The 72,089-nt window shown below is 41.7% G+C and overlaps 1 protein-coding gene across 1 annotated transcript; it reads left to right on the top strand.

Annotated features, from left to right (window-relative positions):
- Window positions 1–41,725: 41,725 nt before the first annotated feature.
- LOC309567614 (vasotocin-neurophysin VT) lies at window positions 41,726–58,210 on the top strand. Its single transcript, XM_082273024.1, has 3 exons — window positions 41,726–41,941; window positions 54,266–54,467; window positions 57,904–58,210. Exons 1-3 carry the CDS (start codon window positions 41,822–41,824, stop codon window positions 58,062–58,064), a joined length of 483 nt encoding a protein of 160 aa, XP_082129150.1. The 5' UTR covers window positions 41,726–41,821; the 3' UTR covers window positions 58,065–58,210.
- Window positions 58,211–72,089: the final 13,879 nt, after the last annotated feature.

The following is a 72,089-nucleotide window of genomic DNA, read 5'->3' as shown; positions in this document are numbered from 1 at the left end:
ATTACCGTGCAATTGTCATTCAAAGCTAGACAATGCTAAAATCTGAAAATTGGCCTGGGCAGGAAGGGGGGTGAAAGTGCCCTGTAGAGAAGTGGTTAAAAAAAACTGGCTCCTAACGTTTTTAGCTGCCTCCTAGATTCAAAGCAAATTTGTCAAGCCCTGAAGTAAGGGAACACGTTGAGGATGTACTCTCTCAAAAATCCACCAGTCCCATTGCTCAATATTTTGGTGAGTTACATGATTCCAGTTCTAAGGGTCTACAAGAGAAGGGAATATATCATCAAAAAATTGCCAATCAAAAAGAAATAATGCACATTTACAAATTGGAAACTATGACCCCAAAGGGTCCTAAGTATAGACTTGGGCTTTAGAAGTTTCTTTGACTTGTTGATATATAGTTGGGAAAATAGGTATAGCTAGTTTTAATTCTATTAATTGTTGGCATTAGCTGTGGTAACTACCAACTGGCCTATTCCCTGTTGAAAGAAGTTAGTAAGAGGAAGTCATAGATGACGACAGTCTAAAATGGAGATTGATCAGATGATTACCATAGCTTTGTCCTGATACAGTCCATTCTATGAATGTAGTGCCGCAGTGGTGAGAAACACAGACCGAGCTGCAAACAACTCACGTTTACCGGCAGTGTCCAATATGGGTGACATGGTACTACCATGATGTCCTGATCGGTTCAGCTGTATACACAATACCAGCAACTGGTGTCAAGGTGCAGTTTATTGCCCAACCACCACTTTGTGGAAGCAAACTTATAAAGCTGCAGTGGAATGGTTAAGAAGGATCATGGTGTTTATCTATTATGTCTAGTAAATGTTCTATTTATGAACTCATTTGGGTGAGTTTTACTGCATATGATATGTGCAAGTGCACTTACAAGATTCATCTTTATATTATGGATTAGACCAGATAGTCACTTGGGCACTCAACGGTAGATGGGATGGATTGTACTAACGGCCTGTAACGTTCATGCGTTTTTGTTTGTGGATGGATTTACAGCTGCAGAATTATTACACTCAGTAGCCTTGTAGAGAATCTGTTGAACAACATATCCAACTCTCTGGACTTCATCACCGTGTACAGCCTTTTATATACTATATATATATTAGTAGATGTTTACTTGGAGGGATAGAGTATATGAGGATATATAGATGAGAGACAGGCTATTGTATGGTGAGCACTAGAAGTAGTATAGGAGAGTTGCAGGTGATGGTAAGCAGATAGGTTCTGGTGTCAAGTATAGTGCAGATGGTAAGAGGACACAGATGGAGTATACTTTAGACAGAGTAACCTAGTGCAAGGATAGTTCAAGGTAGTCCCAAGAGCTAACAGTCTTATGCAGATGATAGTAAATAGATAGATATAGATAGTCTTGGTAATTGCAGTAGATGACAGTAGGAGATTGGTTAGTAAGAATCCCCTGCGGGGTACTTATCACTTAGACAGGTTAGGAATAACAGTGTCCATTGGAGAGGGGTGATCCCGTAGCGGGATACGGATCACCAGCGAGGTTTCCGGCTTTAGTTCAGCAAGGAAGGTATGTCAGCAGCTCCGACTTCTCAGGCGTAGGTGCGATGAACATGTGGGTTTGAACGAGCGATGAGTGAGAGCAAACCGGCGATTGAAATAGCCGCTCATAGCGGCGCTCGGCAGTGATGTCATCCGTTCTTAAAGGTGTATGCGTCCTTTGTTATACAAGATGGGACGCAAGGAGAGGAGAAATATAGGAACAAGGGTACCATAGGTACCGGAACATTACAGTACCCCCCCCTTAAGGCCGGCTCCGGAAGGCCTCTAGAACTGGTTTTTCCGGATATTTCGAGTGGAAATTGCGAATCAGTCTAGGGGCATGGATATCGGAGGTATCCAGCCAGGTGTCATCTTGGGGCCCATAATTCTTCCATCGTACAAGATACTGGAGTCTTCTTCTATTGAAACGGGAATCCAAAATTTCTTTTATCTCAAATTCTTCTCCACCCTCCACTTGTACAGGAGGTGGAGGTGAGATAGTAGGCCTTATTCCTTGGTTAGGAACATGGGGCTTTAGTAGAGACACATGGAAGACAGGATGTATCTTGAGGTCTACTGGCAATGTGAGTTGTACTGCAGCTTTTCCAATAAGCTTCTCTATTGGAAAAGGTCCCAAAAATAGAGGTCAAGTTTTTTACTAGGGATCTTTAGTCTCAGATTTTTTGTAGAAAGCCAAACAAGATCCCCAATGACATATTGGGGAGAGGGTTTCCTACGGAGGTCGTAGTATTTTTTTTGTTGGCTATGAGCATGAGATATTGTATTGTTGAGTAATCCCAGAGAATCCTTTATCTGGGCAAGATAATCAGATGCTACTGGATTACTTGATGGTAAGATACGTGGAGGAAGGAGTTTGGGATGAAACCCATAATTCAGGTAAAACGGACTTTGCTTAGTAGTGCTATGAGTAGCGTTGTTATAGGCGAATTCCGCCAGTGGGAGGAGATCTGCCCAATCGTCCTGTAGATACGAAGTATAGCAACGCAGGTACTGTTCAATGCACTGGTTAACTCTCTCTGTCTGTCCGTTGGCCTGAGGGTGGTAGGCAAAAGTAAGGTTACGCTCTATTCACAGTATCTGACATAGAGCTAGCCAAAACTTTGAGATGAATTGTGAACCACGGTCAGACAGCAGTGTTTTTGGAATACCATGTAACTTAAAGACATGTTTCACAAGTAATTCCGCTGTTTGTTTGGATGAAGGTAGTTTTCGGATAGGGGTGAAATGTGCCATCTTGGTCAGATGGTCCACTGATACCAAGATGGTGTTGAATCCTTTGAAAGGTGGTAGTTCCACTATGAAATCTAAGGATACCACTTCCCACGGAACCTGGGGTATCGGTAAACTACAAAGTAATCCTGATGGTTTTGTGTTGTCAATTTTAGACCTTGCACAGATATCACAAGATGAAACGAACTTTTTTACGGTTGTCTTCATGTCTGGCCACCAAAATTGCCTAGTGAGTAGATTGAGAGTTTTAGTCATACCCATATGTCCTGCCATAGGTACATCATGCGACAATTCTAAGATCTTGGTTCGCATAGTAGGGGGTATGTATAATTTATCGTTGTAGTAGAGGAAGCCTTCTGCGTCAGTAGTTAGTTGTGGTGGAGGTGAATCTAACCCTATGCTGTGCAAAATCTCCTCCTTCAGTGAGCGAAAGACTCCGATAATACGTTCAAGTGGTATTATAGGAACTGAGGGAACCTCAGTGCAATCTTTCTCGGCTAGTCGTGAGAGTGCATCCGTTTTTTTATTTTTGTCTGCGGGCGTGTAAGTTACTAAAAAATTTAATCTCAGAAAGAATAACGACCACCGTACCTGCCGGTGGGAAAGAGTTCTATTAGTCTGAAGGTATTGGAGGTTTTTGTGATCAGTATATATCAGAATTGGCAATTGAGTGCCCTCAAGTAGGTGTCTCCAATTCTCTAATGCCAGTTTTATGGCTAATAACTCCTTCTCACCTACTGGGTAGTTCACCTCGGGGCTACTTAATGACTTTGAAAAGAAAGCAACTGGGTGAAGAGGTGAGGTGTTTGTTGGTCGTTGTGAGAGAACTGCTCCTACTGCCATATTAGACGCATCTACCTCCAAGATGTATTGAAGGGATGGGTCTGGATGGCATAGTATGGGGGCAGTAGTAAAGCTTGATTTCAGCAGAGAGAATGCTTCATTTGACCAATTAAATGGTCTCTTCGTGCTTGTAAGTTGTGTGAGAGGTTTCACAATCGCAGAGAAGTTCTTAATGAATTTCCTATAGTAATTAGAGAATCCTAGGAACCTTTGTAATGCTTTGCGAGTGGTTGGCACAGGCCAATCCAGAATGCAGGATATTTTGCTCATGTCCATTTTGATTCCACTTTTAGATATAATATATCCTAGGAATAGTACCTCCTCTTTATGAAACAGACATTTCTTTGCTTTAACATATAAGTTATGTGCAAGTAGTCTTGACAACACAAGTCTCACATGTTTTATGTGCTCAGGTAAGGAATGAGAATAGATAAGTATATCGTCCAAATATACTACCACACAAACATCAAGCAAGTCTCGGAATATCTCGTTTATAAAACGTTGGAAGGCTGCGGGGGCATTACATAGCCCAAATGGCATTACAAGGTACTCAAACAGTCCGTATCTGGTTCTGAATGCCGTCTTCCATTCATCCCCTTTGCGGATTCGAATTAAATTGTATGCCCCTTTTAGGTCCAATTTTGAAAAGAAAGAAGCCCCACGCACCTGTTTGATAAGTTCAGGAATAAGAGGTAAAGGATAACGATCCTTTATTGTGATGGCATTTAATTGTCTGAAATCAATGATAGGCCTAAGGCTAGAGTCCTTATTGCGGACAAAGAAAAGCCCAGCAGCAGTGGAGGAAGTAGAAGGTCGGATGAATCCTTTTGCCAAGTTTTCATCCAGATACTCCTTAAGGTGAGAGAGTTCATCCTGTGAGAGAGGATATACATGTCCGTAAGGCAACTTGCTATTAGGGAGCAGATCGATACAACAATCATAGTCCCTATGAGGAGGTAGCATTTGAGCGTTTTTCTCGAGGAAAACCTCCGATAAATCTTGATAACATTTAGGAATAATGTCATCTGGCAGTACAGACAGGATCCTATCATGTGTGGGGAGGTTACAAGTCGTCTCGCAATAGTGAGAAGAGAAGGCTAACGTTCTTTTTTTCCAATCGATGATTGGTTGATGTATGTGTAACCAGGGAAGTCCCAAAATGATTGGAAAATGTGGCGAAGTTAATACATCAAAGGTGGTGGTCTCCACATGAGACTCGTCAGCAGTTACAAGAAGTGCCTGTGTCTGACTGGTGATAGGACCAGAGGATAAAGGGGTACCGTTAATAAAACTAACGGAGACAGGTTTGGGTTTTGAAACAATAGGTATTTTATTAAGGGAGACAAAACAAATGTCAATGTAGTTTCCACAAGATCCTGTGTCAATCATAGCCTTGGTGGTGATCCTAGTTTGGTCCCACTGCAATGTTAATTGAGCAAAAAGATAAGGATTAGAAAAGGAAGTTGTGAGTCCCCCTAGCAAGACATTTGAACACTCACCCTCTTTTCTGCGGACAAGAGGACAATCGTTTACCAAATGATTCGGGGATGCGCAGTACATGCAAAGATGTTCGGTTTTCCTCCTGGCACGTTCAGAAAGGGTCAGAGGTGGACGTATCATTCCTACTTCCATAGGAGTAGGGTCAGCAGGCAACATCCGAGAAGGACTGGAAAATGGTGAGCCCATCTTCTCAGCCTTTCTTTCTCGTAGTCGTCTGTCAATATTGATACTGGTCTGGATCAGTCCCTCTAGAGTGCCAGGTAAATCCGCTCGGGCGAGCTCGTCTTTAACGGCCTCAGATAGGCCGAGTCTAAACTGCGTTCGCAAAGATGTGTCGTTCCACCCTGAATCAGGGGACCATCTTTTAAAATTCGCCACAAAATCTTCAACAGGTCTCCTTCCTTGTTTTAGGGCCCGTAACTGGGTGTCAGCGGTACTCTGCTTGTTGGGGTCTTCATATAAAGTAGCAAGTTGTGCTAGAAATAAGGGATAAGAATTAAGGAGTGGATCATCCTTTTCAAAGAGAGCATCTGCCCAGGCCCGGGGTTCACCCGTTAACCTCCTAGGCGGTAATCCCGAGCGTGACTCGGGGTTGGTTTTTCATATCAGGAGCGGTAACCCCGAGTCACGCTCGGGGTGGATAGGCAGAGAGCGCAGCGGTGTTCTCTTACCTTATCCTGGCGATCCAGCAGAGAGTCCCGCCGCTCCTCCGTCCACCGTCGGTCTGATCACTTCCTAGTTCCGTTCCCTGCAGCAGCAATGCTGCATGGGAGAGGAACTAGGGAGGGAAATTAAAAAAAAAAAAAAAAAAACGTTGCACAAAACACATTTTATATTATATATATATATATATATATATATATATATATATATATATATATATATGCATACATACATATATATGCATATATATATATATATATATATATATATACATATATATGCATATATATATATATATATATATGCATATATATATATATATATATATACATACATATATATATATATATATATATATATATATATGCATATATATATATATATATATATATACCGGTATATATATGTATGCATATATATATATATATATATGCACACACACACATATACATATATATATATATATATATATATATATATAAAATGATATTATTGATTCAATTATAATTCATGCGTTATATATTACACATATATATATATATATATATGTGTGTGTATATATATATACACACATATATATATATATATGTGTAATATATAACGCATGAATTATAATTGAATCAATAATATAATTTTATATATATATGTATGTATGTGTATATGTATATGTGTGTATGTGTGTATATATATATATATATATATATATATATATATATATATATATATATATATATATACACACACACACATATATATTTATATATATAATATATAATGCATGAATTATAATCTAATCAATAATATAATTTTATTATATATGTTATATATTAAATAATAAAATTATATTATTGATTCGATTATAATTCATGCGTCTGTGTTTCAAATTTATCACTAGACTCTTGTTTTGGTCAGGTTTAAGTCAGTAATTACTAAGAATTGTAGGCCTATAATACATAACGCCAAATTTCCATGAAAACAATTGTACCGCTTTTGGTATGTAATTCCTGACATAATCATACCGCCAGGGAGGTTAAATAGGAGATGATGGTACAAACCTTAATTTGATCAGTGGTGTAGGTTAGAGGTTTTAACAAAAAAAAACAATTGACATGCGTTTTTAAATTCACGGAATTTGCTCCGATCACCAGAAAACACTATAGGAGGGTTTATCTTAGGCTCACGGGGCTGAGCAGCAGGAGGCTGTGTGAGACGGCCAAGCTGCTGTCTCAAGGTTTGATTGTCATTTTTTACCTCTGTAAGCGCATGGATCAATGCATCTACTTGTTGTTTTAATTGTACTACATGAGTGGATAATTCTGCTGAATCCATATTTTTTTTAAAGGCTCGTTCAATCTGTAACGTTCATGCGTTTTTGTTTGTGGATGGATTTACAGCTGCAGAATTATTACACTCAGTAGCCTTGTAGAGAATCTGTTGAACAACATATCCAACTCTCAGGACTTCATTACCGTGTACAGCCTTTTATATACTATATATATATTAGTAGATGTTTACTTGGAGGGATAGAGTATATGAGGATATATAGATGAGAGACAGGCTATTGTATGGTGAGCACTAGAAGTAGTATAGGAGAGTTGCAGGTGATGGTAAGCAGATAGGTTCTGGTGTCAAGTATAGTGCAGATGGTAAGAGGACACAGATGGAGTATACTTTAGACAGAGTAACCTAGTGCAAGGATAGTTCAAGGTAGTCCCAAGAGCTAACAGTCTTATGCAGATGATAGTAAATAGATAGATATAGATAGTCTTGGTAATTGCAGTAGATGACAGTAGGAGATTGGTTAGTAAGAATCCCCTGAAGACGTCTGAACCAATGACGAAACGCGTTAGGTGGAACGCACGCCGTGACGTCATACGTTGTTGAGTGGAACGCAAGCCGGAACTACCGCTCTCCACTCTCCAGCACACGTGTATGACGATCCTGTCTTGTTTGTCTGTCATTTTTGGATTGAGCACAGCTTTTTTTCTATTTCACTTTGCTGGATATTGTTTTGGAAGATGTGGAAGTGTATGACACCTGCTTTTATCAATTTTGGAGTTTACGGATTTGACCGTTGAGTGTGCAATATTGTTTTTTTGGTGTGTGCAATAAAACTTTGAAAAGCAATACCACACTATCCATTTATTCCCCCATCACGGCTTGTGATTGGAGGTGATTTGCAGGGAATACATCTCATACTTTGGCCCGTGGTTGGAGGAGACTCATCCCATGGTGGATTATTAACCGAACGGCCTGTCCATACCCAGGGAGAGGGAACCCGAACCTGGAAAGGATTTTCTATTGAAGCAAGTTAGGTTCTAATGTCATAAGACATATAGAACCCACAACATCTGGTGAGTGGGCAATTTATTTATTTATTTATCACGGGAAAGGAAGCACCAGTTATTAAGGAAGAAGCACCAGCACCTTATTACAAATTATTTGGATTTGGACTTTATCATTTTATGGTTTATTATTAATGTTGATTGATTTATCACTACACATTGAATGGACTATTATTTTTAAGTTATTTTTGAAGTGATTTATTTTCATGTTTATTTATTAATTGTATCCACTGTGAATTTTTAGCACATATTTTAAATTTCCACTAGGGATTAGCAAGCGCTAGAGGTATCACTATTGTGAATACTTTTTCTTCCAATTTGCACCCGCACTTTACTAGCAGCTGCACTTAATTATCACAATTAATTCACTTATTTATATAAATCTTAACCAGGCTACGGTCACTGCCTCTCTGGCGCGCTAATATACATAGTATATTTTTTTTGCCGTAGGTGCGATGAACATGTGGGTTTGAACGAGCGATGAGTGAGAGCAAACCGGCGATTGAAATAGCCGCTCATAGCGGCGCTCGGCAGTGATGTCATCCGTTCTTAAAGGTGTATGCGTCCTTTGTTATACAAGATGGGACGCAAGGAGAGAAGAAATATAGGAACAAGGGTACCATAGGTACCGGAACATTACACGGCCATTCCATGCAAAAATACATATGCGGCTTCTTATCTGGCAGCCCATTGTGCTTCGTTTGAACTGCGGAGCCTGATCCTTTGCCTTGGACAATGTGGTATTGCATGTGCAGTCACTTTAATACAATAATGGAGAGTTTAGGGTTGTTTTCACCTTGATGTTATAGTATTTCACTAAGTAGGGCATGTGTTCATTAGTGTTGCCATTGACAGCATTGTCTTTTTTAACTACAAAGCACAGTGGGACTATTGGGGGTTTTAAAATACAATACAAAACTTTGTTATACTTTGCAGCTATTTCATTAGCATCATTTTCCACTTTTCTTCTTGTTGCAGTTGGCTGCCCAAATACACTTGGACTTTGCTAAAGCTGGCCATACACTTTTAGAGTTTTGTTGGAAAATTATCATTTTCGGAATGTTCATTTGAATATCTAAGAGTTGAATGGGACTATTCTACGATCAGTTTCAACCTAAGCGAGTAAAAAAATCGAAGAGCAAAAAGGAAAATTTTTGGCAAATCTAATGGGAACAAACCAATTTCTAATCATTGAATTCTCTCTTGGCTGAGAAAAATTGTAACTATTCTTAGGCACTTGCAGTCAAAGTTAATCTGGAAGTAGTATGGTCATTCCAATAAAAAAGAAACACTGACATGGTACTCAAACGAAAAGTCTTTCAAAATTAGTTTACTCAATGAAGGCACCATTAAGTGGTCAGACAAGCATTCTCACGTTTGAATGTTTGAAAAAAGTTCTACAGGTGTAAGGCTAGCATGAGGGACAGATTCTGATTTGATTTCAGTTGTGCTTCTAATTTGCTTGATAAATTGATCTTCAGCTTGATTTTTTTTTAGTCAGCAGCTAAAAATACTGTAGGAGCCCACTGTGGCTTTCTGAGGATTCATAGCTGGCTTTGCACTGCACATACACAAGCATGCTCAGCACTTTGTGAATAATCCTAAAGCCTGAAGTGTGATGTGTCCCTGAAAGCTGGGGGAAGGGCAGAGTCAGGGCAAAGGAGGCCATCCTCACCATGCAAGGATTGTAAAAGTGGGAGCGGGTACTGATTAAAATCAGTAATCGCATCCCCCCAAAAAAATTAAACAAACCTTTAACTCGATTTTAAGCTGGGGGAGGGAGCCAATGAGAGGGACTTTAATTTTTGAGTGAAATTCTGCTTTAAACTTCAGCTTTGAGCACAACAGGCAGACACAAGTATACAGGTGCATCTAATAAAATTAGAATAGCATCAAAAAGTAAATTTATTTTAGTGATGCAATTCAGAAAGTGAAACTCATATATTTTATATTGATGCGTTACACACAGAGTGATATATTTCAAGCATTTCTTTCTTTTAATGTTGAGGATTAAGGCTTATAGCTAGTGAAAACCCAAAATTCAGTATCTCAGAAAATTAGAATATTACATGAGATCAATAAAAAAAAAAAGGATTTTTAATACAGAAATGTTGGCTTACTGAAAAGTATGTCTATGTACAGTATAGTATGCACTCAAAACTTGGTCGGGGGCACTTTTGCATGAATTACTGCATCAATGCGGAGTGGCATCGAGGCGATCAGCCTGTGGCACTGCTGAGGTGTTATGGAAGCCCAGGTTGCTTTGATGAGGTTTAGGTTAGGTGAGTTTTCTGGCCAATCATGCACAGTGATACCATGATCATTAAACCAGGTATTGGTACTTTTGGCAGTGTGGGCGGCGCCAAGTCCTGCTGGAAAATTAAACCAGCATCTCTATAAAGCTGGTCAGCAGAGGGAAGCATAAACTGTTCTAGAATTTCCTGGTGGAGGACTGCGTTGACTTTGGACTTGACAAAACTCAGTGGACCAACACCAGCAGATTTAGTACACTCCCTGTCATGTTGCTATATAAGAAGTGTGCTAGCAATAGCCTTTTTGGCTCTGAGTGTCACGATTACTGGGTCAGGCTCAGAGTCCAGTTGCAGGAAGCAGCAAAACCGTGGTCTGGTACACAAGAGATCAGCCAGAGTGAGGGAACAAGCAGAAGAGTAGTCGTAGTCTTAGCCAAAGATCGGTACACAAGTAGTGAAGAGCAAAATGGCAGCAGGCAGAGGCGTAGTCCTGGAACGTAGCTGGAGGTCAGTACACAAGTTGAAGATTCAGGAGGATGAAGCACACTAAGCTAGATCTTGGCAAAAGCACAATAATCTGGCATCAGGAAGTTTCAAGATCAGGCTTAAATAGGAAGTTCAAAGGAGTGGCCAAAGGTTCAGAGTTCACAGGAGGCTGGGCAAGGAACTAGGCAGGAAACTGGACAAGGTCTAGGTCACCACATAGATCTAGAATGTAAAAATATCAGCTGCTGGAGAGCTCAGCAAGAAGAAGCACTGCCAGAAGCAACCAAGGACCTGGGTTCAAATCTGGGCCCTGACACTGAGGAAGAGAGTAATCCTCAAAACGCATCAGCCAGCCTATTGGATCTTCATTTTCTGTGACATGAGTTGACAAATTATGGATGAAACTATGATGGATTTGTGAGTATAATACTTACCACTTTTTATTTGAATAAATATTTAATCATTAGATAATGCACTAGGTCGGTGCGCCCTGTGTCTCTTTTGTGTGGTTTAAGTGTTCCAGACTCCCCAGTCTTTGAGGGCAGCAAGACCGCACTTATCCACGTAGAACCAAGATGGAGATTTAGCTCACTAATTTGGAGCATATATATTTCCAAGAGCAGGAGGTATTGTGTTTGTGATTTTTTGCTTCTTTACACCAGCAGATGACATGGCTCCCCAAATGATCACTGACAGAGGAGAATTCATACTGGACCTCATGCAACTTGGATTCTGTGCCTCTCCACTCTTCTTCCAGACTCTGGCACCTTAATTTCCAAATTAAATGCAAAATGTTCCACAGTCTGTGATGATTTGGGGAGCCATGTCATCTGCTAGTGTTGGCCCACTGTGTTTTATCAAGTCCAAAGTCAAATTCTATAGCACTTCATGCTTCCCTCTGCTGACCAGCGTTATGGAGATGCTGAATCTGATTTCATTTTCCAGCAGGACTTGACACCTGCCCACACTGCCAAAAGTATCAATACCTGGTTTAATGATCATGGTATTACTGTGCCTGGTTGGCCAGCAAACTCGCCTGACCTAAACCCCGTAGAGAATCGATAGGGTATTTTCAAGAGGAAGATGAGAGACACCAGACACAACAATGCAGATAAGCTGAAGACCACTATTAAAGCAACCTGGGCTTCCATACTATCTCAGCAGTGCCACAAGCTGATCGCCACCATGCCACGCCGCATTGATGCAGTCATTTATGCAAAAGGAACCCCCGACCAAGTATTGAGTGCATACTATATTGTACATCGACATACTTTTCAGTAAGCCAACATTTCTGTATTAAAAATCCTTTTTTTATTGGTCTTATGTAATATTCTAATTTTGGGAGATACTGAATTTTGGGTTTTCACTGGATGTAAGCCATAATTATTAAAATTAAAAGAAAGAAAAGCTTGAAATATATCACTCTGTGTGTAACGCATCTATGTAAAATATATGAGTTTGACATTTTGAATTGATATCTGAAATAAATTAACTTTTTGATGATTATCCAATTTTATGAGATGCACCTGTATATTCTTACTGTGTATTTTTTATTGTGCTTTGTGTTTTGCTTGTCATTCTTTCATTTCCTTATAGGCTCTCCTTGAAGTATATACAGAAAACCCGGGAGATTTTCCTTTTAGAGGGCTACTCGAATGACAAAGGTATCTGGAGAATGATTGGAAGTTTTGGTTTTAGTTCCGCTGTCAGTCCCTTGTGTCTATATAAAATTCACACTGACGTGTTTAACTTGAAGAATTCTTTGTGCAAAACTTTTTAAAATAAATTAAAAAAAGAAACCTGCAAACATAACAATTTTATTATTTAAATCCAAACAAAAATGAAAAAGAATGAATCTTTAAGTGTCAATGCCATATACCTTGTTGAGGTGTTTATGTTTAATGAGATGAAACTTGGCTTGAGTACTGGGTGGTTGAATTTAGTGAGGAACAAGTTTTCTTACTGCCAAAGGCCTGTACACATGATCAGAAAATCATACGAAAAATACCACTTTCAAAGTGATTATATAATGATAATCTGATTGTTAGTACACAGCTTTCTAGAGCCAATCATGAGAATTCATGTGATATTATCCTGTGGGACAAGCCTAAACATTTTTCTCATACGATTTTTATTTAATCAGGACAGTTGTGCTGCGAAAACACAATACAATCACATTACAATACATAACTTTACTTCCGAACTTTTTATTCTGTCGTACAAGAATTTTCGTAAGTTTAGTAACCTCTTCATTTTCGATATAAGACTAGCATGCAAAAAAAAAGGACGATCATTCGTCCCATGATCTAACCATGTGTGCCAGGCACAAGTCCCGCTTCACACTGGTGCGACATATGCTCTGACTTTGGGAGCACATGTCTCATGACATGTACAAATGAATAGTTCTCTATGAGAGCTGTCCTAACTGGTCCAAAACAAGCCGGTCTGACTTTGAAAGAGGTTCCTGCACTACTTTGGTCCGACTTTGGCCCGACTTCAGCCCATTCAGTATCATTGAAGTCAGATCAAAGTCGGATACTTGTCCTAACCATCCAACTTGGAAAAACTTGGAACAGGAAAAATAATATACTGTATGTCACGCTGGGATTGTTTTGATTCTTTAAAGGACAAGTCGAACTATCCCAAAGTCAGAGCAAATTCATACCCTGTTCATTCAAGTAGGATGGAATTAGGACCGATGTCGCAGGGCAAAGTCAGGTCGACAGTCATACAACAGTCGTGTCGTATCATTGTGAACCTGGCCATGCTCTCAATCTGCTTTTTTATAGTATTTGAATTTTGTCTGTTAAATTTTTCTGTGGGCTTCTGTGCAAAAGTCACCCATCTCCCTGTTTAAACCTGAAATCTTTGCTAAATAAATATTAACCAGCTCAGCTCTAGAGCAATATTTTTCACACATGTAAAAATCTTCATTTTTGGCAATAAAATGATTTAACCCCCCCCCAGAACATTATGTATTTTCTGAAAGTAGAGGCCCTGTAGAATAAAAAGATGATAGCTAGAAATTTTTATATCACATTATGCGCATATTTGCGCAACAGTTTATTAATCGCACATTTTCAGGAAAAATATAATAAAATGATTCTTTTTTAATAATAAAATGAGTTTTAGTACAAATACACACAACATTCCCATTTTTGGTAAAATATAAAAGATGAGGCTGCGTCAAGTAAATAGATACCAAACATGGCAAGTCTTAAAATTGTGTGCGCCCATGATATCACAAAAAAACGACAATACCCAAAAATCTCCATAAGTGTCACTTTAAAAGCCCTTGGCTTAGCATTAACCTGGAGCGCTTGTGCTAGAATTATTGCTCTTCTGACACGGCAGTACGTCATTTGTGTGGTGCAACCAGGATTTACATACGGGCGCACCCTGGGTGTGCGTTTTCACATGTGTATGGGGCAATGGGGGTTACAGCAATTTTTCCTTTTTTTTAAATAGATTTTATTTAACTTAATTTTTCCAAATTATTTCTTTTATTTATTTATTTTTACTTGATTGCTATCACATGAGGTTAATACACCCCCTTGTAATAGCATTGGGCAGATGACAGGTACTTTTTATGGAAACATTAGGGGTCTAATAGATCCCAATGTTGCCCCTGTCTTTCACACCATCTAACTCAGTGGTCCTCAACTCCAGTCCTCAGGGCCCACTAACAGGCCAGATTTTAAGTATTACCTTGGGGAGATGCAGACTAGAGTACTGCAATCACTGAGCCGCAAATGATATCACCTGGGATGTATTTCAGTTATCTTGCAAACCTGGCCTGTTAGTGGGCCCTGAGGACCAGGGTTGAGGACCACTGATCTAACTGACTGCTAATCTGCTCAGTTTGATGTGTCCACTGGCTGTACCAACCAGGAAATGGGGGATCTGAAACCGGAAGTGACAACATCATTTTCCCTCCTGGTTTCCTTGTTTACGTGTGAGAGCAAAGCATGGATATGCATCCTGAGACCAGCAGTTGTGCTCCTGGCTCCCATTAAGAGAGCCCAGGAACCATGGGGCCAATGCTGGCGGGACCACAGTACTTTTACATTCAAGCCAGGAGCCGCCTGAACAAGCAGAGCACAAGCTAATGGCTACAGTAGCTTAACTCCCCCCACCTACTTAATGCAGCTTAACTTCCTTATTCCATTGCACTGCAAAAAGATGAATGCTCACCATATACGACAATGGTTCCAAAGAATAGAACATATTTGTCTCATGGAAGAACTTACTTACTGATTCCGCAACTCCTATGAATGCTTACGTAAGGTATGGGCCAGACTGGGACACCTTTAAAACCATCTTTACTTACATGGAAATCGTTTCAAGTACACATTTAATTGAGAGCTCATGGTATATACGTGGAAATCTATGTGAATCTGCTGTACTTGGAACTAAGGTCCCTTAACAACCCCCAACCTTCTAGATTATGTACACCCAAGTGCCTGAATTTTATAGCATATGCATGTATAATTAGTCATCAATGTAAACATATTTATATAAGTGCTATTTATTGTATACTCAGGTTATTAATGAAATCATGTTGATTTCTTATTCAGACATGAATGTTGGTGTGTGGCGCCTGCCTCGCTCGTGGCTATAATAAGCAGCTAGGCCTACCCTCAACGTAAAGTGAACTCTTAAATAATACAAGACCTTTTGCCCATGATTCATTCTGATGTGTGGTTGGCGGAGACTGACGCCTGATACGCCCTTCTGGCTGTGCGCTTCACCTCCCCACTCCCAGGGGTCCAGACGTTGACCCACCTTCTCTAGGCCCGACAGCCAGGAAACCCTCCGCTTATTAAGATGCAGGCCGAATGAATGCACTCCAAGGCTGTATTATAATGTAACTTCTTTACTGAACATAATGCAATTATATACAGTCAGTACATTAAAGGCATGGCTCTTTATACAATTGCTTAGCAATAGATTCAGTCAGAAGGCATATATTTGATCTTGGCCAGTATGGGGACCAAGCTTTTTAGACAGCTTTACCTCCGCTCTCCTTCTGTTCTTTGGGGGACCCAGCTAAATCCTTCCACATCCAAAGTGTGTGTCCTAAGGATGCCTCTTTATGGCCTAGCTTCCTTATTCTCATCCCTTCCCCCCGATAAGCAGAAGGAAGGAAGGATGAGCTCTGCTGTCCTCTTTTCTCCTTCTTGCTTCCAGGGCAAACTGAACTCCCAGCCCCAGAACCATCCACCTAATGGGACTTCCTCCCACTCATCCCTCCAAGGGATCCCACCTAAAGGAAAATGTTGCCACTTCACCTGCCTACGTGCAGATGTACCTTTTCTTTAGAAAACCTTAAACAAAAACACATTGTCAGATGTTCTAACCAATCCTCACTGTACTAAAAATGTATTTTTGTTTTTTTTTTCTCTCGCCGTCTGTCCTGACCGAGTCTTAGGGGACAGATTTGGTGTACTTGGATTGAAAATCATATATTTTTTATTGGATTTTTTTTAGGTTTCCTATTAGATTTATCTTTTTGTGTGTTTTTTATATTGTTTTTGTATTTTGTATTCGTAAGAACAGGACAGTGGCGTGGAATATGCGCAGAGAGGGGTCTCTGATCACTCTCCGGTGGTGATGGGTGTAATGGGCAGAGCTTCCCGTGGAGAATGAAGGTCTTTTGGCTAAACTTGATACCATCTAGTGCAGCCATCTCTTTCCAAATTGAACATTTTTTTTTTTTTTTGGATAATGCATCCTGTGAGGATGTATTGATTAGATGGGATGCCTTTAAATGCTTTCTTAGGGGTATTTTTATTTTTTCCATAAATCAAATTAAATCCTGCACGAGGGAATTGGAGGAGGAGTTGACACGGCGGGTGCGGGAGTTGGAGGAGGAGTATGTGGCTGACCCTGGGGATGCCACTAGGGCAACCTGGCTTGCAGCTCAAGATGTATTGACTAAAGAAATTAATTTTAAGACGGTGAGGAAACGTTTTTTTCTAGGGTAACATTCTATGAAGAGCAGACCGGCGGCCTCCTAGCTAAAATTGTTAATGTGCGCCCATCGGTTCCAGCTATTGGAAACCTGACACTTCAGAATGGTAAAATGGTTAATTCCCAGGAGGGGATTATGCAGGAATTGGTTAGATTTCACACTGATTTGTATGCATCTCGGGCGACTTACTCTTCCGAAGAATTACATACTTATCTACGAAATATTACCCTTCCTCAGCTTACGGATATTCAAACGTCGCAATTGGAGGCCCCACTTTCTTTGGAAGAACTGCGGGAGGCGGTAGGTCTGTTTCCCAAATCCAGGGCCCCGGGGGATGACAGGTTACCGATGGAGGTATATCAAAACCACTCAGAAATATTGTTGCCCAAAATGTTAGAGGTATTCAATGAGGCAAGGGTTAGACAGAGAATCCATGACTAAAGCTAGCATAGTATTGATACTTAAGCTGGATAAACTGGTGACTGAGCCAAATTCATACTGCCCTATCTCACTTTTGCTGACTGACGTCAAACTTCTGGCAAATGTTATCGCCAGACGATTGAATAAAGTGGTGAGCTCCATAATACATGAGGCAGGCAGGATTTATGCCCCATAAATCTACATCAGTGAACTTGAGGAGGCTATATGTTGATATGCAGACTTCAACTGACAATGGGGGACGGAGGGTATTACTGTCATTAGATGCCAACAAGGCATTTGACAGTGTGGAGTAGAAATATCTGTGGGCCGTCCTGCGGGGATTTGGGTTTGGTCCCGGGATTATTTCCTGGATACGTTTACTGTATAATGCCCCCTGTGCATTTATTAGGGAAGGGGGGGGGGCAATCTGCTGGGTTCCAGTTGGAGAGGGGAACCAGACAGGGGTGTCCCCTCTCCCCATTGTTATTTGCCCTGGCAATCGAGCCACTGGCGGTGTGTATTCAAAATAATGAGCATATTGTGGGGTTCAAATGCAGTTCTTTACAGGAAAAGATCCTACTATATGCGGGTGATATGCTTTTGCTTCTGGGGGACTCTGATTCGTCGCTCAGGGAAACTATGGCCACTATTACTGAATTTGGGAGGTACTCTGGGCTTACTATCAATTGGAGGAAATCTGCTCTGGTGCCCCTAGATGGGGTGGTGGATCCGTTGGTGAGTAGTTTCTGTCCGGTTCCGGTAGTGGACTCATTTAGGTACCTGGGGCTGGTGATTTCGCCAGCCCTGTTGGATTTTTGTAGACTTAATGTACTACCGCTACTAGTAAAACTCAAAGATCGGGCCAAGATCTGGAGGAAGCTATGGCTATCTGTTGCCGGACATGTTAGTCTGGTTAAAATGATTCTCATGCCTCAATTACTTTATTGTCTGAATAATTCCCCGGTGGTGATTCCACTGTGGACTTTTCAGATAATAAATTCTATTTTTAGGAATGTAGTTTGGAAGGGAAGCACTGCTAGGATAAGGCTGGAACAACTTCAGAAGCCTAAGGAGGGGGGAGGGCTCGCCCTCCCGAACCCCTGGCTGTATTATATAGCTTCACAGTTACAGCATCTGGTGGGGGGACTGGCGGCTGGACCAGTGGCCTCATCATTATGTGTCATGCTTCAATATAGTGGTGCGAAGTCTTTGGCGGAGGGCCTGGAGGTGCAATTATTTGCCAAATCTAATAAATCATTTCCAACGCATGGTCCAAAAAATATGGAATAAAACCAAGCAGTTACAAGGCATATCTGGGTTCACGAAATATAGCCCGATAGGGAATAATTATTCCTACCCTGAGCTTTTAAAATGACAATGTGCGGCCCAGTGGAGAGCTGTGGGGGGGTGACACACCTCTATCACATTTTTGAAGGCGGCAAAGTTTTGTCGTTTGCTCAACTGCAGGCTAAATGTAATATTTCACTAAATATGAAATTCCCTTATCTTCAACTACAGCATGCTATACAAGCCCAGACAGCACTGGAGGGTATTGAGCTCTCCCTAACTCCTGTGTTTTCCCTTATGCAACACATGGCTATAACTAAGGGATTTATTTCGGGCTGCTATCTTCTGGGGATGTATTTAGAGAAATTTCCTAGTAATGCCAGTGAAAAATGGGCAAGAGATGTGGGAGAAATATCAGGGAAACAATGAGAGGGGGCATTGGAGGCTGTCATGACTTGCTCGTTGAATGCCTCTCAGAGAGTCTCCCAACTATATATCTTCCTCAGAGTTCACTATACTCCGCTTAAATGACATCTGATGGGGGTGAGGCCAGATGCATTATGTGGTAAATGCAGGGGGGAGACGGGTACCCTTATCTATTTGTTGTGGAGATGCCCCAAATTGCACCGCTATTGGTCCAAGGTTGTGACCACTGTAAACACTGCTTTAGGTGTAGTGGTCCCTTTGGATCCTAGACAATGCTTGTTGGGCATGCTTGATACTGTCACCCAGGACAGATGTCTTGGGGAGGCGGCAGCGAGAGCCCTGTTTCAGTCACATAGACACTTGTTATTAAACTGGACTGCATCTGAACCTCCCACGCATGAGATGTGGCTTGAACAGTTGGGTAATACATTGCGTATTGAAAAACTTATATATCAACACGAGGAGGTGTGGGGTAGATGGTTGGCTACTCTGGGTCTGACCCCTGCGGACTTGGTACTGGATAGATTGCTGCGCCAATAATGGCATTTATAATGTCACTTGGGAGGAACTGCAGAGGTGATAGGAGCTATATGTTTGCAATTTTTTATAATGAATAGTATTTCTGCAACATTAGGTATGTATGCACCTGTTATAAATGTATTGTTGTTGGCATCTCAATAGAATTGTTCTTGATTAAAAAAAAGAAAAAAAATAGAACAGGACAGGATAAATATACTGTGATATATATTTGAATGAACATCATTCTTTAGTACTCAGGACTACTTATCACTTTTTAATAGATATTAACAGCAGATCCGTAAAATTCCCATCCATCTTCTGAATCCTCTCCACTTGTTACTTAACACATAACAGCTGTTAATTGAAGATGTTCCCCCTATGGAAAGGCGTGAGAATAGTCTGGTGGAGTCCCCTGACCTATCCATCAATGGATCAATGAGTGTAGAGCTCTCTGCATCTTCCGGGTCTGAGGTATTAAGTGCGGTTTATGAACAGGAGTTGTCACCTGAAGACGTAAGTAGCTGACAGTCCCTTGGACAGGCTGATGTTGTCATTATTGCATTAATAGTTGGCTGAATGTTAATTTCACGTTGCCAGGGTCACCTCCCCGCATAGCAATGGGAGGCTGCCTCTTCTCCACAGGGACCGCTTTGCACACAGAGGAAGTCATTTGACATGCATTAATTATTCCAGATTACTTCTTATAATAAAAATAAAGCAGGCATTCTGATGAATGTAATGAGCCACTTTGGTGTAACATATGCCTGTAAAGAAGGGTTCACACCGGGTTATGACCTGCATACAGGTGACAGACCAATCTTCTGTGTGTGGGCAAGATGGCTTTGTCTCTAGGAATTGTTGTGATGTAATTTTTCCTTTCAAAGATTTTTATTAAGTTTTAACAAAACAAAATCCATCAACAGATAACAGCATTTAGCAATATAAATTGGCAGGTAACTTACAGAAAGCTTCACCATACAAGTTATGACCTGTGGAGTGAAAAATGTCATCCATAAACAACAATGCAGGTAAAGAGACTCCTATGGAGGAAGAGCAACGTGAGTAAAGTTAAAGTAGAACATCATGCAGTCGGGGGGGACCCCCAGGCAACCCCAATGGGATCACAATCTGTCGCCCGGAGAGCCAGGAAAGACCCCACCCGAATAAGTGATCAACAGCAGACTGAGGGAGTTCAGAATGCAAAATAGTGAAGCCGGTTTAAATGAGAGTCAGGACCGCTTAGGTGATTTGCTAAGGTCTCTGGTGAGGAGCATAAATAAGGAGGGCAGTAACATCTGTGCTCCGATGAGAAGCATAAGCAGTATTTTCAGAAAAAAGGTCCTTGTAGAAGGGAGACCGTAGAAGAGCAGGATCAACTAGAATCCTGGCATGGTTACCCTAACAAAAGTAGATACCTACCAACAGGGGTGGAGAAAGGGCAGAGAGACCAGGGGGAAAGAGAAGACAAACGGGATAACGGACAATAAGAAGAAAAGAGAGGGGGGAGAAGAGTAGGGGTGGGATACATATACGCCCCGGAGGTCCCAAGATCCACTAATAGTGTGAGATAGACCCCTCAATAGATAAGCGAGGTGTGAGTATGGGCAGCCCAGGGTTCCCAAATAGTCTCAAATTTTTGGTACGTATTCAGGAGACTACTAGATAGTTTTTCTTGGGTCATGATCCAGGAGACTTTTCTTTTAAATAAGGTGAATGAGACCGTATGGCTCTTCCATGCTTTAGCTATAGTCAATTTCCTATAGATCAGGTGCTCCATTGAGTAAGGGTGATAATCAATGCCTCTTACCAGATATTAGTAGGTCACACAGACCTCAAACGCCTGTGATCCTATTATATAGGTGGATAAGACCATTTTGACTCCTTCACTCCACATTATGTATGGTTTCCAAAAAATGTTTTAGAGATGATAGGAAAATAGAATCTTCCTCACTCCTCCATTTATTATCTCCTGTGGATAAGTATTAAGCCCATATGCAGGGAGACAAATGTGAAGCCAAAAAATAGTGTAATACTGTATTTATTGTGCAATTAAATAAATCATAAAAATTGGCTGCTTACATATTTTTGTGCCCACCTGGCACAGGGCAATGCGCATTGGTTGCTACCGGGTAGTAATAAGATTGGGGGCACAGGATCTGCAGTCTCCTAATGCTCACTGATCTGCTTTCCTTGTGTCCCTTGTAGCGTGGCAGCGGTCTGGCGTGCGTTCCAATACAGTGTGGAGGTGACGTCGCTCTTACTCTAGACTCTAGACATATGTGCCACCAACCATGACAGCATAAAATGGAAAGGAGAAGGGGCTACTCCTACCCCCAAAGAAAATAAATATTGAAACATGTCAGATTATCTTGCTTTTGACTCTATATGAATGGTCACATTATACATTATATCCTATGCGGGAACTGGAGTGTTTGTATACTTTGGGCCAAGTTTCGATGGGTGAAGTGTGTTTAGAAATGTGTCAACCTTGTTGATTTTATCCACATGATTTTATATTGATTTTTTTAATAAAAATGTATTTTATATATACACATTGTTGTTATATTTGGGTCAGTTGACAAACTGCGGGTGGAGGCAGTCTACCCTAAGCTGTGTGTCTGGTGTGTGTGGGCAGCAGAAGAGGTGACAATGTGCCAGGATTCCAGCTCACAGAATAGCTTCCGGGATCTCACAAGTGTGTGGAAATCACCTAGCTTCTTCACAAACCCTTAGCATGCACCAGATTGTATGCAAGATTTGTCAGTGCCTGTGTGTTTAGCCAGCCAGATATGAGTGAGTCTCCTCTAGTGGTGGCTGGCAGTACTGCAGGCTGTGATATTGTTTTACAGCCTTGCTTTACATACCAAAAGGCAAGCACTCTCCTCAGTCCTCCTTCACTAAACAGGCATCTCCCTCCAGTTATCAAGTGGGCCTTTTGGATTCCTTGTATGATCAGCAAGCATTATTTTTTTTCAGTCCAAATAGTTTTATTGTTTTCAAAGAAGTTACATAGAAAGGTATTGAAAACATACTTCTGCCCTTATGCTGCGCAAACTGTTGGCACTATAAAAAACCTGTATAATAATAATAATGAAAATTACAATAATAATAATTAGGGATGATCGAACGGTTCGGGTCGACCATCGGTTCGACCCGAACATTGACTGTTCGAGGTTCGGCCGAATTTAGAACTTTTTGCTGAAAAAGTTCGGAATTCGGCAACCAGAACCGACCAAAATGCAATGGGACAGGAAATGGGCTTTAAAAGCCCATGATTGGACCAGAACCATTAGCAAAAGCCAATTGAGGGGGCAGGAGAATGCTAGGAATGTGATTGGAGTGACTAGGGGGTCCCTAGGCCAATCATTAGTGAATACGCCCCCCAGTATTTAAGATAGCCCCCGCCAAATTCCTAGCATTGTAATACAGGGACATGGAAGAGAGTGGAAGCAGTTCTGTTAATTTTACTCTAAAAGTGTCATTTAGCATTTATTAGTGTGAGGAAAGGGATATCTAGTGTAGTTTTGGGTGCTCTTTTACACTTTAGTTAGATGCAAAAATTTAGTTTCTGTAGGGAAAGTGTTAAGTGCCAGAGTGACCGTAATGTAGTGTAGGGTGAACTGACACTGACTGCTATGGCAGGGTGACCAAAACCTTCCATATCAGGGTGACCGCTATAGAGAAAAGATAGTTTCTCTTAAGTCACATTCGCTGCAGTAATATGGCTTCTCTCCTTTCAGCTTGCTTTTTGACTGCAGGCGTCTATAGGGATTTTTTGAGCACATGTTTGGAGTCAGGCATGACATCTGAACATGTGTATAGGGGGTATATATACACACCCATGTATGTATACATACACCTGCACATATATAGGTGTGAAAGGAGCAGAAAACACTACTTGAAATAATTAACACCAATATAGTTACGCTCCTATCACACCTATATATGTGTATGTGTAAAATACATATAAGTGTGTGTGTATATATATACCCCTATACAGAAGTTCAGATGTTTTACCTACCTCCAAAGAAGCCAAAAAAATGCCCAAAAAAACGCTAGCGTCAAAAAAAAACGCCCAGGTGTGTTGTTGCAGGCATTTTTTGGGTTTTTTGGAGGCAGGCAGAACATCTGAACTTGTGTATAGTGGTATATATACACACATACTTATATGTATTTTACACTTACACATATGTAGGTGTTATAGGAGAGGAGCCATATTAGTGTAAATGATTTCATTAGCGCAAGCATATATTTCTGCTACTATCACACCTATATATGTCTAGGTGTATATATACATATAAGTATGTGTGTATATATACCCGTATACAGACGTTCAGATGTTTTGCCTGCCTCCAAAGAACCCCAAAAAATGCCCAAAAAAACGCTAGCGCCAAAAAAAAAAAAAAAAACGCCCAGGTGTGTTGTTGCAGGCATTTTTTGGGGGTTTTTGGGGGCAGGCAAAACATCTGAACTTGTGTATACGGGTATATATACACTAATATGGCTCCGCTCCTATAACACCTATATATGTGTAAGTGTAAAATACATATAAGTATGTGTGTATATATACCACTATACACAAGTTCAGATGTTTTGCCTGCCTCCAAAAACCCCCAAAAATGCCTGCAACAACACACCTGGGCGTTTTTTTTTCTTTGGCGCTAGCGTTTTTTTGGGCATTTTTTTGGGTTCTTTGGAGGCAGGCAAAACATCTAAACTTGTGTATAGTGGTATATATACACACATATTTATATGTATTTTACACTTACACATATATAGGTGTTATAGGAGCGGAGCCATATTAGTGTAAATGATTTCATTAGCGCAAGCATATATTTCTGCTACTATCACACCTATATATGTCTAGGTGTATATATACATATAAGTATGTGTGTATATATACCCGTATACACAAGTTCAGATGTTTTGCCTGCCTCAAAAGACCCCAAAAAATGCCCAAAAAAATGCTTGCTACTAAACCGGCAAGGTGTGAAAAGAGAGAAGCCACTATCCTGTTCTATAAGTGACCTAATACAAACAATCTTTTTTTTTTTATGGTTCTGGACATGCTACAGAGCTGAAAATTCACAGGTACACTTTTTAGACCCCCCAGATACTAAATCCAAAGAATTTTTTTTTTTTTTTTTATTTATTTTTTTTTTTTTTTTAATTTTTTCAATAATTGGCTCTCTATCAAAAATGACAATTTTTAAGAACTTTTTTTGTGTGATTAATAGTCCCTGGGGTATGACCCAGAAACCTAGGCACTTTTTAGAGGCATTTATTGGGTTTTAGGGCTTCAAAATTGTGTTTTTTGATTACCGAAGTTCAGGTCCCATTGATTTCAATGGGGTTCTGAAATCCAGGCCGAACTTTCGGGAAGTTCGGATGTTCTGGCCGAACCGAACTTTTGAAAAGTTCGATCATCCCTAATAATAATTTGGGATACATAATACAGTCAAAACTATTGCTCCAGCATTTTATTAACTATAAATGACCAATAGGAGATAAAAAAAATGTTTTCCCAAAAGCAACTCACTGGTTGATAGCAGGTAATTACTAAACGTTTAACAAATTATTTTTCTTTTTACGCCCATGTTTTCCCAGCATAGAGATCTGTAGATTGTAGTAACAAGCAAGGGAATTTAAATGCAGGGGTCCAGGCCACTAATGTTAGAAGAGGGGAAAAGGGGAAAAAGAAAGGAGAAAAAGGAAGAAAAGTTTGGAAAGCAAAAATATTAGGAAAGAGGGTTCAGGGCAGAGGGGGGGGGGGGGGTGAGGGAGAAAATGGGAATAGAAACCAGTGCCAGGGGTACCATATCTCAACTAATACCACTTCAGGAGTCCAGACAACGGTCTTCATATGCAAAACAAAAAAAAAATTAAATCCATAAATGTTATTTTGTCTGATTATCTCTATAGAAGGTAGGAGAATGAAAGAACTCAAACCGCGGCACCCAATTTTTTTAAACATTTTTCCATATTTCAGTTTGCATTGTTGTTATTTTTTCAAAGGACAAGACTTGATTTTTGCAAAAGGAATTGTGGGGGTTCTTCCAATCTCTAGGTGTCACTTTCTTGGCATCCATGAAGATATGACTGGCAATTTTAAAATGGCATTCAGTACATAATTCAGGTTTATCACTTATGACTTCTTTAACCGTTTGTTTTGGTAAACCTATCCAAAAATCTTTCACCCTTTAGGAAATCTGACCAAATGTGGCAAAAAGAATCCTCGCTCTTTGAGCCCTCGAAAACAAAACAATCTATAAGAAATATGGCGCAAGGTATCAATAGGGGGAACCAAGTATTTTATTTATTACAGCACTGTCAATTTACACATTTATATTGTACATTCCCAACAGTCCCTGCCCTCAAGAGGCTTACAATCTATGTTCTCTGAAGCTGGCCATACACTATATGAAAAATCAGATGATAGCGATTTTAAAAAATGAAAGAATTTTCGTAAAAGGCTAAAGATACTACTATCATGTAGCAACCAAATTTCGAAAGATAAATGTTCAATGGACATAAATTATCTGGTTTATCATTCGATTTGGTCACATTAGAAGAGAAATGACAAAATAAAATTGACCTCTCAACAACCCTTCTGTGTATGCCCGCTCGGTGTACCATACGATCTCTCTGTCCCTCTTTGTTATTGTTATCTTTGCTTTGTTAGCATCCCTGTAGCTTTCCATCCACTATGGACCATGTGGATGAGAGGACCATTGCCATAGCAATGCTTGGTATCATGGCAATACAACAGGCACAGAAGAAGAAAACTAGAAGACAATGGACCAAGCAATGGCTGAGGAACCGTAAAAAATATTAGCTGAATGTGTATTTGAGCTTGTGTAGACGAAAGATCATTGCATCTGTATGTTACATTATCACAAATTTGTTTACTTCCAGGTCAAAGTTTTCTTGCACCTGCGCATGAAAAATGTAACGATTTTTCCCGTGCGAGAAAGCCACTAACCTTACAAATTTTGGTTATTCAATAAAAATATTTCAAAGTTTTCAGGGCTGAAAATTTGAAACCAATTATCGTTTGTCATCCACTATCGGAAAAATCGACCGAACGTTCAAAAACATATGCTTTCGTCCAATTTTTGGTATAGTATATGGCCAGCATTACTCTTTACCTACCAGCAAGTCTTTGGAGGAAACGCATGTAGGCACAGGGAGAACACGCAAACTCCAGGCAGGTAGTGCCATGGTTGGGATTTGAACCGCTGACCCTAGCGCTGATAGGCAGAAGTGTTAACCACATAGCCACTGTGCTGCTTCCAAAGAGGAGTTTGTAGTTGGTGTTCACAGTCAATACATGTATTGATCATTTGGTTGTGGTAGCCCGGATCTGGCTTCAATTTTCTGGCCTTGATGGGTTTGCTATAAATTCTTTCTCATTTTAGTGCATAACAATTGGAGAAAGGGCTGTGGATCGTAGAAAGCAACAGAAAATACACTAGAGAGGTCAAGCCAGTGCCCTGGAAATTGTCTAATAAAGCCTTCTCAAAGGCTGTAAGAGTGGATAAGCCCTGCAAGGTCCCTACTAATGTTTGAAGAATTGCTTCATTTGGAATTATTGAAAAATAACTCCAGCTCTACAATTAGATTTATCCTGCACCAAGTATTATTATAACTGCAAATTTGAAAAAAAGAAAAAAAAAAAAAAACACCACGTATGTTAAAGCTTATATAAGATTTCACTTTGATGGATTTAGATCTACATTAAGATCAGATACTTGAATGAGAGGAACATTATGGCAGAAGCTACTTTAACCTGTTGCTTCCTGTGTAACACATATGTGCAGTGGCAAAAGGGTGGACTTTAACACCCACGTATAGCACATATGTGCCACTGGGCGGACAAAGTCTTTGTGCTCACTGCCCACTCCCAGCACAGAGGCCAAGCTGTCAAAGACAACTCTTGGTCCCCACTAGCTATCAGTAACTGGCAGGACCAACTCCTGATCATGTCACCACTGTGACAGCCAATCACAGTAGTCACTTGATCGTAAAGTCCTTCCTGTCCCCCCCCCCCCCCCACCAGGTATTCAGAACCTTTTAACCACTTCTATACCAGACACTTTTTCCCCCTTCTTGCCTGGGCCAATTTTCAGATTTCAGCGCTGTCACATTTGAATGACAATTGCCCAGTCATGCAACAATGTACCCATATGACATTGTTATCATTTTTGAATGGAGCTTTCGTTTGATGGTATTAAATCACTGCTTATTTTTTGCTAAACTGACAATCTTGATGTAGCCAGGAGCAGACTACCATTATCTAATACCACAGACGTATTCTTTGCTCTCTCAGACTGTCTTTGCGCTCCTCTAGTGTTGGTCTTGCATTTCATGCATCAAACTCCTGAGACTGCAGGAAAAGCATTGTGGGAATTGTATTCTAAAAGGATATTACTGCACTGCTGAATTGTTTATGAACTACACCTCCCAGCAGGCAGTTCGGTCTGGGAGAGAATTGTGGGAGAGACTATAAAGGGATCGGCTGAACAGGCCCACTCTCTCTTGCTTCCCAGGATCCATCGTGTGTGCATCAGTCCGTGGCAGAGAGAGAGGACTGCAGCCTATTGCATGCCACCCAGCTGTCTGCAGACTCAGCCCAGGCTGGACGAATGACAATCGCTACATCGCAGACATCCCTGCAGCGTCGCTGATCGAGTTGGAGTCGGCGGCATTCACTGAAAAAGCAGAGTGCAGCCATCTCAGTGTCTGCCACTGCCTGTTCTTCCAGAACTCATAAGAGGGACATCATAATTGGTGAGAGAGCACCTGCTCAGAGCCCAGTTACCAGTTGTTACAATTTCTCTTAACCACTTCAATACAGGGCAGTTACCCCCCTTCCTGCCCAGGCCAATTTTCAGCTTTTAGCGCTGTTGAATTTTGAATGACAATTTCGCGGTCATGCAACACTGTACCTAAACCAAATTTATGTCATTTTTTCCCTTCCCACAAATAGAGCTTTCTTTTATTGGTGTGATCACAGCAAAGTTTCTTCTTTTTTGTTACACAAATAAGAAAAGACCGAAAAGTTTGAAAAAAAAAAAAAAAGTTTTTTGTGTATGTTATAACATTTTGTAAATAGATACATTTTTTCCTGCACTGATGAGGCCGTACTGACAGGCACTGATGAGGAGGCACTGATGGGGTGGCACTGATGGGATGGCACTAATATGCAGCACTCATGGGCACTGATGGGCGGCACTGATAGGTATGCAGCATTGGTGGGCACTGATAGGCAGTACTGTTGGGCAATGATAGGTGGCACTGATAGGTAGCACTGATGGGTACTGATAGGTGGCACTGATGGGCACTGATAGGCAGCAATGGTGGGAAATAATGGGCACTGGTGGGCAGCACTGATAGATGGCAATCATGGGCAGCTCTGATGGGGAGGGCACTGAAAGGGTCCCTATGCCCTGATTGCCATCCCTGGTGGCCATGGGTGGGCATCCCTGGTGGTCATGGGTGGGCATCCCTGGTGGCCATTGGTGGGCATCCCTGTTGGCTCAAGTGGCATACCCCCTAGGGTCTGCACTGGTAATCAATGCTCTGATTACCAGCACAGACCCCCCCCTCTCAGGATAGCTGCAGATCGGCTCTCCTCTACTCGTGCCTGTCAGGCACGAACTGAGGAAAGCCAATCAATGGCTTTTCCTATTTACTATGTGACCAGCTGTGATTGGACACAGCTGTTCACATGGTAAAGAGCCTATATCAGTTGGCTCTTTACCGAGATCGGAGATGCGGTGTGTCATATGACAGCCAGTATGGATAATACAACCACTTTGCCGCTGTCAATCCGCTATAGGGCAGGCGGCAAGTGGTTAAACACCGAACACAGACATTCTACACTTGGATCAGTTAGTGGATAATCATTAATCAGAACCAGCTTTCCTGTATTGCCTGTGTCACACTGAGCTACACTGGGGAATCATTTGTTCTTTGAGCTCCAACTGCCGGTGAAGATAATAGCAAGGCCTTGCATTCTGAACATTGCTATCTTATTGCTCTGAAAGGGGACACGTCACTGGTATCTAGATTACCTCATCTCTCATTAGGATACAGGTACCATAGGCCGGCTCAGGGCTCCCCTTTAGTAAGAGAGTTTCTCAAAGCAATTTATAGCTTTCTGAGAGATTCATTCATTTACTGTAAAATACTGTGTATATTGGTGTATTTAATTATTACTATTGTAAAGGTTAACGAACCTCAATCAGGTTCAAAATAGATTTCTTGCTGCTGGATCTGATTAAAAGGTAATTAGAGTGCATGCACAGGGATATCATAGACTGACACACATTGTTCAGGTAAATGATACTACTTTTATTTCTAATGGACAGTATATTATATAGTTAGTAGGCGGTGTTATATGTTAGTGCGTCATAAGCATAATATTAGCATAATACTGATTATTTGCAGCTTTCTGATTAGTCAGGTCCGTTATAAGGTGGTCCCTTTCGAGTTCAGGAATGTTATCTTCTTTTGAAGGCACTGTGCCAAGGCTCCATCTTTCTTTTCACGTTCCATCTCGGTGGTGGGGGGTGAGAGGTATCTAGTAACGGCCATTTTGAGTAAGGACGACAGAGGAAAAATATATATACATGTAGAGAAGAATACACATAGAAAAATAGACATTTTGCTTAATTCACAAGTGTTCATCACATTCCTTCACAAGCCCCCCTAAAATGGCTATTTTTCTTCTGTCCCTCATACTAAAGTGTCTACTCACCTGGCCCAAACTCCTCTGGAAATTTTTTTAGGGCTGTACATAGAGAAGAGCAGTAACTAGTTCACTACCCCCCTCGATACAGCCTGGAGAGGGCAGTCAGGTGCTATCTATCCCTATAGAACTGTGAAATTATGAACAGGGAGTGACTGTAGAGGGGTGAAGGGTTTGTCCTCTTCCATCATAAGGCGGTCTTCTTCTTCTTGGTGGAGAAATGTAGGTGTGCTATTGTCTACAGCTTTGCTCATTAGCTTTTTTACAAATGTTTGAATACAGCATACAATCAGGGCTAAAAGAACTAGGATTATCAGTATTGTTACTCCTATCTGGGCGAGCACCTTCTGCCACCCACTCATCCAGCTAAAATATTGATCCCAAGGGTCTGTAATACCTGAGTTCTTCTTCAATTCAAATGACAGATCTTCCAATTTCTTGATAGCTAGAGTAACCTTACCATTTGGACCAGTGTTGTCAGGAAGGTTATTATGGGGAGCAAAGACTCAAAACCAGCTTTTACCTGATCCCTAGCTTGGAATTCATCTGGGACCCCCCTTGGGACCCCTATGGCATCTATGTACACATGAGGATCAAAGCTTCCAGAGGGAGCTGCTTGCTTCCTCCTGTGGTTGGGTGCTGAGTCAGTGTATTTATCAGGGGTATTATACTACAAAGATCAAAAAAATAAATAAATAAACGTAACCACTTATGTGCTGGATGAATTGTACCAAAATGTAGCGACAACATTTGTCTTAGCGATGCCCGCAGTTTGAGTACCTGTTTTGGTGATAATCACCTGCTAAGCTTTTATCAAACTTGTAAGAAAAAAAGGATATACAGCACAATCATTGTGCTGCCAGCAGGATCTTGTCTTCAGGAGATTGGGCTTTCTTGCAGTGAAAGGCGTGTATCCAGGTGCTTTGTATCAGGGATCAAGTGAACTTTTCCTTGTGAATTTCTTCACTAACACCCAATCTCCTGGCTGAAGACTGTGGGTTCCCAAGTCTGTTTCTGGATCTGGAATGGAGGAAAATACTCGAGAATGGATATTAGTTAAGGCTTTAGACAAATATGTAACATAACAAGTTAACATATCAGATTGTAACTGCGACTGCTGTGGGGAGTAACAGCCAAGTCTGGGGCTGAACCAAACAAAATGGGTGTGTCTGACACTGAACAGGGCAATAGGCAAACTGTCTGGTCAACTCATGTTAGTCTCTTGGGCCATTTTTAACATCCTGTTCTTTAGAATCCCATTCATCCTTTCTACCTTCCCACTACTTTGAGGGTGGTATGGGGTGCGTAAAGCCAACTGAACTCCCAGTGCTGCCCAAATCTCTTTTTGTTAGGGTTGCTGTGAAAGCTGGGCCCTGATCGCTCTCTATCACCTCTTGGACCCCAAATCTACGTACTATCTCACTAAGTCGTTTTTTCTTTTTTTAGCCGTGGTTCTAGCTGTCATGTTTGTGACTGCGTAGGCTCCTGGCCAGCCCGAGAACATGTCCACCACCACTAGGGTGTATTCTTATCAGCTGCTTTCTGGCATCTGTATGTGATCAATGTGTATCCTCTTGGATGGATATAAGGGTTTTTTTTTTTAATGTTTCTGCGGTGTCTTTTCTGTCCTCACCGTCTTTCGTATTCTTCTCCTTTGTCGATCCATTCCAGCTTTTCATCTGTGAGACGCCCTTGCATAGAGGCTAGGTATAGTTTGTCAGATGGCACATGCACTGCCAAAGGCATCTGCACTGAAGATTCACTCTGCTCTTCAGCCGCTTCGGCCGTTTTTCGTTGGTTTGGCCGCTTTATCCGCCAAGTGGTTTCCCCTGGCTTCTTGAGAATTCAGCTTGCCATGTGTTTTAACCTTCAAGACAGCCACTTGTTCCAGTAGGAGTAGTGCATCCATTAAATCCTTGATGGCAGGACCATGTTTCACCGGTGTTCCGGCCGCTGTCAGGAACCTTCTAGCTCTCCGGATGATACCAAAATCATCTGCTTGTAGGCTTTCAAATTCAGAAGTCACAGCATAACCTGTGTGGTACTTGCCTCCTTCATCTGCATATCTAGAGCCATCCACAAAAAGCATGTAGTCAGGGTTTTCCAGAGGAATTTCACTCACTGTAGGGAGATATGAGGTTTCCAAGCGCATCATTTCAAGGCAGTCATGTGGAGTGTCATAGGAGTCTCCTTCTTCACCTTCTCCTTCTCCCCCCTCGAAAAAACGGCAGAAGGGTGGCCGGGTTGAGAGTGAGACACCTTTGGAGGGTCACATTGTCCGGAAGTAGGAGGGAGATTTGCAGCCGTAGATGTCTGGCTGTGGACAGGTGTCGGAGTTGCACCTGATTTAAGATGGCAGCAATGTCATGTGGTGCCAGAAGAAGTAGGGGGTGTGCTAAGACAAGGTCTGAAGTTTTGTCTAGGAGTGCTTGGGCAGCAAAGACAGCCCTTAGACAGGAAGGACCACCTCTAGCCACGGGGTCTAGACGGCAAGAGTAGTAACCAATGGGTCTAGTCTGTCCTCCATGTTCCTGAGCCAGGACCCCTGTGGCGTGGCCATTCTTCTCCGACACAAACAGTTTGAAGAGTTTCTCATAATCTGGAAGGCCCAAAGCAGGAGCTGTGGATATTGCTTGCTTCAGCAGAATAAAATTGTCCAGGGCCTCGTTTGACAGGGTAAATGGCACAGACTTGAGAGCATCATAGAGTGGTTGCATGAGAATGGATGCATCAGGGATCCATGCCCTGCAGTAAGATATGAGTCCAAGAAAGGCATGCAGTTGTTTAGCTGCTTTTGGTGGAAGAATATCCTGGATTGCAGCTACTCGTTCTAATGTGATATGTCTTGTGCCTTTAGAAATGCAGTGTCCTAAAAAGGTGACAGTCTTGGAACACCACTGTATTTTCTCTTTGGAGGCCTTACAGCCTTGTTCTGCAAGGTAGCATAGAAGACTTCTGAATTTTCTTCAGCAGCAGGGTAGTCATCTGCATAGAGGAGAAGAGTCACTGTAGGTTGTTCCTGTTGCCAGGTATCAGGAACAGAGGTTATGGCTTTGTCAAATTGGCTTGGAAATCTTGGACCATTCTGTATTTCTCTGGTTCACCTTTTGGGATCCGTTTTTTCACTGAGAACAAAGGTGTGTTGCATTCAGAAGTACAGGGTATCAAAGCACCATTAGACACAAGGGTCTCAACCTGTTTTGAGATAGCTTCGGATTGAGCTAGCTTCAACGGGTCCAGTCTCTCTGGAGTCGTGATTTTCTAGGTAGGAGTGCCCCAGGTTTTAGTTGCACCATGACTGGCGGTACTTTAAAGTGATCGATGTCTTCCGGTTCAGTGGACCATAGGCATGCAGGGATCCTGCCAAGTACTTCAGTGGTACTGAACTTGGAGTTATCGCTTCACGGAGTGTCTTCATGAGAGGCAGAGAACACAAGGCAGATGAGTCTTCTAAGGATAGGGGAGTATGTAGCTTCACTCCTCCTTCGGGCGTAAAAAATAATTGAGGCCTGTAGTCCGGCCAGCGAATCAGCTCCTAGCAGATGCAAGGGGCATGTAGAAGACACCACAAATCTGGCAAGCAAATCAGGAAATGTCCCCACTTGGATTGGCTGAGTAAGAGGACTAGGTAAATTTCTTGTAGCTGTACTATCCTGTGGTATAGGGGCATTGGCTGTGTTTCTGAGTCAGGCAGACTTGTCATTAAGGTCGCTGTTTGTGATGGGGTTAGATCTTTGGGTGCGCTTGTCACCTGCGGTTGGTCGTCCCAGTCAGACGTGTCTTCATCACTAGTATATTGGACCTGTAACCCAGGGAGGATGGGAGTGTTAGAACAGAGAGAATTGGATATAGACCTTTGTTAGGCCTTCCGGGTATACCAAGATGGCCGTCTGCAGGAACTGTACTGGGCGGGGCAGGAAGTGAAGACTTGGCTGCACCAAGATGGCCGTCTGTAGGAACTGTCCCTGTGGGTTGCGTTTGAGTAGGAGTGGTGTGAAGATAATGGGCGGCAGGCGGAGAGTAAGGACCCTCCCCTTTATTTCTCCAGACGCCATTATAGGACGGGGGCTTATTGTCTTTACGATCGACTTGATAATACTCATACATGATGCAATTTACAACCTTGATCGTCATCTTTCTTAGCTTCTACGATCCATCATTCGTTATGCAAGTTCTTAGCTGTTCTCACACAACATTCCTTTCTGTTCTGTTATCAGCGTATGCTGCGACTCCTATGGTTGCTCTGCAGCCTGTCAGCACTTTTGTTGTTTGAACTCACAAACTTTCCCTTCTCTGGTTTGCGAATATGCTGATCCATATTCCTCCCCCCCCCTCTCTGGGCCACCCAGCTCAAATGCAAGGTCCCTTACTCTTTTCTGTTCTCCTGCCGCTGTCTCAGCTGACGGCCGGAGGGGTCAGTACTGGTAACCAATCGCTTAACTTGATTTAATAGTTTTGGCTGCGTGCCAATTTTCAAAACTCAGACCAGGGGTGATCAGAGCTGACCAGAGGTTCCCCTCCTGTGATAGAGGATGCCCCCTAAATATCTCTCAAATATTATAAGCAGATATAGAGTTAATCTAATTTGAAACTTTTGGCTCAGTGCCAATAGGGTTCAATGGTCACACTTATTGCGGTAACCCTTTCTGTCCAAAAATAAATTCTATAACTATTTCAGGAACAAAAAATATTCACAGTTGAACCCCCCCTTGGTAAGTAGCCAATTTTCAAATTTTTGTTCTCATTATCTCTAATTCTATAAAGAATAGCCTCAAAACATCCAGCCAACTACGGCAAACTGTGTTTCCTGATAAAAACTTTTTTTTTTTTTTTTAAATCACGATTAGCACTCTTGCCAACGGTGTCTACACTTTATACACAAATGTTTAATTGGCAAAACTCCAAAAATTCCATAAAAAAAAGTAATAATTGCATATATGTAGTAATGCTGAGGCTTATTGTCCACCAAACTCTGCGCAAGGAGTGACCCCCTCCCGCTTTCTCACGAGAGAAAAAAAAAGTATGCCAGCTGCGCGCGTGGGGGTGTACCAGCTAACAACACAGTGCTAGTCTCAGAGAGAAGAGGAAAAAAAAACTTTCAGGGACGCACAGAAGAGAAGGAGGGGGGTTGAACTGAAAAAAAAAACAAACTCAAAACGTAACCCCTTCCTCTCTCTGTCTCTCTCTCTGTTGCCCGTAGCAACTTCAAACCTGACTGGATTTATCTGTGTAACAATGTACGTTTCATTTCACAACACACACAGAACAAAACATAACTCTTGTCGTCTCTCTCTTGTCATGGGACCTCAACAACTGACACAAATGCAACCGTTCAGTCTGTAGAGACACTTCAAACAAAACGACAGACACTGAGACATTACACCTGCCTCCCCTGTTGTCGGGTATCCACGTGCAGCTGAGCTTACCCCTCAAGAGGTCGCCTTAGACCAGCAACCTCCTGAGTAACCCGTCCGAGGACGTACAGCCACCCTAGTGTTGGGCAACCTCCTGCAACTGAGTTTACCCCACAGGTGGTCACTTTAACCAGCAACCCCCTGGGTAACCCGTCCGAGGACGTACAGCCACCCTAGTGTCAGGCAACCTCCTTTCGAGTCCCAATCACTCAGGATGGACTGTCTTTCAGTCTGCAGAGTCCCAACCAGCCAGGGTGGCAGACACTGAACAAACAATATACAGCCAGCAGAAATCTTACGGCGGGTTAATAAAAACAGCCCCAGGTGAGGATTACCCACCTTTTGCAACGTCGTTCGAAAAGCACCTGAGATCTGCGATAAAGATAAGACAGAAACAAGTCGTACAGTGGTAAGGTAAAAGTACCTACCGTACTCTCAGGGGTGCGCAAGTCCCTCTTGGTCTGTCTCATCCAGTCGCCAAACCTCCTACGCGGCTTTTCGGCAGACGAACACCTGAAGCTCCACGTTGGGACGACATTTGTAAAGGTTAACGAACCTCAATCAGGTTCAAAATAGATTTCTTGCTGCTGGATCTGATTAAAAGGTAATTAGAGTGCATGCACAGGGATATCATAGACTGACACACATTGTTCAGGTAAATGATACTACTTTTATTTCTAATGGACAGTATATTATATAGTTAGTAGGCGGTGTTATATGTTAGTGCGTCATAAGCATAATATTAGCATAATACTGATTATTTGCAGCTTTCTGATTAGTCAGGTCCGTTATAAGGTGGTCCCTTTCGAGTTCAGGAATGTTATCTTCTTTTGAAGGCACTGTGCCAAGGCTCCATCTTTCTTTTCACGTTCCATCTCGGTGGTGGGGGGTGAGAGGTATCTAGTAACGGCTATTTTGAGTAAGGACAACAGAGGAAAAATATATATACATTTAGAGAAGAATACACATAGAAAAATAGACATTTTGCTTAATTCACAAGTGTTCATCACATTCCTTCACACTATAACTGGTTACTAACTGTTCTTTAGTCTACAGCCTTGGCTGTCTATCCAGGGCCTAGTTAATTAATACTCTTTTCAAGCCTTCTTCTTGAGTAAAGCCAAGCTAAAGAGCTAAAACCTACCTGTATTGTGTCAGTGTGTAATTTAAAGGTATACACAACATGTCTGAACCCAGAATGTCATCAGGGCTGGACGGTTCACAGGGTCAAAGCGGCACAGAAGAACATACAATTACAAGCAACGCTCAAGGGGATAGTGGTACATTAAAAAAAAAAAAAAAAAGAAAAGAAAAACACAGGTTTTCTTGTTTCTGTTATAAAATTTTGCAAATAAATAATCTTTCTTCATAAATTTAAGCCAAAATGCCTACTGCTACATTTCTTTGGTGAAAATAACCCAAATCAGTGTTTATTATTTAGTCTGTAGGAAAGTTATACAAAGTCCACGAACTCTAGTATGGTATAATATGGTATGGTGTATATCTGAAAATCACTCCTGATGTACTGACACCCTATCTAGCTTCTTAAAGCCCGAAAATGCCAGGACAGTAGAAATATCCTCCAAATGACCCCTTTTCACTATTTTTTTTTTTTTTAACATACTGTCACCAGTACACCAATAACTGGTGTGACAGTGATCGGGGACACTGACTCGTGACAGTATGTAAAATAAATAAATAAATATATATAAAAATTTTTTTTACATTTTTAAAAATGTTCTTTTCTTTTTTATATACATATAAATATATATATATATATATATATATATATATATATATATATATATATATATATATATATTATTTTTTACATACTGTGACCAGAGCTATACAGTGTTACCAGAATAACACTGTACTACTCTGGGGAAGAGATCCGAATTTGTTTTTATTTACACACAAATACTATAGCTGCTGAATTTTAATAAAAGGATGCTTAACTGTCCAAGGATCCAGCGCTGCCCTCACCCGAGCTAGTTCTCTACCGGTCTTCAGGTCCCCTGCCCAGCAGTTTATCTTCAGTGTCAGAAGTTAGCTTTGACTCCTTGTGGCTTCACAGCTGTCTTTTCACTGCACATGTGTGAGCCGCTCTGCATTTTGTGAATGGTCCCGCAGCCTTCTGGGACACATCGCAGGTCCCAGAAGGCTGAGGGTAAGGTTGAGGGGGGCACAAAGTGGGAGTGGGTACTCAACAAAACCAGGTACTGCTCCCCAAAAAAGAAAAGTATTCAAAGGTGATAGAGGAGCAGGGAGGAAGCGGAGAATCAGAACTTCCCATTTTGGGTGAAGTTCGGCGTTAAGCTGTGCTGACTGTACCTCCCAGTTTCCTTACGATGAAGGCTTCAGAACCACTTGTTTCCACTGTTCACTACTCAGCAATGACAGCTTGACTTCAAAATGTAAAATATTTTTCAGGCTGCTCTGCTACGAAGTAATAATTATTCACATGTGACAGGTTCTCTGAACTCAAAGTCTACCTTATTTATAATATATGAATGACTGGCTGTATATATACACCGATCAGCCATTACATTATGACCACCCACCTAATATTGAGTATGGCCCCCTTTTCTTAAAACAGCCCTGACCCATTGAGGCATGGACACCAAAGTAACATCCACATGAATGGCAGGGCCCAAGGTTTCCCAGCAGAACATTGCCCAAAGCATCACACTGCCTCTGCTGACTTGTCTTCTTATAACGCATTCTGGTGCCATCTCTTCCCCAGGTAAATGACGCACACGCCCCCGCCACCCACATGATGTAAAAGAAAAAGGCATTCATCAGACCAGGCCACCTTCTTCCATTGCTTTGTAGTCCAGTTCTGATGTTCATGTGACCATTGTAGAAGCTTTCGGCTGTGGACATGGGTCACCATGGGCTTCACAGCCCCATACACAGCAAACTGCAATGGCCATTTTTTCTACTTTCACCACATCAACTTCATGGACGACATGTTTGCTTGGTTCTTTATATATCCCACCAATTTTCAGATGCCATTGTAATTAGATATTCCCTTTACTTGTTAGTGGTCATAATGTTATGGCTGATCAGTATACTGTGTGTATATATATATATATATATATATATATATATATATACACAGTATATATATACAGTATCTCACAAAAGTGAGTACACCCCTCACATTTTTGGAAATATTTGATTATATCTTTTCATGGGACAACACTGAAGAAATGACACTTTACTACAATGTAATGTAGTGAGTGTACAGCTTGTATAACAGTGTAAATTTGCTATCCCCTCAAAATAACTCAACACACAGCCCTTAATGTCTAAACCGGCTGGCAACAAAAGTGAGTACTCCCCTAAGTGAAAATGTCCAAATTGGGCCCAATTAGCCATTTTCCCTCCCCGGTGTCATGTGACTCGTTAGTGTTACAAAGTCTGAGGAGTGAATGGGGAGCAGGTGTGTTAAATTTGGCACCTTATGGCAAAGAACTCTCTGAGGATCTGAAAAAAAAAAAAACTGTTGCTCTACATAAAGATGGCCTAGGCCAGTGAGGGCAAACCTTGGCACCCCAGATGTTTTCGAACTACATTTCCCGTGAAGGTCAACTACACTGAAGAGTGCATTAGCATCATGGGAAATGTAGTTCCAAAACATCTGAGGTGCCAAGGTTCGCAATCACTGGCCTAGGCTATAAGAAGATTGCCAAGACCCTGAAACTGAGCTGCAGCATGGTGGCCGAGACCATAAAGCGGTTTAACAGGACAGGTTCCACTCAGAACAGGCCTCACCATGGTCGACCAAAGAAGTTCAGTGCACGTGCTCAGCATCATATCCAGAGGTTGTCTTTGGGAAATAGACGTATGAGTGCTGCCAGCATTGCTGCAGAGGTTGAAGGGGTGGGGGGTCAGCCTGTCAGTTCTTTAGACCATACGCTGCACACTGCTTCAAATTGGTCTGCATGGCTGTTGTCCCAGAAGGAAGCCTCTTCTAAAGATGATGCACAAGAAAGCCCGCAAACAGTTTGCTGAAGACAAACAGACTAAGGACATGGATTACTGGAATCATGTCCTGTGGTCTGATTAGACCAAGATAAACTTATTTGGTTCAGATGGTGTCAAGCGTGTGTCGCGGCCAGGGCTGCTGTTAGAAATCGCGGGGCCCCATACAGACTACCTGGCAGGGCCCCCCCCCCCCCAAGAAAATATTAAAGATATATTATATATTTAGCTAAAATTACAACAAAATCACTATTATCAGACACAAATATAACATAACTCCCATAATTCCTGCTAAATCTAGAAAAAAAAAAACGAGGTTGAATAAAAATGAAGATGAGATGAGAAAAATCTACAGGCTGGGCAGTTGGAGCTCAGAGATCAGAGAGAGAGAGTGAGAGAAACAAAGTTACAAATAAACTCCTGAGCAGAGATAAGTGCTGGGAGAGGGGCCACACAAGGGAGGGGGATTAGTGAGGGACAACTGTCTTTCTCAGCAGATAAAAGCTGATAGCAGGGAGAGGGAGAGATCGGATTCAGGTGCTGGAGGAAAATTTCTGTATTTGTTGTCCATCACTAATCCCCCTCTCTGTGTGGGCCCCCCTGTGTGCTCGGGCCGCCTACAAGAGGGCTGGTGGTCCCCCCCTATCAGCGGCCCTGGTCGCGGCAACCAAGTGAGGAGTACAAAGACAAGTGTGTCTTGCCTACAGTCAAGCATGGTGGTGGGAGTGTCATGGTCTGGGGCTGCATGAGTGCTGCCAGCACTGGGGAGGTACAGTTCATTGAGGGAACCATGAATGCCAACATGTACTGTGACATACTGAAGCAGAGCATGATCCTCTCCCTTCAGAGACTGGGCCGCAGGATAGTATTCCAACATGATAACGACCCCAAACACACCTCCAAGTTTACCACTGCCTTGCTAAAAAAGCTGAGGCTAAAGATGATAAACTGGCCAAGCATGTCTCCAGACCTAAACCCTATTGAGCATCTGTGGGGCATGCTCAAATGGAAGGTGGAGGAGCACAAGGTCTCTAATATCCACCAGCTCCGTGATGTCATCATGGAGGAGTGGAAGAGGTTCTCCAGTGGCAACATGTGGAGCTCTGGTGAACTACATGCCCAAGAGGGTTAAGGCAGTGAAAATAATGGTAGCCACACAAAATATTGACACTTTGGGCCCAGTTTGGACATTTTGACTTAGGGGTGTACTCACTTTTGTTGCCAACGGTTTAGACATTAATGGCTGTGTGTTGAGTTTTTTTTTTGAGGGGGACATACAATTTACACTGTTATACAAGCTGTACACTCACTACTTTACATTGTAGTAAAGTGTCATTTCTTCAGTGTTGTCACATGAAAAGATAGAATAAAATATTTACATAAAGTGAGGGGTGTACTCATTTTGTGAGATACTGTATGTAGTGTAGATGCGATAATAGTAAGTCATGTCAGGGGTACATCATAGTATTCACCAACACATCCCGTATTCATATTTGTCATTTTATCCAAGAAGAACCTTGGATTACAAAGTATGTGAAACTTTCAAAGCAGATGCTCTCTCAATAAAATTGTAGATTTGATAATATAGTATATATTGTGCTGATATAGTACCTTGCAGTTAAAGGATCCTATAAAAATATAATCTCTGCAGTATATCACAATATTTCTATTTTCCACACTTTTAGCAATATAAGTATATTCCAAAATACAATCATTTTATTAATAGTATTAATGACAAACATTGACCAAATGCTTATTAAAAGCAAATAATTTAGCCCAAAAAATATATTAGCATTTTTGTTATATGCATTAAGTATAAGCATTAATTAATAATATTGCATATTGATTTACATAGCTGTAGTATACTTTTTTTATTTTTTATTTTTTAGCACATTGGAATATAGTACTACTGAGGTTTGATCACATAGTCTGAGGTCTGCTAATGACGGAGATGGATGACTTGCCTGACTCTGTTAATTGCTTGTCACTCATTGTTTGGATGCTAAACACAGGCTGCACAACAATAGGACACAAACAATTACGTCGACATTAGGAATAAAAGAATGGGGTATAAATAGGGAGCTGAGGCAGGTGGAGAAAGCAGTACGTTCAGCCTCAGCTTTGCACAAGCAGTCTCTCTTCCTACAATTCGCCTGCTGCACCTCTAGACTGTCAGTATGCCTGACACTTCGGTTCCTGCTTGCTTCCTGTGCCTCCTTGCCTTATCCTCAGCCTGCTACATCCAGAACTGCCCAAGAGGAGGCAAGAGGTCCTACCCAGACACAGAAGTGCGACAGGTGCAGTATCAAACTCCTCAAATTGCTTCTCATGAAATGTTTTGTAATGTACCCTATTGTATTTGCAGCTAGAGGATATGCTAGATTTTGTAGTTCCACCACAGCTTAAATAGCATGACGCCTGACAGTTGTAGAACTATAAGTACCAGAAAGTTGAGTCTTGCAGTTTTGCCTCAGCTGGGGAACCACATTATGCTGTTGTTGAACTAAAAGTTTCAGAAAGAGGAGAATTTTAATTTTACTGCAGTTTAGGAACCACGTCATGCCTAACAGTTGCAGAACATTTCAGATGAGACTAGTAGTTCTACCACTGGAGTTCTGCAACTGGATAGCTACATAAATATTAGAAAATGTCAAACTAAACTTAAAAAATGTCATTTATAATTCCACCACAGCATGAGAACCACATGATGCCTAGCAGTTGTAGAATTACAATTTCAGAGCGGTAAAAGTTGTATTTCAGCTACAGCTGGGGAAAATGCCTAGAAGTAGAAAGATGAGATTTGTAGTTCCACCACAGCTGAAAAACCACATGATGCTTAGCAGTTTTTGTAGAACTATACGATTCGATTTGTAGTTCTGCCATAGGTGGAGAACCAAATGATGCCTGTCTAGCAACTTTAGAACTATAAGTTTCAGAAATGTGTAATTTTATTACAATTTGGAAACTACATAATGCCCAGCAATTGTACAACTATGAAAACCACATAAACCCTAGCAATTGTTGAACATTAAAAAACTGATTTGTAAAAAAAAACAAAAAAACTGATTTGTAATTCCAACATAGCTTGAGGACCACATGACACCTAGCAATGGTAGAACTGGAAATCTTAGAAACATGAGATTTGTGGTTCCACCACAGCTTGCGAACCACATGATGCCTAGGTATTGTAGAACTATAAGTCTCAGAAATATGAGAATTGTAGTTCCACCACCTCTGGAGATGCCCATATTGTCTACCAGTTGTAGAATTACAACTTTCTGAAAGATGAAAGTTGTGTTTCAGCTATAGCTGTCGTAAATGCCTAGAAGTTGTAGAACAATATGCTTCAGAAATATGGGATTCGTAGTTCCACCACAGCTGGAAAACCACATGATGCTTAGCATTTTTTGTAGAACTAAAATGATGCATGTCTAGCAACTTTAGAACTATAAGTTTCAGAAATGTGTAATTTTATTACAATTTGGAAACTACATAATGCCCAGCAATTGTACAACTATGAAAACCACATAAACCCTAGCAATTGTTGAACTAAACATTAAAAAACTGATTTGTAATTCCAACAAAGCTTGAGGACCACGTGTCACCTAGCAATGGTAGAACTGGAAATCTTAGAAACATGAGATTTGTGGTTCCACCACAGCTTGCGAACCACATGATGCCTAGGTATTGTAGAACTATAAGTCTCAGAAATATGAGAATTGTAGTTCCACCACCTCTGGAGAAGCCCATATTGTCTACCAGTTGTAGAATTACAACTTTCTAAAAGATGAAAGTTGTGTTTCAGCTATAGCTGTCGTAAATGCCTAGAAGTTGTAGAACAATATGCTTCAGAAATATGGGATTCGTAGTTCTCCACAGCTGGAAAACCACATGATTCTTAGCATTTTTTGTAGAACTAAAATGATGCATGTCTAGCAACTTTAGAACTATAAGTTTCAGAAATGTGTAATTTTATTACAGTTTGGAAACTACATAATGCCCAGCAATTGTACAACTATGAAAGCCACATAAACCCTAGCAATTGTGTTGAACTAAACATTAAAAAACTGATTTGTAATTCCAACATAGCTTGAGGACCACATGACACCTAGCAATGGTAGAACTGGAAATCTTAGAAACATGAGATTTGTGGTTCCACCACAGCTTGCGAACCACATGATGCCTAGGTATTGTAGAACTATAAGTCTCAGAAATATGAGAATTGTAGTTCCACCTCATCTGGAGAAGCCCATATTGTCTACCAGTTGTAGAATTACAACTTTCTGAAAGATGAAAGTTGTGTTTCAGCTATAGCTGTCGTAAATGCCTAGAAGTTGTAGAACAATATGCTTCAGAAATATGGGATTTGTAGTTCCACCACAGCTGGAAAACCACATGATGCTTAGCAGTTGTAGAACTGTAGGTCTTAGAAAGATGATATTTGTAGTTCTGACATAGGTGGAAAACCAAATGATGCCTGCCTAGCAACTGTAGAACTATGGGTTTTAAAAACAGGGAATTTGCAATTTTATTGCAGTTTAGAAACTAAATGATGCCTAGCAGTTGGGATGTACAACAATACGTTTCTGAAAGATGAGACTTGTAATTCAGTTACAACTGGAAAGCCACATAAGCACTAGCAATTGTAAGACTAAACATTTTAAAAATATGTGATCTGTAATTTCACAACAGATCCAGAACAACATAATACCTAGCAAGTGTAGAACTATAAGAGTCGGTTCACACTAAGGCGACACGACTATGTACTATTTCGGGGGCGACTTGTACATTGCCATGCACCATGACTTCAGAGCGACTTGCATGGACTTCACATAATGGAAGTCTATGCAAGTCGCTCCGAGGTCGCCCCAAAGTAGTACAGGACCCTTTTTCTAAGTCGGAGCGACTTGTGTCGCTCCTATTAGAACGGGTCCTGTAGCGGTCAATGGACCGCGAGGGAGCGCGACTTGTCAGGCTGACAAGTCGCCTGACAAGTCGCGCTAGTGTGGACCGAGTTAGTCTCCCAAAGATGAGATTTGTGGTTCCATCACAGCTGAAGGTCCCCTTGATTCCTAGCATTTTCAGATATATTAGTCTAAGAAATATGATATTTGTGGTCCTACAATAGTTTGGCAACCATGTGGCTCCTAGTAGTTCTGAAACTACATATATAAGAAAGATGGGATCGGTAGTTCAAACCTAGCCAGAAAACCACGGGATTCGTAGTAATTGTAGAATTAAAATTTTCAGAAAGATAAAAAATTTTATTTCTGCTACAGCTGAAAAAACTATGATGCCTAGTAGTTGTAGAACAATACGTTTCTGAAAAATTTGATTTGTAGTTTCACCACATCTGGAGGAAATTTTGATGCCTAGCAGTTGTTCTACTATATGTTTTAGCAACAGGAGATTTTTTATTTCATTACACTTTACAAACTAGATGATGCCCAGCAGTTGAAGAACTATATGTTTTAAAAAGATGAAGCTTGTAGTTCCACCAACTGGATAGCCACATAAACACAAGCTGTTGTAAAACCATACATTTTAGAATAATTTCTAAATAATAAGTTCTACCACAGTTTGAGAACCACACAATGCCTAGCATTCAAAGAACTGGAGATCTTAGAAACATGGGCATTGTGGTTCCACAACAGCTTGATAATCACAAGATTCCCAGCAGGGCTGCTGTTAGAAATCGCGGGGCCCCATACAGACTACCTGGAAGGGCCCCCCCTAAAAAATATTAAAGATATATTTAGCTTAAATTACAACAAAATCACTATTAGCAGACACAAATATAACATAACTCACATAATTCCTGCTAAATCTAAAAAAAAACTATGTTAAATAAAAATGAAGATGAGATGAGAAAAATATACAGGCTGGGCAGTTGGAGCTCAGTGATCAGAGAGACAGAGAGAGAGAAACAAAGTTACAAATAAACTCCTGAGCAGAGCTAACATTAGAGCCAGTGCTGGGAGGGGGCCCACACATGGAGGGAGATTAGTGAGGGACGACTGTCTCTTTCTCAGCAGATAAAAGCTGATAGCAGGGAGAGGGACAGATCAGATTCAGGTGCTGGAGGAAGATTTCTGTATCCATCACTAATCCCCCTCTCTGTGTGGGCCCCCCTGTGTGCTCGGGCCCCCTACAAGAGGGCTGGTGGTCCCCCCCTATCAGTGGCCCTGATTCCCAGCAGTGGTAGAACTACAGTCTCAAAAAATATGATTTGTGGTTCTATCACAGCTGAAGAACCACATGATGTCTAGCAGTTGTAGAACTGGAAATCTTAGAAACAAAAGATTTGTGGTGTCACCACAGCTTGAGAACCTCATAATGCCTAGCAGTTTTAGAAATGGAAATCTAAAAAACATGAGATTTGCAGTTCCTCCACAGCTTGAGAACCACATGATGTCTAGCAGTTGAAGAACTAGAAGTCCCAAAAATATGAAATTTGCAGTCCCATCACAACTGAAGAACCACACAATGCCTAGCAGGTGTAAAACTATATGTTTCAATAAGATGAAAATTGTAGTTCTACCACAAATGGATAGCCGCATAAACACCAGCAGTTGTAGAACTATACATTTCAGAAAAATTTGATTTGCAATTCCACCACAGGTTGTGAACCATTTGATGCCTTGCAATTGTAAAACTGGAAATATTAGAAATGTGTGAATTGTGGTTCCACCACAACTTGACAACCACATGATGGCTAGTAGTTGTAGAAACGAAAATCTTAGAAATAAAAGATTTGTGATTTCACCACATCTTCAGAACCACACGATGTCCAGTAGTTGTAGAACTGGAAATCCTAGAAACAAGGGATTTATTGTTCCATCAAAGTTTGAGAACCACATGATGCTCAGCAGTTGTAGAACCATAGGTTTCAGAAATATGAAATTTATGGTCCCATCACACATGATTCCTTGAAGTCTCAGAAATTTAAGATTTGTGGTTGTGCCACAGCTTGAGATCTACATGATTTCTAGCAGTTGCAGAACCTTTAAAGTATAAGAAAGATGCAATTTGTAGTTCTGACATAACTGAAGAACCACAGGGTGCCTAGCAGTTGTAGAATTATAATTTTCAGAAAGATGTAATTAGTATTTTAACTACAGCTAGAGTAAAAATGATGCCTAGTAGGTGCAGAGTAATATGTTTCAGAAAGATGAGATTCATAGTTCTACCAAAGCTGGAGAACCATATGATGCCTAGCAGTTGTAGAACTATATGTTTCAGAAATTGGAGATTTTTTTTTTATTATAGTTTAGGAATAACATGATACCCAGCAGATGTAGAACTATGATTTTCAGAAACATTTGATTTGTAATTCCGCCACAGCTTGAGAACCAAATGATGCCTAGAAGCTGTAGAGCGATACATCAATGCATCTTAGCAATAATAGAACAATATGTTTCAGAAGATTACAATTTATAGTTCTACCATAGCTTTTAAACCACATGTTGTAGAACTATAAGTTTTAAAAAGATGATATTTATAGTTTTAACCTAGCTGGAGAACCATGGGATGCCTAGCAGCTGTAGAATTATAATTTTCAGAAAGATAAAATTTGTATTTCACCTACAGATGGAGAAAATGTAAAGTCTAGCACTTGTAGAATAATATGTTTCAGAACGATGAGATTTGTACTTTGTACCACAGCTGGAGAACGACAGGATGCCTAGCAGTTGTAGAACTATGGGGGAGATTTACTAAAACAGGTACACTCAGAATCTGGTGCTGCTGTGCATGGTAGGCAATTGTAACTTCAGCTTGTTCAATGAAGCTATGACAATAAAACCTAGAAGGTGATTGGTTAAGCCCCGTACACATGCATCGAAAATTGGCAGGGAATTTTCGTCCGACGACCGATCTGCCGATTTTCGGCTTGTTAGTATGATGCTTCCGACAACCAACTCAGACTTTTTGGCCGAAAAAAATCTGGTGTGCAGGCTATAAAATTTTTGTTGGCCATCAACATAACGGCCGATTTTCATGCAGTCAGTACAGATTTCGACAGGGAAAAATCTAATGAGCAAGTCTGGGCATGCTCAGTGAAGAAAGAACACAAAGAAAGCAACCCAACACATGACATCACTTCTGAAGTAGAATTTTGTTGGGCGAGAAAATTCGTGTGCAGTCTAGGCACATTCCAACCAACAAAACACAACTCTGGACAAAAGTCGGACGATCGGTCGGCCAATAATCGTTGCGTGTGTACGGGGCTTTACTTTTCAGAGTTGCACCAGATTTTGCACTCTCCAGTTTTAGTAAATAACCCCCTATACATTTCAGAAACAGAAAATATATATTTTCATTATGATTTAGGAACCACAGGATGCCTAGCAGTTGTAGAACTATAGGTTTCAGAAAAATAAAACTTCTATTTCTACCACAACTGGACAGCCATGTAAACACCAGCAGTTGTAGAACTATAAAAGTGATTTTTTTATTCTTTCACAGTTTAAGAAACAAGTGACGTTGACAAAATTTAGAACTATACATTTCATAAAAAAGGAGTTTCTAACTCTACTACAACCACATAAGGCATGTAACTGTGTGTCTCTGAATAATGTAGACTCCGATAAAGTCTCGGATAATGAAAATAGGTCTCCATTAATGTAGACGCTGCTTTGAAATGTTGTTAGCCATACACACTTTCATTTGATTGTTGCTGTGATTGAAAGCTAGTAGGAAGTGCTTAAAATTGACAGAAATTGCTATGTATGGCCAGCATAAGTCCCATCATGACAGCAATTACAGCCTGGCAATGGATAGAGACCACCATCTGCTCGGCAGCTGTATAACTGCATTCAAAATTGGTAATAGCAAGGGATTTAAAAACAACAGTAAATAAGCAAATTTGCCTCGCTTGAGAACCATAACTCCAACCTTGCTGGAATTTTTTTTTTTTTTTTGTGTGCCAAAAATGGAAACCAGGAAAAACCATTGCCTAACTACCAAAGAACCCCAAGTTCCAGTATGCTAGAACTATTGCCTTACAACAACTGAAAATCCATATGAATCCAGTCTTCTTTAGAATAGCAAGGGCTCTAGGTAGCATTACAAGTCCTAGCCATGGGTTCAATGCTGGTACTTTTAGTTCCACCACAGCTGTAAGCTGCATATTTGCGCCTTATGTCATTGATTCTGTTATCAAATTATCATTTTATTTAATCACCTGTAAAAATCTAAGCTTGCAGTCTGAGTTTATTTGCAAATATCTATGCAGTTAGGAACAATTTTTTGTGGGACTTCTAACAAGGGTTTAACTATACATACACTTTAATATTGATGGGCTGAACACGCCCCGGTTTAGTTCAAGCCAGAACTCTCGAACATCACAAAAGTTCGGACCCGAACCATGAACCCTATTGAAGTCTATAGGTCCTGAATTCCTAATTTTTAGGGTTTATGTGCAAGTTATTGGCCATAAAAAGGGTATGGGGCCCGGGTACTGCCCTGGGGGACATGTATCAATGCAAAAAAAAACATTAAAAAAAAACGTGTTTAAAGGAGCACCGATTTTAATGATGCTTAAAGTGAAGCAATAAAAATGAAAAATTCCTTTAAATATAGTGCCTGGGGGGTCCTCTTAGTCTGCCTGTAAAGTGGTGCATCTGTACCGTGTATAGAACCTGCTGCAGCAAAACTGACATAAAAAAAGAAAAAAAAATGACATTTAAATTGCCGGCAATACAAAAATGTAAAAAAAAAAAATGGTGTGTGGGGTGGCAAACATCCAGCTGAGCGCCCCACAAATTTGGGTGTTTGCCGAAAAGGTGAACAGGCGATATTTGGGCCGAACTTTTGCTCGGCTCGAACCATTTGCCCAACTCTACACTTTAATTCATAGAACAGCCTTTCTCAACCTTTTTTACCATGAAGGAACCTTTGAAATAATTTCCAGGTTTCAAGGATCCCCTGCTAAAATTTATTAAATATACATCTTGCGGTTCATTAGCCACACCACATTAGTGGTCAATGGGAGAACGGCCCCCTTACACTGTTGTCAATAAAAAAAAAATGCCCTCATCAGTGGGAAGAATGTTCCCCTTACAGACAGCTAATATAAACATTGTTGTCAGAACCAGTATTTAATTCAGTTTTTTTCTTTTTTTGAAGCTCCGTGGTACAGTTCTATCTCTTTGGTTATGATTAGTGCCTTCAGTCCTTATAAACACATGTAAAGGTTGTTTGTGTCTACTTTGCTTCTCTATGCAATGCAGGCAGATCGTGGCTGGTGGGAGAGGGCCAGCAGGTTGCTGTACATAGCTTCCTGAAAAGTGAGTCAGGCAACTAGCATTTTCAAAGGGAGAGGCCAGCAATGGCAGCTTTAAAGTTTCTCTCATGAAAAGTGGATAGATATCTTTTTCAACCCAAATACCTATGTAACTATTTCTATGGACAGCTGTGCCAAGAAAACCTGACTCTTTGCTCATTGGGCACCATGGATATTGTCTCAGAGAGAACAGCAGAAGCTGCTTTCCTTCAGACTGTGTCTCTCTGACTTAAACTCTGTGTGGGACCACCTGAATGAAGGAGGGGGAGGAGTCACTGATTCCTTTTTAGTTTCATAGTTAATGAAGTTAAAAAAAGTCACAGGTCAATCTAGCTCTAGTTTTCATGTGTGCACATTTCAGTTTGAGTTACTGAGCTCTGTATACAAAAGGATTGTTTAGCAAAGTATGGTAGTTTATGATAGATTGGTAAACATGTAAGCTCACAGTTTTGATGAAAATGATAAGACAAAACATTAACGCTGAACTAAACTGTTCAATATTTCCCTTTCCTCAAGAGATTTGATGTGCATGAGCTCCCTCACAGTCAACAATACTTACTCCCTCCCCCTCCCCCTCTCCCAATCAATGTGAGGTTTATGAGCTTAAAGTCACCAATACTCACTCCAAGCATTGTGACATCCATGAGCTTAAAGTCACCAATACTCACTCCAAGCATTGTGACATCCATGAGCTTAAAGTCACCAATACTCACCCCCAAGCGCTGTGAGGTCCATCAGCTTAATGTAAACAATACTCACCCCCAAGCATTGTGACATTCATGAGCTTAAAATCACCAATACTCACCCCCAAGCAATGTGAGGTCTATGAGCTTAAAGTCTCCAACACTCACCCCCAAGCATTGTGAGGTCCACGAGCTTCAAGTCACCAATACTCACCCCTAGGCATTGTGAGGTCCATGAGCCCAAAGTCACCAACACACACCCCCAAGCAATGTGAGGTCCATGAGCTTCAAGTCACCAATACTCATCCGCCAAGCAATATGAGGTCCATAAGCTTAAAGTCACCAATAATCACCCCCAACCATTGTGACATCCATGAGCTCAAAGTCACCAATACTCACCCCAAGCAATGTGAGGTCCATCAGTTTAATGTCACCAATTCTCACCTCCAAGCATTGTGACATCCATGAGCTTAAAGTCACCAATACTCACCCCCAAGCATTGTGAGGTCCATCAGTTTAATGTCACCAATACTCACCCCCAAGCATTGTGACATCCATGAGCTTAAAGTCACCAATACTCACCCCCAAGCAATATGACATACATGAGATTAAAGTCACCAATACTCACCCCCAAGCAATGTGACGCCCATGGGCTTAAAGTCACCAATACTCATCCGCCAAGCATTGTGACATCCATGAGCATAAAGTCACCAATACTCATCTGCCAAGCATTGTGACATCCATGAGCATAAAGTCACCAATACTCATCTGCCAAGCATTGTAACATCCATGAGCATAAAGTCACCAATACTCATCTGCCAAGCAATGTAACATCCACAAGCTCCTTTGCAGCTACCAACAACCCCCCCCCCCCCCCAAGCAATGTGATGTCCACAGGTTCCGTCGCAGTCACCAATACTCCAAACCCCTCCTCCTTCCCTCAAGAAATATGACGTCCACAAGCCCAGATTCTTCTGGGTGGGGGGGGGGGGGGGGTTTCCTGTCATTTTGATTTGCTGGGCTGGAATGACGCAACCCACACATGCACATGGGAGTTCATTAATTCTATGCCCAGAATGTACATTGAGCTGTATATTCTAGATTATTTTGCGGGGTAGGAGGGTAAGAAGCTTTTATTGCTTTTATTCTGAAGTAAAAAATAATTCATGTTTGGGAGTTTTTCTATTCCGAGCTACGTCCTGCTTTAATATGTTGGATTTTATATGAAGAGAACAAAAAATTTTATTTTTAGCACCATAAAAAGTATTAAACCCAAAAATGTATTATATTGCAGCTTAAGTGGTGGCTGCATTAATTTCCTTTTTTAGGCTTTCTGGTTATCCAGCCAGTAGGTTTGTTGTTTTCTAAAAGCACAAACTCTCCAGCAGAATGTATTAGTTTACATGGATGAGGAACAAACCATGTAAACACTGCCTCTTTTTTTTGGTCACCTGCAAAGTAAAGGCATAATGTGCTAGTATGCATCACATACTAGAACATTATGTGAAACTTACCTGCAAACGAAGCCCTCGTTTCCCCTGCTGGAGGTCGCATATATCTTTGCCCGTCTTCCTTCCGGGCTGGCGGATTCCGGCTGTGTGACTGGCCGGAGCCACGTGACGTCACCTGTGCATGCGCGCTGGAGCCGCCGGTCAAAGCACAGGGCTCTAAAGGAACAGCACAGGCAGCCGCTCCTTCAGAACGCATGTGCCGATGATGTCATAGGCGCAGTATACAGTAAATGTCTCCAAACGGTGCAAGTTTAGGAGATATTTACAGTACCTATAGGGAAGTCTTAATTTAGGCTTACCTATAAGTACAAACATTAGAAGGAAGTTTACTTCCTCTGTAACACTGATGGGGGTGATTAATGTGATCAGCTTTTATTTATTCATGCAAAACCTTTATCCCAAAAGGAACAAACTGTTTGCTTATAAAGTGTGAGCTGGAGTTTGGCTTCAGTTTGTTAGTGTATCTAAATCGGCTAATACATTAAACACTTCCCTCCCCCCCAGACTGGCAATGCTGCTGTCTGCTGTGCCCCCTGTGCTCATTCCTCCAGAACTGTGACTCACTATTATAGGAGGTGTGTTACTGGCCAGATCAGCAGGTGAAAACTGAGAGAAAAAAAGCCTAAAAAAAGAAAACGAATGCAACCACCACATCTAATGATTGGTATGCTGCAACATAATCATTTTTTTGTTTTTGGGTTTACTACTGCTAATCAAAATGATTTAAAAAAAAAGCCAATATATACAAAATCCCTCTAAAACTGTTTTCCATACAGAGTTGATATAATTTCAGAATATTTGTCAGACAGATAGGACTGGGTTTAAGCTTGCAGTGACTGATGGTAAAGGAAGGCCCAGAGCTAGGAGGAATGAATGAAGCCTAGGGCTGGCATGACAGGGTGGAAGGGGAACCAGACAGCAGAGAGTTAATGTACAAAAGAGAGAGGTGGGAGTCTTAGGCTGCCCATACATGTTCAATTTTCTTGTACAATTTTCTCTTAGATTTACCAAAAACCATATAATATGAGGTCAAAGCAAAGCACCACTTTCAATTGTATCCAATTAGGCAGACCTTTGTACTACATAGTTGAAGGTAAATGTAAAGAAAATTGTGCAGAAAATTGTATAATGTATGGCCAGCCTTACTTACGTGATTGGTTGAGTAGACGGGGTGATGGGGAGAAGCATGGAAGAAAAGACTGTAGGAAGGGGTGGTACAGTAACAGTAGGAGTGGGGAGCCATTGGATGAACGTCCTGCCCTCCCTCCCTGAGATAGGGTAAGCGGTTGGAGGGGTAGGTACGAAGATGGCTGTTGGGACCCCTTGGATGGGGTTAAAAATCTGTTGGTGTGATATAAGTGGGGAACCATCGTTGGTATGGTGTCCTCTTGTTGGGTGTGGTCCAACGAGAGGGACCAGGTAGTGTTCGAATTGTAAGGTCTGTAGGACAAGTGGTAATATCCCCGAGTTGGTGTTCTGCGGCTGGGGACATCTAGCTTTGGTTCATGTTACTGTTATTTTATTATTATTTATGTTGTTTAATAAAAGGTAAATTTAAAGAAAATTGTGCAGAAAATTGTAAGAAAATTGTATAATGTATGGCCAGCCCTACTAACGTGATTGGTTGAGTAGACGGGGTGATGGGAAGGAGCATAGAAGAAAAGACTGTAGGAAGGAGTGGTACAGTAACAGTCGGAGTGGGGAGCCATTGGACGAACGTCCCTCCTTCCCTCCCTGAGATAGGGCGAGAGGTTGGAGGTACGGAGATGGCTGTTGGGACCCCTTGGATGGGGTAAAAATCTGTTGGTGTGATACAAGTGGGGAACCATCATTTGTATGGTGTGTTCTGGTTGGGTGTGGTCCAATGAGAGGGACCAGGTAGTGTTAGACCTTTAAGGTCTGTGGGACAAGTGGTAATGTCCCCGAGTCGGTGTTCTGCGGCTGGGGACATCTAGCTTTGGTTTATGTTACTGTTGTTTTTTTTTTATTTATGTTGGCCATTTAACTCAACCTTGTGTCTTGTGTCTTAATGGGGTCAAAAGGGGGGGGGGGTGGAGCATATAAGGGGTTATGTGGTAGTCATATGGATACCTCTGAGCTACCCTAGTCATGCCGCTAGTGATGGGTGGATTTTCTTTGCAGTGTATACCATGCGGTCCAGGGAATAGAGGCAACTGCTTCGGACCAAACATCTGTTGCGGAGAAGACTTAGGATGTTATATTGGGACCCCAGAGACGCTGCGCTGTGTGGAAGAAAACTACTTACCCTCCCCCTGTGAAGCTGGTGGAAAGCCCTGCGGTGCCGGAGGCCGATGTGCTGCTCCAGGAGTATGCTGCAATGACGGTAAGTGAATCGGACATTTGATTTCTCCTGTGCAAACTGTTGGTGCTAAATAAATCCTGTATAATTATAATAATAGTACACCATTCATCTACTTCAAAAGCTTAAAAACAAATAAGCAAGCGTGGTAACCTTGCTGTGATCTGGATGTGTCCTCAGCACAAGTCTGAAAGGGAAAAAACTGGTGTATTAGGCCTTTCATGTTCATAATTTTTTTTTTTTTTTAAAGCTTTGATGTCCCAATTAGCAGCATTAGTCTGGTTCACCATTCGAATATCTCATGCATTCATACAGCAGTCACAAAAAAATCCCCATATTTTGTCTAATATGTTTGTATCCTATGATCAGCAGAAAAATAACACATAATGGCCACTAGATGGAGCTGACAAACATAGGAGGTAAACATAGATAAAAAATACAAAACACATTTGTGACAGCTGTGCAAACACAGAACTTATTTTTTATAAATAGAACCCTATGATGATATACTGTATATATATATATATGTATATGTATATATATATACACATACATATATATTATGATATAATTTTTCTGTTTAACAGTGGGTCTGAGAACTAAGAACGCACATGTTTTCACATTCTTAGTTCTCTGCTTCATGGTGCATGGTTAAAGCTTTCACAGCAAGGGGCATTTTACATTTGGTTGCATTGTGTTCCTACTGGGGGGGTTAAAGCACAATTTCAGTTAAAGTGTTACTAAACCCAGCACCCTGCAGTCACTATATCTGGTCTCCCAGTACACAGAACATGGAAATACAACAATTTTAGTAAATCAAACCTGTTGAATACCTTTTCTCATCAGCACATCAGCAGTTTATAGCAGTCTTTCGACTTCTATAAGTGTCTGGTTAAAGCTTGTAGGAGGAGTTTTCATTCTTATCTGGCTGTCCAGTGAGGCTGCAGGCCCCCTGACCCTCTGTCTGGATAGTGCTGATTGGCCCAGTGCTGATCACACCCTCCCAAGAAAAAAAAAAACATCTCTAGCAATACACACCAAACTGAGCATGTGCAGCTTGTCCCCAAGGCACTGTATTATCAAGAAATGGATTGGGGACAGTGGAAGAGAGGAGGATCAGAGACGACAGGCTCAAAAAGCCTTTTTACACAATGCACAGAATTAACCCCTTAGGTAACCATAACAAGCATGCTTTACTGCATATACACACAGATTTTACTGTTGTGTGTTTAGTAACACTTTAAATATATAGTATATTTTAAATACATTTCCCAAGATCTATATAAATAAAAAATTGCAGCTTTTGCTGCAATACTTGCCTTGTCTCCAGCACTGCCTCCCACAGCTTGACTGGTGGACTGGTGAGCAGCTCTGTTAAAACCACTTTCTTTTCAGGCTGTCATGGATCTTGTCTCTTGGTCACCTCATTGACCTGGGCTCACAGTACAATGTCTTATAGGGGAGGGAAGCAGTGGATTTTTTTTCTTAACCCTAAATGATAAAGATACACTCCATAGAAGTCATTACTGCCAGACAAATGCTTTTCCTGGCTCTGAATCCTAGCTGGGTAAGTGTATGGTGGAGAATAGCATGCAATCTCTTCCTTCATGAAACTACATTGCAAGCATGGGGTTGGTATTTCTGATAAAGGAGGGGGAATAGTTTAGGGAGATTTTAAATGAAGCAGATAGAAAAGGCAGACTGCTGTGATGTGAGATTGCAGTTGTGGCTCGGCTGGAGATGCCCTAAGTGAAGCTGTGCTCCAGTCACCACCAAACGTGACAGATCTAGACAGAATTTTGATCCATCTGGCTCACTTTATCCTTTTTTTCTTATTATTGGTTGGAAAAGCATTGACAGCAAAAAACATACCACAGCTCAACTGCTTGTGTCTGAAATAAAAATGCTGAAGACCGATGCACAGGCTGGGTTGTCCGTGGCCCCATGCAATAAAGTCCACTGTAGAAAGAAGCTGGAAACTCGGTGCTCCTATTATTCTTTATAAGCTTGGTGCTCTTATTATTCTTTATAAGCTACATAACATGGATACAGTACAAAATGCTAGCATGTTTCGGACATTGCAGCCTTTCTCATAGCATGCTATGAGGAAGGATGCAATGGCCAAAACACGTTAGTATAATTGTATCCATGCTATGTAGCTAATAAAGATTAATAAGAGGAGCACCGAGTTTCTGGCTTACTTCACATCATTTTGTCTGTAATCTGCTAGTGACCCTGGAACACACTTGCTGGTAATGCTGAAGCACACCTGCTTCTGATCCTGGAACACAACTGCTGGTAATGCTGAAGCACACCTGCTTCTGATCCTGGAACACACCTGCTGGTAATGCTGAAGCACACCTGCTTCTGATCCTGGAACACACCTGCTGGTAATGCTGAAGCACACCTGCTTCTGATCCTGGAACACACCTGCTGGTAATGCTGAAGCACACCTGACTGTGTTCCTGGAACACACCTGCTGGTAATGCTGAAGCACACCTGACTGTGATCCTGGAACACACCTGCTGGTAATGCTGAAGCACACCTGCTTCTGATCCTGGAACACACCTGCTGGTAATGCTGAAGCACACCTGACTGTGATCCTGGAACACACCTGCTGGTGATGCCAAAACACCCTGCTCATGATGGTGGAGCACATCCGTAAGTGATCCTGAAGCACACCTGTTGGTGATGGTAGAGCAAACCTGCTTGTGATGCTGAACACACACTGCTCAGCATTCAAAACGCCAAGTTTGTCATGACATCCCTTCCGGGCTTCTTACATGGAGACCCGGGTCTTCTCTTAGGTGGCGGTGGAGGTAGGATGCCCGGGTCTCCCGGTGGGACGGGAGACCTGGGGCGAGCCGCGGAAGACGGTGGGAGGGGGGGACGTCCCCTCCCGCTCCTTCTAATGACAGCCAAGCGGCTTCTGAGCCGCATCTTTTGTCATTACAAGTCAGCTGACCGTCGGCTATGGACACCGGTACCAGGGTGATGCCTCTAGCTGCAGGCATCACCCCGGTACAAGCACTTTCCCTAAATATCAGCAATATTGGTAACCTCAGGGGCCGATTCCAATATATCGGGGAAAGTGCATATCGGCCCCCAATATATCGGTGTTGCTGATAATCGGTCTATCCCTAGTAGTACTACTGGAACATACAAGTCACACATGTAAAACTCCTATTCCGATGTAAGTATAAAACATCAGTAGTATCCTATTAAGAAAATACCTATCTTGGTAAATGTTAGGAGGGTTGTGCCTATACCGTCATATGAAGATAGGCATATTTGGCCAAAAGAGTACATGCAGAATAATATTAACATTCAAAACATTAAAGGTCCAATTTAAGTATGTGATGTACAGTATATCTAAATAACATGCATGATCCAATGGGGTGTTTTTATTTTTTAGGAATATAAAGAAACACTTTAACTGTCTTTTTCTGTAACTCTGCAGACAGTTGCACTATGGATTCCAGTTGCCTGGATGAAGACAGCGAAAGGCAGCGAGTTTCCCCGGATCAGAACATGACCCAGATGGATGGATCAGCCAGCGACCTTCTCCGGAGACTCATGCATATGGCAAACAGGCAACAGCAGCAGACGAAACACTACTGAGCACAGTGCCGCCTCCTGTTACCTCACTTTGTAACACGTGCTTAATATATCTACGGTCTGCCCTTTATTTATGATGAATGTATTGGCAAAAAAATTGCTGACAGCTTATTGTATATAAAGCCAATAAAGTCTTTTATTGCACTGTCGTATGGCCCGTGCCTTATTGAGCATAGTTGGATGACCAGCCGGTTTGTTTGGGTCATTTCCTACTCATCTAAAGAAAATTTTCAAAATAGAGGAAGTATTGCATGTCCCCATCCTTGTTTCACTATTCAGTAAGTCACTGTTCCATCTGGCCAGTGAACTCTTGATTTATGTATGTATGTATCATAAAATAGTATGATTTCACTCACGCCAAAAGGTTAGTGTAAAACATAGGCGTGCGCACAGGGTGTGCCGGGTGTGCCTGGGAACACCCTAATCACCTAGGGCACATTAGCATTATCGCTCTGTTTGCCAGTGAGGAGATGGGAAAGATCTCCCTCGGACCTGCTCTGCCATAAGAGAAGTGCCACACACTTCTATTTCACTTTTCCAGCAGGGAGAGTAATGTACCGGGGCCATATACTGTACATGTAGGCAAACACATGCATGTGTATTTAAACTTTGGGGTGCACACCCTAATGCAATAGGCTGCGCACACCTATGGTGTAAAAGTATAAAAAATTACTAAAAGGTAAGATAGATTTATCAAGACAATGTGAAGCAGCTGCTGGAGTAAGCTAAAAAAGCTAAAGACAGTATAAACAAGCAGCTTGGATGGATTAATCCATGCTGACACCAGCGCTTACTTTAGTAGTGAAAAATGTGTTAATAATATGTGCAATAGCAATATTCAATCTACCTAATATACAATAAGTGCTCCAAATATGTAAACAATTTTGTGCAATTTAGATAATATCAAAGACCTCAGTTAAGAAGCAAAAGTGGCAAGTGCCAAATAATATTAGACAAAATTAAACCAAAATTTAAATAAAAAACTGTGTGCATAAGTGTCCAGTAAGAAAAAAATTCCCAATAGGTGTAATACCATATATTCCGTATGTTCCAAAGGATAAAGAGGATCCGTGTTTGTTTCAACAGTGAGACAGGGGCGTAACTACAGGGGTTGCAGGGGTTGCAATTGCAACTGGGCCCCATGCTCCAGGGGGCCTGTGCGGCTCCCCTGTACACCTGTATAGGAGAGGCAGCAGGGCAGCATGTAGAGAAATCACTGTCCTCCTGTAGCTGCAGGAGGAAAATGGAGGAGATTGGTTCTTCTATATTCTGCCCCTGCCATTCCTCCTTTCCAGCTCACTTGAGTTCTGCTGTCTCTGGGCCCCTGTGTGATCCCCTGGTCCCCCTCCCCCTTCTGTGCTCCCCTCCCCCGGCTGGCTGCTGCAGGGGATGTGTCACAATAGAGAACCAGGAAGGGGTCGATGTAATTTACCAGCTCCTTCCTTTTCTGAATGGACAGAGTAATAGTCAGTGACATTGTAAAAAAATAAAATAAAATTATAAAAATAATGCAATTAAAATGCCAAAAAATAAAAACTACTGACACCAGTGGGTGAACTTCCAGGAACGCAAAGGTCACACTCATGATGGGGCCCTGGCATGCCACCACTGTGGGGAGGCCCCAAGATAACAGGAAGGGGGCCCACTGCAGAACTTGTGAAAGGGACCTGCAACGAGAGTAAAGGGCCCCAGGATCAGTGGGAAGAGCCCCAGACTTGAAGGGAAGGGCCCCGGTCAGGGGTCTGGGGGGGGGGGGCCTTCATGGTTTCTTGCACCAGGGCCCTGAAGGTTATAGTTATGCCTCTGCAGTGAGATGAAAGTTCTTCCCAATAAATAGCACTCACACCAAGATGGAATGACACCCCAAGTGAACAGAATATATGCAAAGTTGCCACTCACCAGATGCTGCTGATCCTCCTTGCCATATGGCAATAGGATCAAGAGGGCTTGGTAGATCCTTTGACCCAAGGTGTATACTCCAATCAATCCTGCGATCCCCCTCACTGACCGACTCAGATGCTCCATATTATATGATTTTGTGTTTCAAACTTTATCATACCCGAGATGTTATAAATAGGGATGATCGAACGGTTTGGGTCGACCATCGGTTCGACCCGAACATTGGCTGTTCGAAATTCGGCTGAATTCCGAACTTTTTGCGATAAAAGTTTGGTATTCGGCCACCAGAACCGCCCAAAATGCAATGGGACAGGAACTGGGCTTTAAAAGCCAGTGATTGGACCAGAAACGTCAGTAAAAGCCAATTAAGGGGGCAGGAGTCTGCTAGGAATGTGATTGGAGTGACTACGGGGTCCAGAGGCCAATCAGTAGTGAATACGCCCCCCAGTATATAACATAGCCCCGCCAAATCTCTAGCACTGTAATAGAGAGGCTGTGGAAGAGAGTGGAAGCATTTCTGTTACTCCTGCTGCTCCATTGTCATTTAGCAATTATTAGTGTGAGGAAAGGGATATGCAGTGTAGTTAGGGTACTATATACCACTATAGTTAGATTCAATAATCTAGTTTTTGTAGGGAAAGTTTTAAGTTTCAGGGTGACCATAATGGAGTTTAGGGTGAACTGACTCTGACTGCTATGCCCCTGGGCATAGTCCCTGGGGCATGACCCGGAACCCTAGGCACTTTTTAGGGGCATTTATTGGGTTTTAGGGCTTCAAAATGGTGTTTTTTGATTCCAGAAGTTCGGGTCCCATTGATTTCAATGGGGTTCTGGAATCCAAACCGAACTTTCGGGAAGTTCAGGTGTTCTGGCCGAACCGAACTTTTCAAAAGTTCAATCATCCCTAGTTATAAAGAAGAACGCACAGTATAAAAAAAATCATATGTAAATAGTTGGTTTGGGCTGCTCGTTCTTAAGAATTACATGCAAAATAATGGTACCGCATTCAGCACCTAAAATCGGAAAGAATCATACCGCCAGGGAGGTTAAGAAGATTGAATATTGCCATTGCACATATTATTAACACATTTTTCACTACAAAAGCAAGCGCTGGTGTCAGCATGGATTAATCCATCCAAGCTGCTTGTTTATAATGTATGTATCGTATCATGTATCATGTTCCAATTAATGATCTCTGAATAGTGCAAGAATGAGGATCTCAGCCACAAACCTTCAAAATCAAGTTTATTGCCTTTTAAACTTTAGGGGGGCAAACTGTGGTCAGTGGGAGTAGAGAATGTCCTGACATCAGTGGTCAGTGAGAGTAAACAATGTCCGGCTTGAAGGTTACTGGGAGCAAAAAATGTCTCAGAGTTGGAGGTCAGTGGGAGTAAAAAATGACCCATCACCTGTGAGGGAAGAAATAATGTCTCATCATTGGTGTCATTGAGAACTATAATTCCCCATTAGTAGTGTCACTAGGAGGAGGGGTGCCTCATCATCAGTGGTTTCACTGGAAGGAATAGTTCCTTATCGTTGGTATCAATGGTAGTAATGATGCCCCTTAATTGGTGTTTGTATGAAGAATAGTGCCCCATCGGTGGTGTTAGTGGGAAAAGTAGCCCTCCATCATTGGTGTTAGTAAGAAGAATAGTGCCCCATCGGTGGTGTTAGTGGGAAAAGTAGCCCTCCATCATTGGTGTTAGTAAGAAAAATAGTGCCCCATCGTTGGTGTTAGTGGGAAAAGTAGCCCTCCATCATTGGTGTTAGTAAGAAGAATAGTGCCCCATCGGTGGTGTTAGTGGGAAATGTAGCCCTCCATCATTGGTGTTAGTAAGAAGAATAGTGCCCCATCGGTGGTGTTAGTAAGAAGAATACTGCCCTACTGTTGGTGTCAGTGGGAGAAGTAGCGCTCCATTATTGGTGTCAGTCAGAGGAATAGTGCCCCATCGTTAGTGTTAGTGGGAAAAGTAGCGCTCCATCACTGATGCCAGTCAGAGGAATAGTGCCCCTTCACTGGTGTTAATAAGAAGAATAGTACCTTATTGTTGGTGTCATTGGGAAAAGTAGTGCTCCATTATTGGTGTCAGTCGAAGGAATAGTGCCCCTTCATTGATGTTAGTAAGAAGAATAGTGCCCCATCGTTGGTGTCGGTGGGAGAAGTAGTGCCTCCTTATTGATATCAGTAGGAAGAATAGTGCTTTATCGTTGGTATCAATGGAGGGAAATAGTGTTCCAGTTCCATTTAGTCTCAGTTCACACTGATGTGGGGCAAATCTGATGCAATTTCGCAGTGCTATTTCTGCTGTGACCGGCGTGATTCTAATGCGAATAAATGCAATAAACTCGCACAGGACCCATTATTTCTGTTGGGTTCTGGCTGTGGGATTATGGTTGGCATTGCTTCTATAACGTTCATATGTGTGGCCAGGGTGGAACACCGGACACCCGACGGGGCATCCGACACTCCCTCCCAACCCCATCCTCAATGTGTCTGTCTTATGTAGTTTGAGGAAAAAAAGAAGGAAAGGGGGAAAGAAGTAGGGAAGAGGAGGGATAGAAGGGGGAAGGTGGAGAGGGAGAGGTAAACTCTCCTCTCGGGCCTCTGTCCCAAGCAAATCAAAACCCAATGAAGAAAAGGAATCATAACATAGGGCGTCTGAAAAGTATTTTGAAATAGATTTCAGCATCGGTGGAAGGGAAAGGAATAAGGGAAGATGGGAGCCTCTCACGCTCATCCCTTGTTTAGGGGTGAGAAGGACCCGCTTCACAACATTACAATCAGTTGAAAACTAAATTTTGATCTCAGAGTTTATTCAATAGGGGATGGGAAGAGGGGTACAGGCCGTCAGTAAGGTCAATGGAGTGGAGGTTCAATCAGCATTATAGGTAGGATTTTGGTTTGTATAAGTCATATACGTGGTGGCAGGGGCGTAACTACAGGGGTTGCAGGGGTTGCAATCGCAACCGGGCCCCATGCTCAAGGGGGCCCATGTGGCTCCCCTGTACATCTGAATAGGAGGGGCGGCGGGGGCAGCATGTAGAGAAATCACTGTCCTCCTTTTTTCCTTTTGTACCTGCAGGAGGAAAATGGAGGAGATTCGTTTCTCTGTATGCTGCCCCCGCCACTTCTCCTATCCAGTATACTTGTGTTCTGCTGTCTCTGGGCCCCTGTGTTCTCCCCTGCCCCCCCCCTTCAGAATGCTCCCTTCACAATAGAGAACCAGAAAGGGGTCGGTAAATATGTAATTTACAAGCTCCTTCCTTTTCTGAATGGACAGAGTCATAGTCAGTGACATTGTAAAAAAATTAAATAAAATGATAAAAATAATAAAATTAAATACCAAAAAAAAAAAACTACTGACACCAGTGGGTGAACTTCCAGGATTGCAAAGGTCACACTTGCGACAGGGCCCTGGCATTCCACCACCGTGAGTAGGCCCCAAGATGGCAGGAAGGGGGCCCACTGCAGAACTTGTGAAAGGGTCCCGCTGCGGGACCGTAATAAAGGGCCTGGCAACTAGAGTAAAGGGCGCCAGGGGTCCAGGGGGCCCTTCATGGTTTCTTGCACCGGGGCCCTGAAGGTTCTAGTTACGCCTCTGCGTGGTGGAAGTCTGAAAATGTGTCGTTTTTTTCAATGACATGCCAATCTATGCCTTTTGGATCAGATCGAATATGAATAGAATTTGCGTGTGAACCAGGAGTGGATCTGGACTATGGATGAGCTTAGGTTCAGTCCAAAACTGCAAATAGGAGACAGGAGATTCCCTGGCCTTTAGCTGCATGTATAAAAAGGGGTGGGAATGTTCTTGACATAGACCCCCTAGAGTTTTTGTAAACATTTTCTTTCTTATTTATAATATTCAGGAATTAAAGCAAAATCACGCTCCATCTGAATACCACAAACCAAAAATGCTATTTATTTCATGATTAATATTCAAAGTGAACTCCCCCATCCATCTATGTCTCTATGCTTTATATTGCTGAGAAATCACTTTGAAAAATGACCCCCTAGCATTTCTAGCTGTGGCCATCTTGAATAAGGGCATATGATTCATGTAGCATTTACTTTATGGAATCTATCTGCCCTTATCTCAGGCATGCAGGTAGGGGGCTATCCTTAGCTGAAAAAAACCCTCCTCCCCTCCTGAAGACTCCTGGGATGTATGACATTATTTGCCTAGGACTGGAGACCAAGAAATAACTGAACAAATGTAAAAAAGAATTTAAAACATGTACATATGATTTTCTTTCCTATCTATTTACTAATGCTAGCAGCATAAGGATTCAAAATAGTCAATGTTAATTCAAAGAGTTTCACTTTAAAACAAAATTATTAATTAATTAGGTGAAATGAAATATTAAATATTGCTTGTATATTTTATATTTACATTTGAACCAACAGGTGGAGCTCTAGGCTGCTTTTCATATTTTTACTAATTTTAACTATTTTACTGAAAAGGCCTGTTGTATACAAAGCTCAGTAGCTGAAACTGACACGCACACCAGAATGCATACCTCCCAACTTTTTGGGATGGAAATGAGGGACACCTAAAAGCAAAAGTATGTAGGCACAGGACACACCCCCTGCCATGCCCCCTTAAAGGAGAATTACACAAAGAAAAAAAGATTAGTTAACCACTTGTTGCCCACCCACCGTCAAATGACAGGGGAGCAGTGCGGCTCTCGTTCTGGGACAACGTCATATGATGGCACCCCAGAGCGGCCGCTCTCGCACGCCCACAGAGGTGCACAGCGCAGCGATCGCGGCCAAGCCGCGTTCCTAGGACATGGCCCAACCCTGATCTTGGTAAAGAGCCAATTACATGGCTCCTTACCCATGTGATTGGCTGTGTCCAATCACAGCCAGTCACGTGTAAATGAGGAAGTGCCATTATTCTGCTCTCCTTGCCTCACACTGTCAGAGTGTGTGGCGAGGAGAACCGATCAGTGGCTCCTCCTCGAAGGGGAGCACAAGACAAGTAATCAGGGCACTGATGATCAGTGCCCTGATTACAACAAAGTAAAATAAATGCACAAGAATCACATAAAAACATGGCACATCAATTAACCCAATCAGTGCCAATCAGTGTACCCAATCAGTTCCAATCAGTGCCCATTAATGATGCCAGTCAGTGCATGTCAGTGCCTGCTCATCTGTGCTGCTCATCAGTGTCCACCAGTGATGAGGCGCGCTCCCGCTGTTTTCAGTCACAGCGGGAGTCGGGCCAGGGGAGGAGCAGCGGCGATCGCCGCCGCTCTTCCCCGATCGTCGGGGAATCGAGTGAGGAGATCCGCCCGCCTGTGTAAACAGAGCGGGCGGATCTCCTAAGTGACAGGGACTGACAGATCGGAGTGTTCAGCATTGCTGAACATCCGATCTGTCCTTCTGTCACATAGTCACCTCCCCCCCCACACGTCAGTAAGCACCAGGCATACATTAACCTCCCTCTCCAATAAAATTAACCCCTTCCCTGCCAGTGTCATTTTTACAGTAACAGTGCATATTTATAGCACTGATTACTGCAGTAATGTCACTGGTACCCCCAAAAGTGTCAAAAATGTCAGTCAGGGGTCCGATCTGTCCGCCGCAATGTCGCAGTCCCGCAAAAAAAAAATCGCAGATAGCCGCCATTACGCGTTAAAAAAAAAACACCAAAAATGACAGAAATCTTTCCCGTAGTTAGTAAACGCAATAACTTTTGCGCAAACCAATCAAAATACGCTTATCGTGATTTCTTTTACCAAACATAGGTAGCAGGAAACAAATTGGTCAAAAATTTTAAAAAAATTAGATTTTTACATTTTTTTGGGGGGGAATTTCATATAAAAAAATGTTAAAAATATTGTTACTTTTTCAAAATAAACGCTCTTTTTTTGTTTATAGCGCAAAAAGTAAAAAGCGCACAGGTTATCAAATACCACCAAAAGAAAGCTCTGTTTGTGAGAAAAAAAGGAGGTAAATTTCGTTTGGGTACGGCGTCGCATGACCGCACAATTGTCAGTTAAAGTTGCACAGCGCCGAATCGCAAAAAGTGGCCTGGACGTAAGACAGCAAAATCCTCCAGTGGTAAAGTGGTTAAGAAAGAAAAACTTTTTTTTTTTCAAAATGTTCTGTCTATTTTCCTTTTTTTTAGTAAAAAATAAAAAAAACCCAGCTGTGATTAAATACCACCAAAAGAAAGCTCTATTTGTGTGAAAAAAATGATAACATTTTCATTTGGGTAAAGCATTGCATAACTGCGCAATTGTCATTCAAAGTGTGACAGCGCTGAAAGCTGAAAATTGGCCTGGGCAGGAAGGGGTTGAAAGTGCCCTGTATTGAAGTGGTCAAACCCACAAGTGTTTTTTTTTTTTTTTTTTTTTACCACTTCCATTCCTTTATACTGGCTTTTGGAATTTACAAATGCAGCAATTTAGAAATTGGATGAAAGGTTTAGCACTGGGAAACTCTATCTGAAAGATAAAAAGTACATTTTATATACAACTATATAGATCAGACCAAAATGAGGGACAAATGAGGTGGAAAGAGGGAGAGAGGGACTTTGTTCCAAATCAGGGACAGTTCCTCGAAATCAGGGACAGTTGGGAGCTATGCAGAATGATACTCAGGAGGAACTAATTGCCTTTCTTGCTTGCTCTATTCTGACACAGCCACACATGCTTTCACATAGAGAAGGAGGCTTCATTTATTAAATCTTTTCCATCCACAATCTGTATTTGTCTGTTACCAGGCATGATTTCCCATACCATGAAAAAAACATGTACAATCTATATGTATACAATTTTGTATGTGTTATTTTTTTCAATAAACGTTTTTAAACAATAAAATAAATAAATAAATAAATAAACATCCTGTCTTTTCTGACTAAGGTGTACGTTTAGTAAACTGAGAAGTTTTCTCTCAGTTCAATTCTCGGCAGTTCTCAGAGAAAAAATATCTCCTCTGGCACCCAGTTTAGAAGGCGGAGAACTTCACTTCTCACAGGGTGATCAGAGGAGAAGTTTTTTCTCTGAGAACTGCCGTGATCTCTGTATAACTGGGTGGACTGCCTGTAATCTCACGAGATTTTGTGAGATTACAGGCACTGCTAAGTTTAAAAAGTGAAACTAAAGTTTAAAAGAACTCGTAATGACATGTTCTGACACATGAAAACATATATATACACACACACACACATGCACGGTATATATACATACAGTATATAAATATATATATATACACATACACACACACACACATATATATATATATATATATATATATATATATATATATATATATATATATATACACATACATACAGTACATACATACATACATGCCAATCTGTATGCAATTGCACTGTATGTTGGCAGATTGCATGCAGATTGTACACCAGACCACAGGCTATCGTTTGTGGTGTGTGGGTGTGGGGACAGTGGGAAGAGTGATCAACACAGGGGTTCTGGCTTGTAGGATAGCTGGAGGAATCCTAGTAGTGTGTGGTAATTGCTAGACTGCTCCCCAACCCTTAGAGTGCATCAGATTGTATGTAAGATTTGTATCTGCCTGTGTGTGGTCAGCCAGCTGGATTGGACTGGAGTCTCCCTCTAGTGGTGACCGAAGGCAGTGCAGGCTGTGAAAGTATTGCAACCAATCTAATTACTTAAGCCCCGTACACACGTACCGATCGTCGGCCGAACGATCGGCTGTCTTTTGTCCCCGGGCTGTCATGTCCGCTGAAAAGTGCAAAAGACTGCACACGAATTTTGTCCGCCGACTGCAGAAGTGATGTCATGTGATGGTTAACTTTCCCTGTGTTTTTTCTTTTATGAGCATGCCCAGTCTTGCAAATCTGCTGTCTGTCGGCCGAATTCTGTACTGACTGGCGAACAATCGGCCGTTCTGGTGTCGGCATACAAACATTTTAATGCTTGCACGACAGATTCTGTTCGGCCGAAAGTGCGCTGTCGGCTGTCGGAAGCATCATACTAACAAGCCTACATTTGGCCGATCGGTCGTCTGCCGAATCTTTTCTGCGACAATCGGTACGTGTGTACGAGCCTTTAGTAGGAATTTTCTTTATTTCCGTTATCCCCTTATACTGCCCAGTCACGATTCATCACGTCTCGTTTAGCTAGTCGCCGTGGGCGTGGTTGAATCGTGACAGATTGGTTTCCTCCCACACTCCAAAGACATGCTGGTAGGTTAATTGGATCCTGTATAAAAAATTGGCCCTGCTGTGTATGTATGTGAGTGATGCCTCGTACACACGTACCGATCGTCGGCCGTAAATATTCGGCCGACGACCGATCGGCCGATTGTATGCTTGTTAGTATGATGCTTTCGACAGCCGACAGCGCATTTTCGGCCGAACAGAATCTGTCCTGCAGGCATTAAAATTTTTGTTGGCCAACACCAGAACGGCTGATTGTTCGCCAGTCAGTACAGAATTCGGCCGACAAACAGCAGATTAGCAAGACTGGGCATGCTCAGAAAAGAAAAAACACACGGAAAGTTATTCATCACATGACATCACTTCTGCAGTCGGCTGTTGTTGGCCGACAAAATTCATGTGCAGTCTTTTGCAGTTTTCAGCGGACAGGACAGCCCTGGACAAAAGACGGCCGATCGGTACATGTGTATGAGGCATTAGGGACCTTAGATTGTAAGCTCCTTGAGGGCAGGGACTGATGTGAATGTGCAATGTATATGTAAAGCGCTGTGTAAATTGACTGTGCTATATAAGTACCTGAAATAAAAAAAAAAAATATATATATATATACATACATACACACCAGTACATACAGTATATATATATATATACACACACAGATATAGATGTGATTGTATAGTTAATGTGTTTCTAACCTGCTGTTGATGTATATTTCACTGCAGTAGGGAGAGTTTTTACTTTCACTTTTGGGCACAGGGACATTTACAGCAGAGATCTCCTATTTCTTCCTGCTATCTCCACCTCTGAGCTGGAGAAGTAGGAAGAGGAGATCTTCAAAGAGAAGCACAGTGATCAGGTGACATCATGTGTTTCTAAACTGGCCGTTTCTATTGCAGTGAATGCAAGCTGTTTGTGTACTGAGATGAGAAGAGAAGACTATGTTCTCCACTACTCTTCTCAGTATTTTAAACCTGCAATGCTCTGAGACAAGCCGTGATCATCCAGATCTCGGCTTATCTCAGTTTACTAAACGTACACCTAAGGGTGGCCATATATTATACAATTTTCTTATTTAATTTCCTTGAAATTTACCTTCAACTATGTAGTGCAAGGGGCTGCCTGATTGCATACAAACTGAAGGTGTTTAGGTTTGGTTTTGGTAAATCAAAGGGAAAAATCGTACATAAAAAAAAGTGTAATGTTTGGCCAGCCTAAGGTGTTCAACTTTTTATCCCCAGAAACAAAAATTCCAGATCAGGCCCGTAAAGCATTTCTCGTACCCAAACCTGACAAAAACTATATCTTACACATCAGCTATCGCCCAATTTCTTTTTTTTTTATCACAATAAAGGTTTATTAAATGAAGAAGCAAATGAACAACAACAATCAAATTACAATGAGTTCCGGCCTCTGAACGTATTTTTCAATAAAAATACCCCCAGGGCAGTCAGGGCTAGTGCATTCCACAATGGATATCCTCTGAACTGTCCCGGGTTGCACTTACCTTTTAGAAGAAATACTTACCTTGAAAATGTCTTCTCCAGTGCTGCCATCTCAGGTGTGGGCAGCTGAAGCCAGTGCGCCCTCTTCCGTGTCCTCTTCGCTCCCACAATGCACTGCACCGGCCCCGCCATCACTTCGGGGCAGGAGCGTCATCCCTGCACAGGGAATGTTTAGCAGGGAATGAGGCGCCCGCACCGGAATTGACGAGCGGGGACGGTGCAGGTGCATTGATTCCTGGGAGTGATGACGTTCAGCTCAAAAGAGTCAAGGCAAGCAGGAAGTGACGGCGCGGGCCGCGGCCGCAGAGGGAGGAAGTGGAAGAAAGGTGAGTATATTTTCTTCAATAACAAGGTAATTAATTGAAAAACAAATCGTGACTATCCATTTCTTTTACAGGTGACACTGAGCAAGCTGATGGCCCAAAGTGCCTTTTGAGGCTGGAACTCCGCTTTAACATACAAATACATCAAAACCAGACTCACAAATGAGTATAACACTTTCAGGAACAAAATTCAAAAATTTTCAACCAATAAAGGAAGGTTGTGTATTATGAGCCAAAGCAAGAGTAGTTTTAAGGAAGAGTAATCTTAATGCGTGGCTTCAGTGGTTAAGAGCTGGAGTGATGTTATGGGGGGAGTAAGATTTGAGACAATAGTAAAGAGGGTGAGATAGAGAGAGGAAGAAGAGAAGGGATAGAGATGGGACTGACATGGGGGGAAAGAAAGACAGAAAAAAATAGGGCGGTGGGGTGGGGGGGGGGTCATTTTCAATTTCTATGATAAGGGAAGATCTGGAATTATACTCCAAACAAATTGTTAATTGCCTGCGACCGCTTCTTCCCAGACCGATAAGATTCATCCAATGTTATGAACAGAGAGATAACACCTTGAAAACACTGTTGTTAATACATTAGACCAGAGCCTATAACCACTTAAGGCCCGTACACACAAAAAGAAAATCTGAAGGGAAATTTCGTCCGACGACCGAACTGCCGATTTTCGGATTGTTAGTATCGTGCTTTCGACAGCCGACTCCGACTTTTCGGCTGACAAAACCCTGATGTGCAGGCTATATAATTTTTGTCGTCTGTCAAAACAACGTCCGATTTTCGTCTCATTAGTACAGATTTAGACGGAAAAAAAATCTTAAGAGCAAGACTAGGCATGCTCAGAGACGAAAGAACACAAAGAAAGCAATCTAACACATGACATCACTTCTGAAGTAGAATTCTGTTGTATGGGAAAATTCGTATGAAAATAACCTCTTCACTTTCCACATCAGACTAGCATGCTACAAAAAACAGATGACAGATCTTTGATAATCTGATCGTGTGTGCAGGGCTTTAAAGCGGAGTTCCGGCCACGAAAAAGTTTTTTCAATAAAAGTACCCCCGGGACAGTCAGGGCTAGTCCATTACACAATGGATAGCCTCTGTACTGTCCCGGGTCGTACTTACCTTTTAGAAGAAATACTTACCTTGAAAATTTCTTCTCCAGCGCTGCCATCTCAGGTGTGGGCAGCTGAAGTCCTCTTTTCCCAGAATCCGCCTGCACCGGCCCCGCTCGTCACTTCCGGTGGGGGCACGTCATCCCTCCACAGCTTCTGGCCAGAAGCTGTTGAGCAGGGAATGAGGTGCCGCACCGGAATTGACGAGCGGGGCCGGTGCAGGCGCATTGATTCCTGGGAGCGATGACGTTAAGCGTCAGGAAGGAGACGAGGAAGTGACGGCGCGGGCCGCGGCAGCAGAGGGAGGAAGAGGAAGAAAGGTGAGTATATTTTCTTCAATAACAAGGTACAGTAAGTAAAAAAAAAAAAATCGTAACTATCCATTTCTTTTTCAGGTGACCAAAAGCAAGCGGATGGCCCAAAATCGATTATGTCGATTTTGTGGCCGGAACTCCGCTTTAAGGACCAGGCTTATTTCTGACACTTGTTGTTTACAAGTAAAATCAGTATTTTTTGCTAGAAAATTACTTAGAACCCCCAAACATTAAATATTTTTTTTTTTTTTTTTTTTAGAAGAGACCCTAGAGAATAAAATGGAGATCATTGCAATACTTTATGTCACACCGTATCTGCGGAGCGGTCTTACAAACATAATTTATTTGGAAAAAAATCATTTTTTAAATGAAAAATTAAGAAAACAGTAAAGTTAGCCCAATTTTTTTCTATAATGTGAAAGATAATGTTACGCCGAGTAAATAAATACCCAACATGTCATGCTTCAAAATTGTGCACGCTCGCGGAATGATGACAAACATTGGCACCTGAAAATACCCATAGGTAGCGCGGAAATACCTCACATGTTTGAACACTGTTTACATATGTGGGCGCGACTTGCGTATGCGTTCGCTTCTGTGGGCGAGCTTGGAGGGACGGGGCGCTTTAAATATTTTTTTTCCTATTTATTTTACTTTTTATTTCTTTTTTTTACTTTCTTATTTTTATAAAATTTTGATCACTTTTA

Source organism: Pelophylax lessonae, assembly GCF_965119305.1.
Source record: "Pelophylax lessonae genome assembly, chromosome: 1".
NCBI lineage: Eukaryota > Metazoa > Chordata > Amphibia > Anura > Ranidae > Pelophylax > Pelophylax lessonae.
The sequence above is the reverse complement of the archived record's forward strand: the minus strand, read 5'-3'. Positions and strand labels throughout refer to the sequence as shown.

Excerpts from the sequence above, each read along its gene's own strand:
- LOC309567614 (XM_082273024.1), top strand. The coding sequence starts at position 41,822 with ATGCCTGACACTTCGGTTCCTGCTTGCTTCCTGTGCCTCCTTGCCTTA. Across the intron at positions 41,942-54,265 it reads CAGACACAGAAGTGCGACAG|TGTATACCATGCGGTCCAGG; the intron begins GTGCAGTATCAA and ends TTTTCTTTGCAG. Across the intron at positions 54,468-57,903 it reads AGGAGTATGCTGCAATGACG|ACAGTTGCACTATGGATTCC; the intron begins GTAAGTGAATCG and ends GTAACTCTGCAG.